Source organism: Oncorhynchus mykiss, chromosome 2 (assembly GCF_013265735.2).
Source record: "Oncorhynchus mykiss isolate Arlee chromosome 2, USDA_OmykA_1.1, whole genome shotgun sequence".
NCBI lineage: Eukaryota > Metazoa > Chordata > Actinopteri > Salmoniformes > Salmonidae > Oncorhynchus > Oncorhynchus mykiss.
In genome coordinates, this window is record NC_048566.1 from 96,420,343 (window position 1) to 96,492,431 (window position 72,089).

Sequence of the window (72,089 nt, forward strand, 5' to 3'; positions counted from 1 at the left end):
CACGCCGACAGAAACAACCATCTTTCTGGTAAGAAGAGGGGCGGGGGGGTATGCCTTATGATTAACGAAACGTGGTGTGTTCATAACACCATACAGGAACTCAAGTCCTTCTGTTCACCTGACTTAGAATTCCTCACAATGAAATGTCGACCGCATTATCTACCAAGGGAATTCTCTTCGATTATAATCACAGCCGTATATATTCCCCTCCAAGCAGACACATCGATGGCCTTGAACAAACTTTATTTGACTCTAGGTAAACTGGAAACCACATATCCTGAGGCTGCATTGATTGTATCCGGGGATTTTAACAAGGCTAATCTGAAAACAAGACTCCCTAAATTCTATCAGCATATCGTTTGTGCTACCAGGGCTGGTAAAACCCTGCATCATTGTTATTCTAACTTCCGCAACGCATATAAGGCCCTCCCCCCTTTCGGAAAAGCTGACCATGACTCCATTTTGTTGCTTCCAGCCTACAGACAGAAACTTAAACAAGAAGCTCCCGCGCTCAGATCTGTTCAACGCTGGTCCGACCAATCTGATTCCACGCTTCAAGACTGCTTCGATCATGTGGATTGGGATATGTTCCGCATTGCGTCCAAAAACAACATTGACGAATACGCTGATTCGGTGAGCGAGTTCATTAGAAAGTGCATTGGCGATGCTATACCCACAGCAACGATTAAAACATTCCCAAACCAGAAACCGTAGATTGATGGCAGCATTCGCGTGAAACTGAAAGCGCAAACCACTGCTTTTAACCAGGGCAAGGTGACCGGAAACATGACCGAATACAAACAGTGTAGCTATTCCCTCCGCAAGGCAATAAAACAAGCTAAGTGTCAGTATAGAGACAAAGTAGAGTCGGAATTCAACGGCTCAGACACAAGAGGTATGTGGCAGGGTCTACAGTCAATCACGGATTACAAAAAGAAAACCAGCCACATCGCGGACCAGGATGTCTTGCTCCCAGACAGACTAAACTTTTTTGCTCGCTTTGAGGACAATACAGTGCCACTGACACGGCCAGCTACAAAAACCTGCGGGCTCTCCTTCACTGCAGCGACGTGAGTAAAACATTTAAAGGTGTTAACCCTCGCAAGGCTGCAGGCCCAGACGGCATCCCCAGAGCGTCCTCAGAGCATGTGCAGACCAACTGGCTGGTGTGTTTACAGACATGTTCAATCAATCCTTATCCCAGTCTGCTGTTCCCACATGCTTCAAGAGGGCCGCCATTGTTCCTGTTCCCAAGAAAGCTAAGGTAACTGAGCTAAACGACTACCGTAGCACTCACTTCCGTCATCATGAAGTGCTTTGAAAGACTAGTCAAGGACCATATCACCTCCACCCTACCTGACACCCTAGACCCACTCCAATTTGCTTACCGCCCCCAAAGTTCCACAGACGACGCAATCGCAACAACACTGCACACGGCCTTAACCCATCTGGACAAGAGGATGTGAGAATGCTGTTCATCGACTACAGCTCGGCATTTAACACCATAGTACCCTCCAAACTCGTCATCAAGCTCGACACCCTGGGTCTCTACCCCACCCTGTGCAACTGGGTAATGGACTTCCTGACGGGCCGCCCCCAGGTGGTGAGGGTAGGTAACAACATCTCCACCCAGCTGATCCTCAACACTGGGGCCCCACAAGGGTGCGTTCCTGTACTCCCTGTTCACCCACGACTGCGTGGCCATGCACGCCTCCAACTCAATCATCAAGTTTGCGGACGACACTACAGTGGTAGGCTTGATTACCAACAACGACGAGACGGCCTACAGGAAGGAGGTGAGGGCCCTCGGAGTGTGGTGTCAGGAAAATAACCTCACACTCAACATCAACAAAACAAAGGAGATGATTGTGGACTTCAGGAAACAGCAGAGGGAACACCCCCCCATCCACATCGACGGTACAGTTGTGGAGAAGGTGGAAAGTTTTAAGTTCCTCAGCATACACATCACGGACAAACTGAATGGGTCTACCCACACAGACAGCATTGTGAAGAAGGCGCAACACAATCGAGAGCATCCTGTCGGGCTGTATCACCGCCTGGTACGGCAACTGCTCCGACCACAACCGTAAGGCTCTCCAGATGGTAGTGAGGTCTGCACAACGCATCACCGGGGGCAAACTATCTGCCCTACAGGTCACCTACACCACCCGATGTCACAGGAAGGCCATAAAGATCATCAAGGACAACAACCACCAGAGCCACTGCCTGTTCACCCCGCTATCATCCAGAAAGCGAGGTCAGTACAGGTGCATCAAAGCAGGGACCGAGAGACTGAAAAACAGCTTCTATCTCTAGGCCACCAGACTGGTAAACAGCCACCACTAACATTGAGTGGCTGCTGCCAACACACTGACTCAACTCCAGCCACTTTAAAAAGGGAATTGATGGAAATTGATGTAAAAAAATGTATCACTAGCCACTTTTAACAATGCCACTTAATATAATGTTTACATACCCTACATTACTCATCTCATATGTATATACTGTACTCTATATCATCTACTGCATCTTGCCATCTTTATGTAATACATGCATCACTAGCCACTTTAAACTATGCCACTTTATGTTTATATACCCTACATTACTCATCTCATATATATACTGTACTCTATACCATCTACTGCATCTTGCCTATGCCGTTCTGTACCATCACTCATTCATATATCTTTATGTACATATTCTTTGTCCCATTACACTTGTGTGTATAAGGTAGTAGTTGTGGAATTGTTAGGTTAAATTACTCGTTGGTTACTACTGCATTGTCGGAACTAGAAGCACAAGCATTCCGCTACACTCGCATTAACATCTGCTAACCATGTGTATGTGACAAATAAAATTTGATTTTGATTTGATCTCTACTCTAGTATACTCTAGTCTCTACTCAACTCTCTACTATTTTCTTCTCTAGTATCTACTCAACTCTACTCTGGTCTACTATACTCTAGTCTCTTCTCAACTCTCTACTCTACTCTGCTCTAGTCTACTCTGGACTACTCTGCTCTAGTCTCTACTCTGGTCTACTCTGCTCTATTCTCTACTCTGGTCTACTCTGCTCTAGTCTCTACTCTGGTCTCCTCTGCTCTAGTCTCTACTCTGGTCTACTCTGCTCTAGTCTCTACTATGGTCTACTATACTCTAGTCTCTTCTCAACTCTCTACTCTACTCTGTTCTAGTCTACTCTGGGCTACTCTGCTCTAGTCTCTACTCTGGTCTACTCTGCTCTAGTCTCTACTCTGGTCTACTCTGCTCTAGTCTCTACTCAACTCTCTACTCAACTCTACTTTACTCTATACTGATTCTAAGGGGGTTGGGTTAAATGCGGAAGACACATTTTAGGTGAATGGATTCAGTTGTACAACTGACTAGGTATCCCCCTTTCCCTTTTACTTTCTGTACTATATTCTACTCTTCTCTACTCTACTGTAGTCTACTCTAAACTAATCTCTACTGTACTCCACTTTACTCCTTGTAGTATCAGCATGAGGGCTTAATGACTTCCAGTCCAGGCCATTTCCTGTCTCTATTTTCTGCTTCTCCACTCAGCCTGCTTCTCTCTCTTTCTGTGTGTGTGTGGGTGTGTACATGCATTGGTGGGGTTGTGTGTGTATCTGAATGGGACTTGACCTGTGGCATGCCAGTCTGCTCAGCAAGGCCCCAGTCCCTAGAGATAGGGCTTCCACGTACACCACTAAAACCCAAAGACCTCCGAGCTCCCAAATGTCTGTCTGTCTGTCTGTCTGTCTGTCTGTCTGTCTGTCTGTCTGTCTGTCTGTCTGTCCCTAGAGATAGGGCTTCCACGTACACCACTAAAACCCAAAGACCTCCGAGCTCCCAAATGTCTGTTTGTCTGTCTGTCTGTCTGTCTGTCTGTCTGTCTGTCTGTCTGTCTGTCTGTCTGTCTGTCTGTCTGTCCCTAGAGATAGGGCTTCCACGTACACCACTAAAAACCCAAAGACCTCCGAGCTCCCAAATGTCTGTCTGTCTGTCTGTCTGTCTGTCTGTCTGTCTGTCTGTCTGTCCCCAGACATGCCAATAAGCCTCTAGCTGATCTAATCTATACAGAGCCAGGAAGCTCAGCAGAACGTTGTTCGCAGACCCGACACACACGCAGACCCAACACACACACGCAGACCCAACACACACACACAGACCCGACACACACATGCAGACCCAACACACACGCAGACCCAACACACACACACACACAGACCCGACACACACACGCAGACCCGACACACACACGCAGACCCGACACACACACGCAGACCCGACACACACACGCAGACCCGACACACACACACAGACCCGACACACACACGCAGACCCAACACACACAGACCCGACACACACACACAGACCCGACACACACACAGACCCGACACACACACGCGCTCTGACTCTGGCATTGACGTACAGATAAGATACAGATACGCCACCAGACCAACTAACTAAACCGTTGAGGAATCTCCTGATAAAGACCTGTGTGTGTGTGTGTGTGTGTGTGTGTGTGTGTGTGTGTGTGTGTGTGTAGGTACTCCAGATGCTCAACATATGGTCATACTATCATCAAGCTATCTGTTGCTAAGGTTAAGGTTAGGATTAGGTTTACGTTAGGGTTAGGTTTAGGTTTAGAGTAAGGGTTAGGGTTAGGTTTAGGTTTAGAGTAAGGGTTAGGGTTAGGTTTAGGTTTAGAGTAAGGGTTAGGGTTAGGTTTAGGTTTAGAGTAAGGGTTAGGGTAAAGTTTAAGCCTAGCTTTTTATAATCTACTGCATTATTGACCAAGTTAACAAAGTCAGGTCAGGAGAGTGGGTCAGGCTTACAAAAGGCTTGAATGAGATTAATTGTAGAATTTATTCCTTTGCATTCTGGGGGATAAATTAAGTGTGACAGCTCAGGCGGTGGTATCGGGCCTTTATGAGTAGGCTGGAGGCAGGCTCCTGTGTTGAGTGTACAAGGTGTTGACTTAGTGTGTATCTAAAATAGCACCCAATTGTCTATTTTGTCGAAGGCACACAGGGTATAAGGTGCCTGTTAGGAAACACTGTAGTTGACCCACAACCCCGTGTCAAAGGTCAAAGGTAATGCACTATCTAGGGTACAGACCAGGTGCGTTTTCACAAGGCCTCTGGTGGAATGGGGTTTTAGGATGGGGCTTTGACAGAATAAATTAGTGAACACTCCAGTCTGACACTCAGCATAACAGAGGGAACACTGAACAGACTTTAACTGCTGCCCAGACCCCCCTCCCCCCAGGGTTGTTTAACTAACCCCCCAAAAAAAGCACAACAGCATCTACATCTAGTAGACTCTAGAACCCTGACAACAGCATCTACAGCATTCTATATCTAGTAGACTCTAGAACCCTGACAACAGCACAACAGCATTCTATATCTAGTAGACTCTAGAACCCTGACAACAGCACAACAGCATTCTATATCTAGTAGACTCTAGAACCCTGACAACCGCACAACAGCATCTATATCTAGTAGACTCTAGAACCCTGACAACAGCATCTACATCTAGTAGACTCTAAAACCCTGACAACTGCACAACAGCATCTACATCTAGTAGACTCTAGAACCCTGACAACTGCACAACAGCATCTATATCTAGTAGACTCTAGAACCCTGACAACAGCATCTACATCTAGTAGACTCTAGAACCCTGACAACAGCGCAACAGCATCTACATCTAGTGTACTCTAGAACCCTGACAACAGCATCTACATCTAGTGGACTCTAGAACCCTGACAACAGCATCTACATCTAGTAGACTCTAAAACCCTGACAACAGCACAACAGCATTCTATATCTAGTAGACTCTAGAACCCTTACAACAGCGCAACATCATCCATATCTAGTAGACTCTAGAACCCTGACAACAGCACAACAGCATCTATGTTTAATGTTTACATACTGCTTTACTAATTTCATATGTATATACTGTATTCTACTCTATTAATTTTGTCAATGCCATATTATTTATAGATACATTTCCTAATATTTATATTTTTCTTAATTCCATCATTTTACCTTTAAATTTGTGTGTATTGTTGTGAATTGTTAGATACTACTGCACTGTTGGAGCTAGAAACATAAGCATTTCACTACACCTGCAATAACATCTGCTAAATATGTGTATGTGACCAATACCATCTGCTAAATATGTGTATGTGACCAATGCAATTTGATTTGATTCGATCTGATGTCTTGTAGGCTTCCGTGAAAAGGGTTGAATAGAGCACTATGTCTGGGCTCAAAAACCAGACCAAAACAAATGATACTTGGCGCTAAAGAAAAAGGTGAATCAGATGGTATGTGGAACAAAACAATGTATGTCTGTGCTTTAAACATCTATGTATATTCTGTTCATGCTTTTTCATACATCATTTGACTTGACCGTTTGCGAAACCTGCACTCCGTAGTTACCGTAGTTACCGTTGGAATGTTAGAATGTTCTACGGCAGTACTGCTCAATGGGCTTAGCAAACATTTGGGACCAACACAAATTACTGCAATTAATGTTTCCATTTTGTAATCAGAACTATCTCCATCAGCAGCAACTGCTGTTTTCTCAGAGATAAGGCAGGCAATTTCAGATATAAAACACGCTATTTCAGCACCAATTTTCCTGTACCTCATACTAAGGAGAAGAAAAAAAAAGAATTTCAGACAGTCTATATCAGGGTTTGATCAACAGAAGGATCTGCTTAGTGGTCACTGAGAAATCTGAACAGTAAGTTAGGGTTAAGGTTGTGAGAAAAGGTGGATTAGTGGGTCATTTATAAATAACTGTCCAGTGAAAATCTCACTTTTAACAGTTTATTTTCCGTTAACTCATAACCAAATAATGTTTTTTTGAACCGTTTGGAGATAATGGGAAAATTGTTAGACCAAAAGGTGAGTACATAACAGTTCACTTGACTGAATCCAAACATTACACTGTCGATTCGATGTGCATTTTACATTTTAATGTACTTTTCACCGCATTTGTTGATAACGAAATCTGAAAATATTCTAGAGACATTCAGTAGCATGATAAGAATATTCCTGGAAAATGTGGGGTAGGTGCAACATAAGACATACAAATTACAAGTGTTTTGAGTGAAAATAATTACTGGGGTGTCTTCAAGTGGCCACACACACCTCTCCAAAGTGTGCACACTTCCTAATCAATTTCAGGACTCAAAGAAGAGCCTTCAACTATAAGGTGTTTTTAAGCTCTCCTAGATGTGCCGTTGAGGAACTAGAGAAAGCACACTTGGCATTTGTTTCGTTTGGAACACAACCCTGCATCCCCGACAATCACATAATTACTGTTTACGCAACCCCAAAAAAACGGCCCATTATAAATCGCAATCTGGGTCAGATGGGGTATGATTTGACAGCTTATTCTATTGCCAACATGACTAGCTAAGTTATAAAATATGATCTTACAGTGTAAAGCTTTCACAAGGAAACTCCGAGAAACAGATGGTCATTTTGGTGCACGTAGAAGGGAGTCATGTCTGCATTCAGGTAGGTGCGTGTACCAGAGCACATTTTCATCACAATTAACAAACAGACTCATTCTGTTGAGAACACCCCCGGGTATGGACCCCGGGTATGACCCCCGGGTATGACCCCCTGGTATGACCCCCGGGTATGACCCCCTGGTATGACCCCCGGGTATGACCCCCGGGTATGGCCCCCGGGTATGACCCCCGGGTATGACCCCCTGGTATGACCCACATGTAATTTTGTAACTGTACATCATACATTGTGATTGTCAAGGTTGACTGTATGTAACATGAGTTTAATGATTTGGAGATCCCACATAGCCTGGTTCCTCTCTAGGTTTCTTCCTAGGTGTTGGCCTTTCTATGGAGTTTTTCCTAGCCACCGTGCTTCTACACCTGCATTGCTTGCTGTTTGGGGTTTTAGGCTGGGTTTTTGAACAGCACTTTGAGATATCAGCTGATGTACGAAGGGCTTTATAAATAAATTTGATTTGATTTGATTTAGATGTGGGGCTCCCGAGTGAAGCAGTGGTCTAAGACGCTGTATCTCAGTGCTAGATCGGTCACTGCAGACACCCTGGTTTGAATCCAGGCTGTATCACAACTGGCTGTGATTGGCAGTCCCATAGGGCGGGGCACAATTGGCCCAGCGTTGTCCGGGTTTGGCCGGTGTAGGCCGTCATTGTAAATAAAAAACGTTTTCTTAAACTGACTTACCTAGTTAAATAAATAATGTTTAGTGTGAAGTGGATGTTTGGCTCTGCTTCTGTGACATCAAAGTGGTATTTATTATAATCCTCAGTGTCTCATCTTTCAAAATACATCGAGTCCTCTTTAATGTACAGCGTTTCCCTTCACTCAGACAACAACAAATGTGCAAAAGTTGCCCAATTAGCAGGAGGGATGGGGGCAACTTGTTGTAGCGTGCAGTGCTCAAGTTCAGAACGTCTGTCAGTCAAAACCCAGACAGCGCTGTGAAGCACAGAGCCTGAGCTCTGACGTCATTTGTAGCATCTTACTGCACAGTCACTACATTCCAATTTAGGCGCTTATTAGTACCCAAATCTTCAATTTTCAAGGAGTACAGTGATGAAGGTAAAGAGCTTGAGCTGCTGTTACCGAGGTAATTTCCTAAGAATGGTGAACACTATTCTTGAAATGTGGTGACTACTGACCAGACCACTGAGTAGTCACCTCCAGCTGCAGCTAAGAGGACATTTTCTATCAAAGATTACCTAAATATCCCAATTCTGGCTCCAAACCCCCTGAAAGCATTTTAGGACTGTTTTCAGGAGAAGTGATTTGGATGAAGTAGGAGTTTATTATGACATTAAAAAATCAACTACTCTATACTTTAAATATTTATCAAACATTTCAGTGGCTTCTTTCTTCCGTCAAACAAACAGGACTTGTAATGGACTTAAGGGAGATCACTGATTAAAAAGATAGGTTATTTTATTTGGAAAATGTTACTAATTTAAGATTAAACAGAGACAGACGTAGTTCCCAGGAGATTTGGATTTGTGTCCATGGAACAGTAGTAGAAATGTTTGGTTTATTTTCACAAGGAGGAGTGAGACAAATTCTTTTTGAACTGATGCCACTGTTTCCAAGGAGACCACTTGGTCAACAATGCTGTGTTTTAAAATGTCCTCTTTCAAAAAGTAAAAAATTCCACATTTTACACAGCGACAGACTTTGGACAGGGTTGAAAGTTCGGCGTTATCTGGTTCTGACATCACTGACAGTTAAAACGGAAATGGGGTGAATTACCATTACCAGAGACCACAACTACTTTGAGGGAGATTATGGATCTGAAGGAGGTGGCTTGGGAAGAAAAGCAACATAATGTCTAGTAGGGAATGACGAAGGTGGACTAATTGCATTCTGCCCCCCCCCCCCCCCCCCCCCCTCTCTACTCTATATAGCCTCTCTACTGTATATAGCCTCTCTACTGTATATAGCCTCTCTACTGTATATAGCCTCTCTACTGTCTATAGCCTCTCTACTGTATATAGCCTCCCTACTGTATATAGCCTCTCTACTGTATATAGCCTCTCTACTGTATATAGCCTCTCTACTGTATATAGCCTCTCTACTGTCTATAGCCTCTCTACTGTCTATAGCCTCTCTACTGTATATAGCCTCCCTACTGTATATAGCCTCTCTACTGTATATAGCCTCTCTACTGTATATAGCCTCCCTACTGTATATAGCCTCTCTACTGTATATAGCCTCCCTACTGTATATAGCCTCTCTACTGTATATAGCCTCTCTACTGTATATAGCCTCTACTGTATATAGCCTCGCTACTGTTATTTTTCACTGTCTTTTTACTGTTGTTTTATTTCTTTACTTACCTATTGTTCACCTACCTTTTTCACACTATTGGTTAGAGCCTGTAAGTAAGCATTTTACTGTAAGGTCTACCTACACCTGTTGTATTCGGCGCACGTGACAAATAAACTTTGATTCGATTTGAATTGATAGTCTTTTTCCACTAGTGTTGGTAAACCATCGAGCAAAACTGGCAAAAAAAACTGTCATTCGTACCAGTTCTGCCCACCGGGGAACCTCTGTGTCACAGATAACAATGGCAACCAGATTTCACCCCTGTGGCCACGCTCCACTTGATACTCATTGACAAGTCAGTGACCATGTTAATTAAGAAGTGCATCACATGTATAATTGAATTCAGGCTCAAATAAATAGCATCATTCATTTTTTTTTAAAGGTTTGAGTGTCAGGGGGTATCTTCCATGGTTTGGAACATGCCCCCAAATAAAACGTACTTTGTACCTAAGACCAAGAGCAGAGGGGTTAAGGACATCCGTAATACACGTATACACTCGTTGAGAAAAAGGATTCCAAAGGAGTTCTACGCCTGTCCCCATTGAGGAACACTTTTTGATTCCAGGTGGAACCCTTTTTGGTTCCAGGTGGGACTCTTTTGGTTTCCTCTATGTTAAGGGTTCTACATGGAACTCAAAAAGATTCTACCTGGAACCAAAAGGGTTATACCTGGAACCAAAAAAGGGTTCTTCTATGGGGACAGCCGAATGGGGACAGTTATTTTGCAGAATAACACTGGAGTGATAAATGATCAGATGGTCATGTACAGGTAGATATATTGGTGTGCAAAAGAGCAGAAAAGTAAATAAATAAAACAGTATGGGGATGAGGTAGGTAAAAATGGGTGGGCTATTTACCGATAGACTATGTACAGCTGCAGCGATCGGTTAGCTGCTCAGATAGCAGATGTTTGAAGTTGGTGAGGGAGATAAAAGTTTCCAACTTCAGCGATTTTTGCAATTCGTTCCAGTCACAGGCAGCAGAGAACTGGAACGAAGGGCGGCCAAATGAGGTGTTGGCTTTAGGGATGATCAGTGAGATACACCTGCTGGAGCGCGTGCTACGGGTGGGTGTTGCCATCGTGACCAGTGAACTGAGATAAGGCGGAGATTTATCTAGCATGGACTTGTAGATGACCTGGAGCCAGTGGGTCTGGCGACGAATATGTAGCGAGGGCCAGCCGACTAGAGCATACAGGTCGCAGTGGTGGGTGGTATAAGGTGCTTTAGTGACAAAACGGATGGCACTGTGATAAACTACATCCAGTTTGCTGAGTAGAGTGTTGGAAGCAATTTTGTAGATGACATCGCCGAAGTCGAGGTTCGGTAGGATAGTCAGTTTTACTAGGGTAAGTTTGGCGGCGTGAGTGAAGGAGGCTTTGTTGCGGAATAGAAAGCCGACTCTAGATTTGATTTTCAATTGGAGATGTTTGATATGAGTCTGGAAGGAGAGTTTACAGTCTAGCCAGACACCTAGGTACTTATAGATGTCCACATATTCAAGGTCGGAACCATCCAGGGTGGTGATGCTAGTCAGGCGTGCGGGTGCAGGCAGCGAACGATTGAAAAGCATGCATTTGGTTTTACTAGCGTTTAAGAGCAGTTGGAGGCCACGGAAGGAGTGTTGTATGGCATTGAAGCTCGTTTGGAGGTTAGATAGCACAGTGTCCAAGGACGGGCCGGAAGTATATAGAATGGTGTCGTCTGCGTAAAGGTGGATCAGGGAATCGCCCGCAGCAAGAGCAACATCATTGATATATACAGAGAAAAGAGTCGGCCCGAGAATTGAACCCTGTGGCACCCCCATAGAGAAATATTGAATGATGGCTTATCAATTAAATATTTAACCATACAGACACACATACAGCTTTTTCTATTTTTTTTTTATTTTTGACTGTACATTTGTTTGTGTGTAACTCTGTTTTGTTGTTTTTGTCGCACTGCCTTGCTTTATCTTGGCCAGGTCGCAGTTGTAAATGAGAACTTGTCCTCAATTGACCTACCTGGTTAAAGAAAACGAAATACCATATTTACATAAGTATTTAGACCCTTTGCTAGGAGACTCGAAATTGAGCTCAGGTGTATCCTGTTTCCATTGATCATCCTCGACATGTTCAAAATGTTTACAGGAGTCCACCTGTGGTAATTATTCCTAACTTTTGAGTTACTTTACAACTACCTAGCATGTTAGCTAACCCTTCCCCTAACCTTAACTCTTTAACCTGGGTGGCAAGGTAGCCTAGTGGTTAGAGCATTGGACTAGTAGCCGGAAGGTTGCAAGTTCAAACCCCTGAGCTGTCGTTCTGCCCCTGAACAGGCAGTTAACCCACTTTCCTAGGCCGTCATTGAAAATAAGAGTTTGTTCTTAATTGACTTGCCTAGTCAGGTAAAAAAAATACTAGCCGCCTAGCTAGCATTAGCCACCTACCTAACATTAGCTGCAACAAATTTGAATTCGTAACATATACTAGCTTTGGGAAATTTCTAACATATTGTCATTGCAATTCATAACATATTGCACGATTTGTAACATCATACAAATTCGTTGTAATTCGTTACATGACATGGATGATGGCTATCCACAAATTAATACATACTATACAAAATGTAATATATCATATTAATTAGAGTGTTTACATTTCCTGTGTTACATCTAAACCTGAGTCAAAATCAAATAAAATCTAATTGTATTTGTCACATGCACCGAATACAACAGTGAAATGCTTACTTAACCAACAATGCATTTAATGAAAAATAATTGTTTTAAGAAAGTATTTACTAAAATAAACAAATAATTAAAGAGCAACAATAAAGTAACAGTATACATAGGCAGGAGGTACCGGTACAGAGTCAATGTGCATGTAGGTAGAGGTAAAGTGACTACGCTTAGAAAATAACAGAGTAACAGCAGCGTACAAATGAAAATAGTCCTTGTAGCCATTTGATTAGATGTTCAGCAATCTCATGGCTTGGGGGTAGAAGCTGTTAGGAAGCATTTTGGACATAGACTAGGCGCTCCGGTAACGCTTGCCATGCGGTAGCAGAGAGAACAGCCTAAGGCTAGGGTGGCGGAAGACTTTTTAGAGAGGTCCTGGATGGCAGGAAGCTTGGCCCCAGTGTTGTACTGGGCCGTACGCACTACCCTCAGTAGTGCCTTACGGTTGGAGGCTGAGCAATTGCCATACCAGGCGGTGATGCAACCAGTCAGGATTCTCTCGATGGTGCAGCTGTAAAACTATTTGAGGTTGTGTCGTCGGCAATGCAGTTCTGAGTGAACAGGGAGTAGAAGAGGGGACTGAGCACGCACCCCTGAGGGGCCCCTGTGTTGAGTATCATGGCAGATGTTTTGTTACCTATGATTACAACCTGGGGAAGGTCTGTCAGGAAGTCCAGGATCCAGTTACAGAGGGAGGTGTTTAGTCCAAGGGTCCATTGCTTAGAGATGAGCTTTGAGGGCACTATAATGTTGAGCGCTGAGCAGTAGTCAATGAATAGCATTCTCAAGTAGGTGTTCCTTTTGTCCAGGTGGGAAAGGGCAGTGTGGAGTGCAATAGAGATTGCATCATCTGTGGATCTGTTGGGGTGGTATGCAAATTGGAGTGGGTCTAAGGTTTCTGGAATAATGGTGTTGATGTGAGCCATGACCAGCCTTTCAAAGCACTTAATGGCTACAGACATGAGTTCTACGGGTCAATTAGGCAGGTTACGTTTGTGTTCTTGGGCACAGGGACTATGGTAGTCTGCTTGAAACATGTTGGTATTACAGACTTGGTTAGTGACAGGTTGAAATTGTGAGTGAAAACACTTGCCAGTTGGTCAGCGCATGCTCGGAGTACACGTCCTGGTAATCCGTCTGGCCCTGCGGCCTTGTGAATGTTGACCTGTTTAAAGGTCTTCGGATAAGGAGAGCATTATCGCTCAGTCGTCCGGAACAGCTGATGCTCTCATGCATGCTTCAGTGATGCTCACCTCAAAGCGAGAATATCAGTATTTTAGCTTAGCTTGTGTCACTCGGTAGCTCGCGGCTGTGCTTTCCTTTGTAGTCCATAATAGTTTGCAAGCCACATCTGACGAGCGTCGGAGCCAGTGTAGCATGATTCACCAGTAGTTCTGTATTTACTAACCACTGTTTGGCGGTTCATCTGAGGCCATTGCGGGATTTTTTTATAAGAGTCCGGGTAAGAGTCAGCTCCTCAAAAGTGGCAGCTCTATCCTTTAGCTCAGTGCAGATGTTGCTTCGGGTTAGGGTACGTACGTACGGTCACTGTGGGGACGACGTCATCGATGCACTTATTGATGAAGCCAGTGACTAATGTGGTGTACTCCTCAATGTCATCGGAAGAATCCCGGAACATGTTCCAGTCTGTGCTACCAAAACATTCCTGTAGCTTAGCATCTGCTTCATCTGACCACTTCCGTATTGAGTGAGTCACTGGTACTTCCTGCTTTCATTTTTGCTTGTAAACAAGAATGTGGAGGATAGAGTTGCAAAATGGAGGGTGAGGGAGAGCTTTGCACGCCTCTCTGTGTGTGGAGTAAAGGTGGTCTAGGGTTTTTTTTTTCTCTGGTTGCACATGCTGGTGGAAATGAGGTAAAACGTATTTATGTTTCCCTGCATTAAAGTCTCCGGCCACTATGAGCGCCACCTCTGAATGAGAATTTTCTTGTTTGCTTATGGCCTTATACAGCTCGCTGAGTGCGGTCTTAGTGCCAGCATCGGTTTTGGTGATAAATAGACAGCGATGGACAATATAGATGAAAAGTCTCTTGGTAAATAGTGTGGTCTACAGTTTATCATGAGAGACCTCAAAACCTCAAGACTTCCTTAATATTAATATTAGATTTTGTGCACCAGCTGTTATTTACAAAAAGACACAGACCGCAACCTCTTGTCTTACCGGAGGCAGCTGTTCTATCTTGCTGATGCAGCATAAACCCCGCCAGCTGTATGTTATCCATGTCGTCATTCAGCCACGACTCTGTGAAAGATATTACAGTTTTTAATGTCCCATTGGACATTAAATAGGAGCTCATCCAATTTAATATCCAATGTTTGCACGTTGGCTAATAGAATGGATGTTAGAGGCGGATTACCCACTCGCCGTCGGATCCTTACAAGGCACCCTGACCTAAGTCCTCGATATCTCTATCTCTTCTGCATGCAAATGACGGGGATGTGGGCTTCGTCAGATGTCTAAAGTTACTCCTTTGTGTCCGACTCGTTACAAAAAAACATTGACGCCCAGTACGAGTTGAGAAATCGCTGTCCTGATATCCAGAAGCTCTTTTCGATCATACGAGATGGTGGCAGAAACATTATGTATCCACTAAGTTACAAATAACGTGAAAAAACACAATAGCTTAGTTAGGAGCCCGTAAAACATCAGCCATCTCCTCCAGGGCGTCATTCTAGATAGTCCAGATTGCTGTTTCACGCAGCAGAGCATTTCTTCCACTGGGTAATGCAAATGGTAATGCATATTAGGGTGGTAGGGAGGCGAGCCAGCAGACAGCGGGTTTCCTGTTTGAATCCCAGGTCCGACGGGAAAAATCCTAGATGCCATTGCTTACCATTTTACCCTTGAGCAAGGCACTTAGCTTCCAGAACAGCAGCTCCCAGGCGTCCAGTGTGGTGGCAGTAAGGCTAGTGTAGTTTTTGGTGCCCTTTGAAAGCACCAACTGAAAAAAAAAATAACACGACGACTTCTCAACACAGATGTTGAAACATTTATAAATCGATGGGTACTACATCAACATATGAGAATGTATGAGCAGAAAATAACCCCAATACCTACTGTCAAATATAGTGATGTTATGGGACTATTTTGCATCCACTAGTCCTGTAGGCCATTGTTAAGGTCAGCGGCATCATGAACTTTATCCAATACGAGAACATTTTAGCCAAATACATGGTTGCCTCTGCCAGGAGGCTGAAACTTGGCCACAAGTGGATCTTCCAGCAAGACAATAACCCATAGGACACCTCAAAATCCCCAAAGAAATGGTTGGTTTGACACAATATCAACATTTTGTAATGGCCAATCTCAGCCTCCGGACTTGAAACCCATTGAAACCTGTGGTTTAAATCAAAGAGGACAGTCCATAAGTGTAGATGAAGAATATCAAGGAACTAGAAGGATTCTGTATGGAAGAATGGTCTAAGATCCCTCCCATTGGTCACACCACGCCATTTCAATGTGGACATGTGGGTATGATTTAACTTAGATTTGATTTAGATTTTGATTTGATTTAGTCCTATTCTTTATCTTAGATTTGATTTAGTCCTATTCTTTAACTTAGGTTTGATTTAGTTATATTCTTTAACTTAGATTTTTGGTTGAAATTGAGACATGAATCCAACATATTAATGATTAACTTGAAGATTACATCTGAAATTCATCAAAGTTTGAACCCCTAGGCCTGTACAGTAAGTTTAGTCCATTTTTTTGTTAAACCCTGGGATGAATTGAAAGAAAAGCTGTTGATGACTTATAGGCCTAAATAGTATCATTAGTGATATAATAGTATGGTCACATTTTATTTGCTCTGTTTAATCTACCCTTTGGAATTACTTCAATAGCAACAGTGAATACATTTAGTTATTAAGAGATCTCTCAATAATCATTATCACGATAGCACATTGATAGTAGCCAGTGGCAAATATCAAAGCTACGGTAAGCAGGGCTGGGCTTGGGCTTGGTTAAAACCCTGAATGGGATGGGATGGGACACCAAATGAATATCTGTAGATAGATCAACTCTTCGGTAGGAGGTGTTTTTTTTCCCGAAAGTAGAAATAACGTTAAAGATCTGACGTTGTTTCAAAGGTACAAATTCTACATATTTTATGCAAGATTTGTCTATGTTGAAAATTGGTCACTATGGTGACATAATCTCGTGTTTGAAATTCCACCCTCAAAACAGCAGTTGATTACTTTTTTCAAAATGAATACATTGTCCATGTACAGTCGTGGCCACAAGTTTTGAGAATGACAGAAATATTAATTTTCATGAAGTCTGCTGCCTTAGTTTGTATGATGGCAATTTGCATATACTCCAGAATGTTATGAATAGTGATCAGATGAATTGCAATTAATTGCAAAGTCCCTCGTTGCCATGCAAATGAACGGAATACCAAAAAACATTTCCACTGCAGATAAGCCCTGCCACAAAAGGACCAGCTGACATCATGTCAGTGATTCTCTCGTTAACACAGGTGTGAGTGTTGATGAGGACAAGGCTGGAGATCACTCTGTCATGCTGATTGAGTTTAAATAACAGACTTGAAGCTTCAAAAGGAGGGTGGTGCTTGGAATCATTGTTCTTCCTCTGTCAATCATGGTTACCTAAAAGGAAACACGTGCCGTCATCATTGCTTTGCACAAAATGGGTTTCACAGGCAAGGATATTGCTACCAGTAAGATTGCACCTAAATCAACCATTGATCGGATCATCAAGAACTTCAAGGAGAGAGGTTCAATTGTTGTGAAGAAGGCTTCAGGGTGCCCAAGAAAGTCCAGCAAGTGCCAGGACCATCTCCTAAAGTTGATTCAGCTGCGGGATCGGGGCACCACCAGTACAGAGCTTGCTCAGGAATTGCAGCAGGCAGTTGTGAGTGCATCTGCACACACAGTGAGGCGAAGGCTTTTGGAGGATGGCCTGGTGTCAAGAAGGGCAGCAAAGAAGCCACTTCTCTCCAGGAAAAACATCAGGGACTGACTGATATTCTGAAAAACGTACAGGGATTGGACTGCTGAGGACTGGGGAAAAGTCATTTTCTCTGATGAATCCCCTTTCCGATTGTTTGGGGCATCCGGAAAAAAAGCTTGTCCGGAGAAGACAAGGTGAGCGCTACCATCAGTCCTGTGTCATGCCAACAGTAAAGCATCCTGAGACCATTCATGTGTGGGGTTGCTTCTCAGCCAAGGCAGTGGGCTCACTCACAATTTTGCCTAAGAACACAGCCATGAATAAAGAATGGTACCAACACATACTCCGAGAGCAACTTCTCCCAACCATCCAGGAACAGTTTGGTGATGAACAATGCCTTTTCCAGCATGATGGAGCACCTTCCCATAAGGCAAAAGTGATAACTAAGTGGCTCGGGGAACAAAACATAGATTTTTCGGGTCCATGGCCAGGAAACTCCCCAGACCTTAACTTCTCTAGGATAGCATTTGCAATTTTGGATGAAAAGCATGCCCAATCTCAACTGCCTGCTACTCATCCACAGAAGATACACAGAGGATAAGATATGCATATTATTAGTTGATTTAAATAGAAAACACTTGTATGTTTCTAAAACGGTTTGAATCATGTCTGTGAGTATAACAGAACTTATGTTGCAGGCGAAACCCCGAGGACAAACCATTCAGATTTTTTTTTTTTTTGAGGTCACCCTGTTTTCAATGAGCTTTCATTGGGAATCCAGATTTCTAAGGGACTTGCTTGCAGTTCCTACTGCTTCCACTGGATGTCACCAGTCTTTAGAAATTGGTTGAGGTTATTCCTTTGTGTAATGAAAGAGTGTCACTTCATGTGTACTGTTTGATAGAGGAGCAAGACCAGAAAGCATGCTTGAGTTTGTTTTCTTCCTGTATTGAACACAGATCATCCCGTCTTCAATTTGATCAATTATTTACTTTCAAAAATACCTAACGTTGTATTACAAAAGTAGTTTGAAATGTTTTGGCAAAGTTTACAGGTAACTTTTGAGATATTTTGTCATCACGTTGCGCAAGTTTGAAGCAGTGTTTTTCTGGAACAAACGCGCCAAATAAATTGAGATTTTGGATATATATGGACGGAATTATTCAAATAAAAGGACCATTTGTGATGTTTATGGGACATATTGGAGTGCCAACAGAAGAAGCTCGTCAAAGGTAAGGCATGATTTATATTTTTATTTCTGCGTTTTGCAGGGTTGAAATGTTTTCTCTCTTTTGTTTACTATGGTGCTGTGCTCAGATAATAGCATTGTTTAATTTCGCCGAAAAGCCTTTTTGAAATCTGACATGTTGGCTGGATTCATAACACGTGTAGCTTTAATTTGGTTTCTTACATGTGTGATTTCATGAAAGTTAGATTTTTATAGGAATCTATTTGAATTTGGCTCTCTGCAGTATCTCTGGCTTGTGGCCAAGTGGGACGCTACCGTCCCACATATCCCAGAGAGGTTAATCACACTGAGAACTTGTGGTCAATCCTCAAGAGGCGGGTGGACAAACAAAAACCCACAAATTCTGACAAACTCCAAGCATTGATTATGCAAGAATGGGCTGCAGTCAGGATGTGGCCCAGAAGTTAATTGACAGCATACCAGGGTGGATTGCAGAGGTCTTGAAAATGAAGGGTCAACACTGCAAATATTGACTCTTTGCATCAACTTCATGTAATTGTCAATAAAAGCCTTTGACACTTATGAAATGCTTGCAATTATACTTCAGTATTCCATAGTAACATCTGACAAAAGTATCTAAAGACACTGAAGCAGCGAACTTTGTGGAACTTAATATTTGTGTCATTTTCAAAACTTTTGGCCACAACTGTAGATTCCATGTCACAAGACTTTGTTAAATTATGCTGAAACATTAATATAAACGTATGCATATTCGTATACACAGTACATAGCTCAGTATACAAATAATTTATTTTATACAGTCCTTTTTGCTCATCTTAATCAAGGGTGTCAATAATTTCAGACCCCACTGTATATGTGACATGTCATTCGAAGCTAATGTCACCTTATTATCATGGTGCAGGGCACAATTATGATTGTGCTATCGTGCTCTGGGTTCCGTGGTTGACATGCCACTGTGAGGTCAGCTAGGCAGAGAGCCTTGTGTAAATAGTGTTTTTTGTTGTATTTTTGTATTTAAAAAAAAATGGTGGGGATGGACTACTCTGGGGTTTGATCACTTATTTTGTGTGGTCTTGACTCTCAGAGTTGCAGAATTAGGATGAAAGGTCTACCCTTTTGGCTTATAGCTAGCCAGCTAGTTAGCTGTCTGTTTGGCTGTTTTAATTGAAATAATGCAGCCTTGGATTTATTGTTTCATCTGTGGGAAGAATAACAATCAAGGATTGTATACTGTATCCAGAGATGGCAGAGGAGTCTCAGGGACTGATGTAGTGCACGTTTCAGCAGCCGTGGGATCACCCAGGTGGGTGCTATATGTTCGGCAACGGAGGAGTGGGACCTACGGAGGAGTGGTACCTACGGAGGAGCAGGTCCTACGGAGGAGCGGTACCTACGGAGGAGCGGTACCTATGGAGGAGCGGGACCTACGGAGGAACGGTACCTACGGAGGAGTGGGAGCTACGGAGGAGTGATACCTATGGAGGAGAGGTACCTACGGAGGAGAGGTACTTACGGAGGAGCGGTACCTACGGAGGAGCGCTACCTACGGAGGAGCGGGACCTACGGAGGAGCGGGACCTACGGAGGAGCGGGACCTACGGAGGAGCGGGACCTACGGAGGAGCGCTACCTACGGAGGAGCGGGACCTACGGAGGAGCGGGACCTACGGAGGAGCGGGACCTACGGAGGAGCGCTTCCTACGAAGGAGCGGGACCTACGGAGGAGCGCTACCTACGGAGGAGCGGAACCTACGGAGGAGAGGTACCTACGGAGGAGCGGTACCTACGGAGGAGCGGGACCTACGGAGGAACTGACCTGCCGGAGAAGCAGATGTTGTGCACTCATGAAGCTCTCCGGGCCTGTTTGTCAGACTGTCTTCTCTCTGGCTGTACCATCGATGCCACCCTCCCGCAGAAGCTACACTTGATTTCCAATCAAAATTACCTCGACTCCCAGCCTTTTCATCATCTGAGCCAACTTGAGAGAAATTCAATCTCCCTCATCTTAATTTAGATGTGTTGTTTTGTTTTTCTCCATGCACTGTAGTGAACACATTGGAAATAAATCTCTGACTTTCCTGTGTTATTCCTGTCATGTTTTTTGAAAAAATCCCATATATACTGTGATTATATGTGTTTTTTTTAAATGGCATTGTGTTTTTTTTTTTAAATCTATCAATCAATCATGGCTGACATATCGTGTGATTCCCAAAATGGCACCCTATTTCTTATATAGTGCAATACTTTTTGTCCATAGCCCTATGGGCCCCAGTCAAAAGTGGTGCACTATAAAGGGGATAGGGTGCCATTTTGGCTGCAGCCCCTGCGTGGTTTCATGGTTGACATGCTGTCTGAAGTGCAGTCTCTGTAGCCTAATTAGCCACTACAGCAGCTGCTTTGAAAGAGGAGAATGTGGGGGCTTCCTCGGAGCAGGGCTCATTTCTTCAGAGCAGGGCTCATTTCTTCAGAGCAGGGCTCTGGCTTCTGATCTACAGAATGTAATTCCCTCTTTCATGAAGCCTCCTTTAAAAATGTGACTGTGTTGGCAAGACACTAGATAGAAGAAATGCTAAGAAGTGGTTGGTTGAGATTGGGAAACATCTTGCATCAGGTTTTGAGGTGGTTGGGATTGGGAAACGTCTCGCATCAGGTTTTGAGGTGGTTGGGATTGGGAAACGTCTCGCATCAGGTTTTGAGGTGGTTGGGATTGGGAAACGTCTCGCATCAGGTTTTGAGGTGGTTGGGATTGGGAAACGTCTCGTATCAGGTTTTGAGGTGGCTGGGATTGAGAAATGTCTTGCATCAGGTTTTGAGGTGGTTGGGATTGGGAAAAATTTGCATCAGGTTTTGAGGTGGTTGGGATTGGGAAACGTCTCGCATCAGGTTTTGAGGTGGTTGGGATTGGGAAACGTCTCGTATCAGGTTTTGAGGTGGCTGGGATTGAGAAATGTCTCGCATCAGGTTTTGAGGTGGTTGGGATTGGGAAAAATTTGCATCAGGTTTTGAGGTGGTTGGGATTGGGAAACGTCTCGCATCAGGTTTTGAGGTGGTTGGGATTGGGAAACTTCTTTAAGTGGTGACTTCTTCTATGATGCTTGAACATTGTATTTATTCTGTCCTTATTTGAGAAGACGCCAGATGATTTGACAATAACTATAGTGGTGGGTTACAAAACAATGACTGGGATTGGATCAGGTTGTGAAGAGTTGTCAACAAGGAAGGTGACCTCTTCAAGACTGGGTGTGGCAGGTAGCCTAGTGGTTAGAGTGGAGGTACGGCAGGCAGCCTAGTGGTTAGAGTGGAGGGGGCGGCAGGCAGCCTAGTGGTTAGAGTGGGGGGCGACAGGCAGCCTAGTCGTTAGAGTGGAGAGGCGGCAGGCAGCCTAGTGGCTAGAGTGGATGGGCGGCAGGTAGCCTAGTGGTTAGAGTGGAAGGGCGGCAGATAGTCCAGTGGTTAGAGTGTAGGGACAGCAGCGTAGCCTAGTGGTTAGAGTGAAGGGGCAGCAGGTAGCCTAGTGGTTAGAGTGTAGGGACGGCAGCGTAGCCTAATGGTTAAAGGGTTGGTCCAGTAACTGAAAGGTTGCAAGATCAAATCCCCGAGCTGACAAGGTAAAAATCTGTCCATAGGCTGTCATTGAAAATAAGAATTTCTTCTTAACTGACTTGCATAGTTAAACAAAAACAAGTTTGAAGTAGTATTGTCTGTCATGGAGAGAGTGTGGTGGATAATAAGTTGGAAGTGTCCTGATCTGTTGTACGAAACAACAAAGAAGATGACAAGGACTACTGTGATCATTGTACGAAACAACAAAGAAGATGACAAGGACATTTGTGATTCGTTGTACGAAACAACAAAGAAGATGACAGGAACTACTGTGATTGGTTTGAATAAACAACAAAGAAGATGACAAGGACTACTGTGATTTGTTGGACGAAAAAACAAATAAGATGACAAGGACTACTGTGATTGGTTGGACGAAACAACAAAGAAGATGACAAGGACTACTGTGATTGGTTGGACGAAACAACAAAGAAGATGACAAGGACTACTGTGATTACAATACAACAAAAATGACAAGGACTACTGTGATTGGTTGGACGAAACAACAAAGAAGATGACAAGGACTACTGTGATTGGTTGGACGAAACAACAAAGAAGATGACAAGGACTACTGTGATTACAATACAACAAAAATGACAAGGACTACTGTGATTGGTTGGACAAAACAACAAAGAAGATGACAAGGACTACTGTGATTGGTTTGAATGAACAACAAAGAAGATGACAAGGACTACTGTGTTTTGTTGGACGCAAAAACAAATGAGATGACAAGGACTACTGTGATTTGTTGGACGAAAAAACAAACAAGATGACAAGGACTACTGTGATTGGTTGGACGAAACTAGTGGTTAGAGTGTAGTGACAGCAGCGTAGCCTAGTGGTTAGAGTGAAGAGGCGGCAGGTAGCCTAGTGGTTAGAGTGTAGGGACGGCAGCGCAGCCTAGTGGTTAGAGTGAAGGGGCGGCAGGTAGCCTAGTGGTTAGAGTGTAGGGACGGCAGCGTAGCCTAATGGTTAAAGGGTTGGTCCAGTAACTGAAAGGTTGCAAGATCAAATCCCCGAGCTGACAAGGTAAAAATCTGTCCATAGGCTGTCATTGAAAATAAGAATTTCTTCTTAACTGACTTGCATAGTTAAACAAAAACAAGTTTGAAGTAGTATTGTCTGTCATGGAGAGAGTGTGGTGGATAATAAGTTGGAAGTGTCCTGGACAGATCTGTTGTGGGTGTCTTTTATGACGCATTAAATCGTTTTTGTCCTTCCTTGACAAGCCAGATGACAAGGACTACTGTGATCCGTTGTACGAAACAACAAAGAAGATGACAAGGACTACTGTGATCCGTTGTACGAAACAACAAAGAAGATGACAAGGACAACTGTGATCCGTTGTACGAAACAACAAAGAAGATGACAAGGTCTACTGTGATCCGTTGTACAAAAGAACAAAGAAGATGACAAGGACTACTGTGATCTGTTGTACGAAACAACAAAGAAGATGACAAGGACTACTGTGATCCGTTGTACGAAACAACAAAGAAGATGACAAGGACATTTGTGATTCGTTGTACGAAACAACAAAGAAGATGACAGGGACTACTGTGATTGGTTTGAATAAATAACAAAGAAGATGACAAGGACTACTGTGATTTGTTGGACGAAAAAACAAATAAGATGACAAGGACTACTGTGATTGGTTGGACGAAAGAAACAAAGAAGATGACAAGGACTACTGTGATTGGTTTGAATGAACAACAAAGAAGATGACAAGGACTACTGTGATTTGTTGGACGAAAAAACAAATAAGATGACAAGGACTACTGTGATTGGTTGGACGAAACAACAAAGAAGATGACAAGGACTACTGTGATTTGTTGAATGAAAAAACAAACAAGATGACAAGGACTACTGTGATTGGTTGGACGAAACAAAAAAAAAAGATGACAAGGACTACTGTGATTACAGTACAACAAAAATGACAAGGACTACTGTGATTGGTTGGACGAAACAACAAATAAGATGACAAGGACTACTGTGATTACAGTACAACAAAAATGACAAGGACTACTGTGATTGGTTGGACGAAACAACAAAGAAGATGACAAGGACTACTGTGATTGGTTGGACGAAACAACAAAGAAGATGACAAGGACTACTGTGATTACAGTACAACAAAAATGACAAGGACTACTGTGATTGGTTGGACGAAACAACAAAGAAGATGACAAGGACTACTGTGATTGGTTGGACGAAACAACAAAGAAGATGACAAGGACTACTGTGATTACAATACAACAAAAATGACAAGGACTACTGTGATTGGTTGGACAAAACAACAAAGAAGATGACAAGGACTACTGTCATTGGTTTGAATAAACAACAAAGAAGATGACAAGGACTACTGTGATTTGTTGGACGAAAAAACAAATAAGATGACAAGGACTACTGTGATTGGTTGGACGAAACAACAAAGAAGATGACAAGGACTACTGTGATTTGTTGGACGAAAAAACAAACAAGATGACAAGGACTACTGTGATTGGTTGGACGAAACAACAAAGAAGATAAGGACTACTGTGATTGGTTGGACGAAACAACAAAGAAGATAAGGACTACTGTGATTGGTTGGACGAAACAACAAATAAGATGAAAAGGACTACTGTGATTACAGTACAACAAAAATGACAAGGACTACTGTGATTGGTTGGACGAAACAACAAAGAAGATGACAAGGACTACTGTGATTGGTTTGAATAAACAACAAAGAAGTTGACAAGGACTACTGTGATTTGTTGGAATAAAAAACAAATAAGATGACAAGGACTACTGTGATTGGTTGGACGAAACAACAAAGAAGATGACAAGGACTACTGTGATTGGTTGGACGAAACAACAAAGAAGATAAGGACTACTGTGATTGGTTGGACGAAACAACAAAGAAGATAAGGACTATTGTGATTGGTTGGACGAAACAACAAATAAGATGACAAGGACTACTGTGATTACAGTACAACAAAGAAGATAAGGACTACTGTGATTGGTTGGACGAAACAACAAATAAGATGACAAGGACTACTGTGATTACAGTACAACAAAAATGACAAGCACTACTGTGATTGGTTGGACGAAACAACAAAGAAGATGACAAGGACTACTGTGATTACAGTACAACAAAAATGACAAGCACTACTGTGATTGGTTTGAATAAACAACAAAGAAGATGACAAGGACTACTGTGATTGGTTTGAATAAACAACAAAGAAGATGACAAGGACTACTGTGATTTGTTGGACGAAAAAACGAATAAGATGACAAGGACTACTGTGATTGGTTGGACGAAACAACAAAGAAGATGACATGGACTACTGTGATCCGTTGTACGAAACAAAAAAGAAGATAAGGACTACTGTGATTGGTTTGAATTAACAACAAAAAAGATGACAAGGACTACTGTGATCCGTTGTACAAAACTACAAAGAAGATGACAAGGACTATTGTGATCCGTTGTACGAAACAACAATGAAGATGACAAGGACTACTGTGATTACAATACAACAAAAATGACAAGGACTACTGTGATTGGTTGGACAAAACAACAAAGAAGATGACAAGGACTACTGTGATTGGTTTGAATAAACAACAAAGAAGATGACAAGGACTACTGTGATTTGTTGGACGAAAAAACAAATAAGATGACAAGGACTACTGTGATTGGTTGGACGAAACAACAAAGAAGATGACAAGGACTACTGTGATTACAGTACAACAAAAATGACAAGGACTACTGTGATTGGTTGGAGGAAACAACAAAGAAGATGACAAGGACTACTGTGATTGGTTGGACGAAACAACAAAGAAGATGACAAGGACTACTGTGATTACAGTACAACAAAAATGACAAGGACTACTGTGATTGGTTGGACGAAACAACAAAGAAGATGACAAGGACTACTGTGATTGGTTGGACGAAACAACAAAGAAGATAAGGACTACTGTGATTGGTTGGACGAAACAACAAAGAAGATAAGGACTACTGTGATTGGTTGGACGAAACAACAAATAAGATGACAAGGACTACTGTGATTACAGTACAACAAAAATGACAAGGACTACTGTGATTGGTTGGACGAAACAACAAAGAAGATGACAAGGACTACTGTGATTGGTTTGAATAAACAACAAAGAAGATGACAAGGACTACTGTGATTTGTTGGAAGAAAAAACAAATAAGATGACAAGGACTACTGTGATTGGTTGGACGAAACAACAAAGAAGATGACAAGGACTACTGTGATTGGTTTGAATAAACAACAAAGAAGATGACAAGGACTACTGTGATTTGTTGGAAGAAAAAACAAATAAGATGACAAGGACTACTGTGATTGGTTGGACGAAAAAACAAAGAAGATGACAAGGACTACTGTGATTGGTTGGACGAAACAACAAAGAAGATAAGGACTACTGTGATTGGTTGGACGAAACAACAAATAAGATGACAAGGACTACTGTGATTGGTTGGACGAAACAACAAAGAAGATGACAAGGACTACTGTGATTGGTTGGACGAAACAACAAAGAAGATGACAAGGACTACTGTGATTTGTTGGACTAAAAAACAAACAAGATGACAAGGACTACTGTGATTGGTTGGACGAAACTACAAAGAAGATAAGGACTACTGTGATTGGTTGGACGAAACAACAAAGAAGATGACAAGGACTACTGTGATTACAGTACAACAAAAATGACAAGGACTACTGTGATTGGTTGGACGAAACAACAAAGAAGATGACAAGGACTACTGTGATTGGTTGGACGAAACAACAAAGAAGATGACAAGGACTACTGTGATTACAATACAACAAAAATGACAAGGACTACTGTCATTGGTTTGAATAAACAACAAAGAAGATGACAAGGACTACTGTGATTTGTTGGACGAAAAAACAAATAAGATGACAAGGACTACTGTGATTACAATACAACAAAAATGACAAGGACTACTGTGATTGGTTGGACAAAACAACAAAGAAGATGACAAGGACTACTGTCATTGGTTTGAATAAACAACAAAGAAGATGACAAGGACTACTGTGATTTGTTGGACGAAAAAACAAATAAGATGACAAGGACTACTGTGATTGGTTGGACGAAACAACAAAGAAGATGACAAGGACTACTGTGATTTGTTGGACGAAAAAACAAACAAGATGACAAGGACTACTGTGATTGGTTGGACGAAACAACAAAGAAGATAAGGACTACTGTGATTGGTTGGACGAAACAACAAAGAAGATAAGGACTACTGTGATTGGTTGGACGAAACAACAAATAAGATGAAAAGGACTACTGTGATTACAGTACAACAAAAATGACAAGGACTACTGTGATTGGTTGGACGAAACAACAAAGAAGATGACAAGGACTACTGTGATTGGTTTGAATAAACAACAAAGAAGTTGACAAGGACTACTGTGATTTGTTGGAATAAAAAACAAATAAGATGACAAGGACTACTGTGATTGGTTGGACGAAACAACAAAGAAGATGACAAGGACTACTGTGATTGGTTGAACGAAACAACAAAGAAGATAAGGACTACTGTGATTGGTTGGACGAAACAACAAAGAAGATAAGGACTATTGTGATTGGTTGGACGAAACAACAAATAAGATGACAAGGACTACTGTGATTACAGTACAACAAAGAAGATAAGGACTACTGTGATTGGTTGGACGAAACAACAAATAAGATGACAAGGACTACTGTGATTACAGTACAACAAAAATGACAAGCACTACTGTGATTGGTTGGACGAAACAACAAAGATGACAAGGACTACTGTGATTACAGTACAACAAAAATGACAAGCACTACTGTGATTGGTTTGAATAAACAACAAAGAAGATGACAAGGACTACTGTGATTGGTTTGAATAAACAACAAAGAAGATGACAAGGACTACTGTGATTTGTTGGACGAAAAAAACGAATAAGATGACAAGGACTACTGTGATTGGTTGGACGAAACAACAAAGAAGATGACATGGACTACTGTGATCCGTTGTACGAAACAAAAAAGAAGATAAGGACTACTGTGATTGGTTTGAATTAACAACAAAGAAGATGACAAGGACTACTGTGATCCGTTGTACAAAACTACAAAGAAGATGACAAGGACTATTGTGATCCGTTGTACGAAACAACAATGAAGATGACAAGGACTACTGTGATTACAATACAACAAAAATGACAAGGACTACTGTGATTGGTTGGACAAAACAACAAAGAAGATGACAAGGACTACTGTGATTGGTTTGAATAAACAACAAAGAAGATGACAAGGACTACTGTGATTTGTTGGACGAAAAAACAAATAAGATGACAAGGACTACTGTGATTGGTTGGACGAAACAACAAAGAAGATGACAAGGACTACTGTGATTACAGTACAACAAAAATGACAAGGACTACTGTGATTGGTTGGAGGAAACAACAAAGAAGATGACAAGGACTACTGTGATTGGTTGGACGAAACAACAAAGAAGATGACAAGGACTACTGTGATTACAGTACAACAAAAATGACAAGGACTACTGTGATTGGTTGGACGAAACAACAAAGAAGATGACAAGGACTACTGTGATTGGTTGGACGAAACAACAAAGAAGATAAGGACTACTGTGATTGGTTGGACGAAACAACAAAGAAGATAAGGACTACTGTGATTGGTTGGACGAAACAACAAATAAGATGACAAGGACTACTGTGATTACAGTACAACAAAAATGACAAGGACTACTGTGATTGGTTGGACGAAACAACAAAGAAGATGACAAGGACTACTGTGATTGGTTTGAATAAACAACAAAGAAGATGACAAGGACTACTGTGATTTGTTGGAAGAAAAAACAAATAAGATGACAAGGACTACTGTGATTGGTTGGACGAAACAACAAAGAAGATGACAAGGACTACTGTGATTGGTTTGAATAAACAACAAAGAAGATGACAAGGACTACTGTGATTTGTTGGAAGAAAAACAAATAAGATGACAAGGACTACTGTGATTGGTTGGACGAAAAAACAAAGAAGATGACAAGGACTACTGTGATTGGTTGGACGAAACAACAAAGAAGATAAGGACTACTGTGATTGGTTGGACGAAACAACAAATAAGATGACAAGGACTACTGTGATTGGTTGGACGAAACAACAAAGAAGATGACAAGGACTACTGTGATTGGTTGGACGAAACAACAAAGAAGATGACAAGGACTACTGTGATTTGTTGGACTAAAAAACAAACAAGATGACAAGGACTACTGTGATTGGTTGGACGAAACTACAAAGAAGATAAGGACTACTGTGATTGGTTGGACGAAACAACAAAGAAGATGACAAGGACTACTGTGATTACAGTACAACAAAAATGACAAGGACTACTGTGATTGGTTGGACGAAACAACAAAGAAGATGACAAGGACTACTGTGATTGGTTGGACGAAACAACAAAGAAGATGACAAGGACTACTGTGATTACAATACAACAAAAATGACAAGGACTACTGTCATTGGTTTGAATAAACAACAAAGAAGATGACAAGGACTACTGTGATTTGTTGGACGAAAAAACAAATAAGATGACAAGGACTACTGTGATTGGTTGGACGAAACAACAAAGAAGATAAGGACTACTGTGATTGGTTGGACGAAACAACAAAGAAGATAAGGACTACTGTGATCCGTTGTACGAAACAACAAAGAAGATGACAAGGACTACTGTGATCCGTTGTACGAAACAACAAAGAAGATGACAAGGACAACTGTGATCCGTTGTACGAAACAACAAAGAAGATGACAAGGTCTACTGTGATCCGTTGTACAAAAGAACAAAGAAGATGACAAGGACTACTGTGATCTGTTGTACGAAACAACAAAGAAGATGACAAGGACTACTGTGATCCGTTGTACGAAACAACAAAGAAGATGACAAGGACTACTGTGATTTGTTGGACGAAAAAACAAATAAGATGACAAGAACTACTGTGATTGGTTGGACGAAAGAAACAAAGAAGATGACAAGGACTACTGTGATTGGTTTGAATGAACAACAAAGAAGATGACAAGGACTACTGTGATTTGTTGGACGAAAAAACAAATAAGATGACAAGGACTACTGTGATTGGTTGGACGAAACAACAAAGAAGATGACAAGGACTACTGTGATTTGTTGAATGAAAAAACAAACAAGATGACAAGGACTACTGTGATTGGTTGGACGAAACAACAAAGAAGATAAGGACTACTGTGATTGGTTGGACGAAACAACAAATAAGATGACAAGGACTACTGTGATTACAGTACAACAAAAATGACAAGGACTACTGTGATTGGTTGGACGAAACAACAAAGAAGATGACAAGGACTACTCTGATTGGTTGGACGAAACAACAAAGAAGATAAGGACTACTGTGATTGGTTGGACGAAACAACAAATAAGATGACAAGGACTACTGTGATTACAGTACAACAAAAATGACAAGGACTACTGTGATTGGTTGGACGAAACAACAAAGAAGATGACAAGGACTACTGTGATTGGTTGGACGAAACAACAAAGAAGATGACAAGGACTACTGTGATTACAGTACAACAAAAATGACAAGGACTACTGTGATTGGTTGGACGAAACAACAAAGAAGATGACAAGGACTACTGTGATTGGTTGGATGAAACAACAAAGAAGATGACAAGGACTACTGTGATTACAATACAACAAAAATGACAAGGACTACTGTGATTGGTTGGACAAAACAACAAAGAAGATGACAAGGACTACTGTCATTGGTTTGAATAAACAACAAAGAAGATAAGGACTACTGTGATTTGTTGGACGAAACAACAAAGAAGATAAGGACTACTGTGATCCGTTGTACGAAACAACAAAGAAGATGACAAGGACTACTGTGATCCGTTGTACGAAACAACAAAGAAGATGACAAGGACAACTGTGATCCGTTGTACGAAACAACAAAGAAGATGACAAGGTCTACTGTGATCCGTTGTACAAAAGAACAAAGAAGATGACAAGGACTACTGTGATCTGTTGTACGAAACAACAAAGAAGATGACAAGGACTACTGTGATCCGTTGTACGAAACAACAAAGAAGATGACAAGGACTACTGTGATTTGTTGGACGAAAAAACAAATAAGATGACAAGAACTACTGTGATTGGTTGGACGAAAGAAACAAAGAAGATGACAAGGACTACTGTGATTGGTTTGAATGAACAACAAAGAAGATGACAAGGACTACTGTGATTTGTTGGACGAAAAAACAAATAAGATGACAAGGACTACTGTGATTGGTTGGACGAAACAACAAAGAAGATGACAAGGACTACTGTGATTTGTTGAATGAAAAAACAAACAAGATGACAAGGACTACTGTGATTGGTTGGACGAAACAACAAAGAAGATAAGGACTACTGTGATTGGTTGGACGAAACAACAAATAAGATGACAAGGACTACTGTGATTACAGTACAACAAAAATGACAAGGACTACTGTGATTGGTTGGACGAAACAACAAAGAAGATGACAAGGACTACTCTGATTGGTTGGACGAAACAACAAAGAAGATAAGGACTACTGTGATTGGTTGGACGAAACAACAAATAAGATGACAAGGACTACTGTGATTACAGTACAACAAAAATGACAAGGACTACTGTGATTGGTTGGACGAAACAACAAAGAAGATGACAAGGACTACTGTGATTGGTTGGACGAAACAACAAAGAAGATGACAAGGACTACTGTGATTACAGTACAACAAAAATGACAAGGACTACTGTGATTGGTTGGACGAAACAACAAAGAAGATGACAAGGACTACTGTGATTGGTTGGATGAAACAACAAAGAAGATGACAAGGACTACTGTGATTACAATACAACAAAAATGACAAGGACTACTGTGATTGGTTGGACAAAACAACAAAGAAGATGACAAGGACTACTGTCATTGGTTTGAATAAACAACAAAGAAGATGACAAGGACTACTGTGATTTGTTGGACGAAAAAACAAATAAGATGACAAGGACTACTGTGATTTGTTGGACGAAAAAACAAACAAGATGACAAGTACTACTGTGATTGGTTGGACGAAACAACAAAGAAGATAAGGACTACTGTAATTGGTTGGACGAAACAACAAAGAAGATAAGGACTACTGTGATTGGTTGGACGAAACAACAAATAAGATGAAAAGGACTACTGTGATTACAGTACAACAAAAATGACAAGGACTACTGTGATTGGTTGGACGAAACAACAAAGAAGATGACAAGGACTACTGTGATTGGTTTGAATAAACAACAAAGAAGTTGACAAGGACTACTGTGATTTGTTGGAATAAAAAACAAATAAGATGACAAGGACTACTGTGATTGGTTGGACGAAACAACAAAGAAGATGACAAGGACTACTGTGATTGGTTGGACGAAACAACAAAGAAGATAAGGACTACTGTGATTGGTTGGACGAAACAACAAAGAAGATAAGGACTATTGTGATTGGTTGGACGAAACAACAAATAAGATGACAAGGACTACTGTGATTACAGTACAACAAAGAAGATAAGGACTACTGTGATTGGTTGGACGAAACAACAAATAAGATGACAAGGACTACTGTGATTACAGTACAACAAAAATGACAAGCACTACTGTGATTGGTTGGACGAAACAACAAAGAAGATGACAAGGACTACTGTGATTGGTTTGAATAAACAACAAAGAAGATGACAAGGACTACTGTGATTGGTTTGAATAAGCAACAAAGAAGATGACAAGGACTACTGTGATTTGTTGGACGAAAAAACGAATAAGATGACAAGGACTACTGTGATTGGTTGGACGAAACAACAAAGAAGATGACATGGACTACTGTGATCCGTTGTACGAAACAAAAAAGAAGATAAGGACTACTGTGATTGGTTTGAATTAACAACAAAGAAGATGACAAGGACTACTGTGATCCGTTGTACGAAACAACAAAGAAGATGACAAGGACTATTGTGATCCGTTGTACGAAACAACAATGAAGATGACAAGGACTACTGTGATTACAATACAACAAAAATGACAAGGACTACTGTGATTGGTTGGACAAAACAACAAAGAAGATGACAAGGACTACTGTGATTGGTTTGAATAAACAACAAAGAAGATGACAAGGACTACTGTGATTTGTTGGACGAAAAAACAAATAAGATGACAAGGACTACTGTGATTGGTTGGACGAAACAACAAAGAAGATGACAAGGACTACTGTGATTTGTTGGACTAAAAAACAAACAAGATGACAAGGACTACTGTGATTGGTTGGACGAAACTACAAAGAAGATAAGGACTACTGTGATTGGTTGGACAAAACAACAAAGAAGATGACAAGGACTACTGTCATTGGTTTGAATAAACAACAAAGAAGATGACAAGGACTACTGTGATTTGTTGGACGAAAAAACAAATAAGATGACAAGGACTACTGTGATTGGTTGGACGAAACAACAAAGAAGATGACAAGGACTACTGTGATTTGTTGGACGAAAAAACAAACAAGATGACAAGTACTACTGTGATTGGTTGGACGAAACAACAAAGAAGATAAGGACTACTGTAATTGGTTGGACGAAACAACAAAGAAGATAAGGACTACTGTGATTGGTTGGACGAAACAACAAATAAGATGAAAAGGACTACTGTGATTACAGTACAACAAAAATGACAAGGACTACTGTGATTGGTTGGACGAAACAACAAAGAAGATGACAAGGACTACTGTGATTGGTTTGAATAAACAACAAAGAAGTTGACAAGGACTACTGTGATTTGTTGGAATAAAAAACAAATAAGATGACAAGGACTACTGTGATTGGTTGGACGAAACAACAAAGAAGATGACAAGGACTACTGTGATTGGTTGGACGAAACAACAAAGAAGATAAGGACTACTGTGATTGGTTGGACGAAACAACAAAGAAGATAAGGACTATTGTGATTGGTTGGACGAAACAACAAATAAGATGACAAGGACTACTGTGATTACAGTACAACAAAGAAGATAAGGACTACTGTGATTGGTTGGACGAAACAACAAATAAGATGACAAGGACTACTGTGATTACAGTACAACAAAAATGACAAGCACTACTGTGATTGGTTGGACGAAACAACAAAGAAGATGACAAGGACTACTGTGATTGGTTTGAATAAACAACAAAGAAGATGACAAGGACTACTGTGATTGGTTTGAATAAGCAACAAAGAAGATGACAAGGACTACTGTGATTTGTTGGACGAAAAAACGAATAAGATGACAAGGACTACTGTGATTGGTTGGACGAAACAACAAAGAAGATGACATGGACTACTGTGATCCGTTGTACGAAACAAAAAAGAAGATAAGGACTACTGTGATTTGTTTGAATTAACAACAAAGAAGATGACAAGGACTACTGTGATCCGTTGTACGAAACAACAAAGAAGATGACAAGGACTATTGTGATCCGTTGTACGAAACAACAATGAAGATGACAAGGACTACTGTGATTACAATACAACAAAAATGACAAGGACTACTGTGATTGGTTGGACAAAACAACAAAGAAGATGACAAGGACTACTGTGATTGGTTTGAATAAACAACAAAGAAGATGACAAGGACTACTGTGATTTGTTGGACGAAAAAACAAATAAGATGACAAGGACTACTGTGATTGGTTGGACGAAACAACAAAGAAGATGACAAGGACTACTGTGATTTGTTGGACTAAAAAACAAACAAGATGACAAGGACTACTGTGATTGGTTGGACGAAACTACAAAGAAGATAAGGACTACTGTGATTGGTTGGACGAAACAACAAATAAGATGACAAGGACTACTGTGATTACAGTACAACAAAAATGACAAGGACTACTGTGATTGGTTGGACGAAACAACAAAGAAGATGACAAGGACTACTGTGATTGGTTGGACGAAACAACAAAGAAGATGACAAGGACTACTGTGATTACAATACAACAAAAATGACAAGGACTACTGTCATTGGTTTGAATAAACAACAAAGAAGATGACAAGGACTACTGTGATTTGTTGGAAGAAAAAACAAATAAGATGACAAGGACTACTGTGATTGGTTGGACGAAACAACAAAGAAGATAAGGACTACTGTGATTGGTTGGACGAAACAACAAAGAAGATAAGGACTACTGTGATTGGTTGGACGAAACAACAAATAAGATGACAAGGACTACTGTGATTACAGTACAACAAAAATGACAAGGACTACTGTAATTGGTTGGACGAAACAACAAAGAAGATGACAAGGACTACTGTGATTGGTTTGAATAAACAACAAAGAAGATGACAAGGACTACTGTGATTTGTTGGAAGAAAAAACAAATAAGATGACAAGGACTACTGTGATTGGTTGGACGAAACAACAAAGAAGATTACAAGGACTACTGTGATTGGTTTGAATAAACAACAAAGAAGATGACAAGGACTACTGTGATTTGTTGGAAGAAAAAACAAATAAGATGACAAGGACTACTGTGATTGGTTGGACGAAAAAACAAAGAAGATGACAAGGACTACTGTGATTGGTTGGACGAAACAACAAAGAAGATAAGGACTACTGTGATTGGTTGGACGAAACAACAAATAAGATGACAAGGACTACTGTGATTGGTTGGACGAAACAACAAAGAAGATGACAAGGACTACTGTGATTGGTTGGACGAAACAACAAAGAAGATGACAAGGACTACTGTGATTTGTTGGACTAAAAAACAAACAAGATGACAAGGACTACTGTGATTGGTTGGACGAAACTACAAAGAAGATAAGGACTACTGTGATTGGTTGGACGAAACAACAAATAAGATGACAAGGACTACTGTGATTACAGTACAACAAAAATGACAAGGACTACTGTGATTGGTTGGACGAAACAACAAAGAAGATGACAAGGACTACTGTGATTGGTTGGACGAAACAACAAAGAAGATGACAAGGACTACTGTGATTACAGTACAACAAAAATGACAAGGACTACTGTAATTGGTTGGACGAAACAACAAAGAAGATGACAAGGACTACTGTGATTGGTTGGACGAAACAATAAAGAAGATGACAAGGACTACTGTGATTACAATACAACAAAAATGACAAGGATTACTGTCATTGGTTTGAATAAACAACAAAGAAGATGACAAGGACTACTGTGATTTGTTGGACGAAAAAACAAATAAGATGACAAGGACTACTGTGATTGGTTGGACGAAACAACAAATAAGATAAGGACTACTGTGATTGGTTGGACGAAACAACAAAGAAGATAAGGACTACTGTGATTGGTTAGATGAAACAACAAATAAGATGACAAGGACTACTGTGATTACAGTACAACAAAAATGACAAGGACTACTTTGATTGGTTGGACGAAACAACAAAGAAGATAAGGACTACTGTGATTGGTTGGACGAAACAACAAAGAAGATGACAAGGACTACTGTGATTGGTTTGAATAAACAACAAAGAAGATGACAAGGACTACCGTGATTTGTTGGAAGAAAAAACAAATAAGATGACAAGGACTACTGTGATTGGTTGGACGAAACAACAAAGAAGATGACAAGGACTACTGTGATTGGTTTGAATAAACAACAAAGAAGATGACAAGGACTACTGTGATTTGTTGGAAGGAAAAACAAATAAGATGACAAGGACTACTGTGATTGGTTGGACGAAAAAAACAAAGAAGATGACAAGGACTACTGTGATTGGTTGGACGAAACAACAAAGAAGATAAGGACTACTGTGATTGGTTGGACGAAACAACAAATAAGATGACAAGGACTACTGTGATTGGTTGGACGAAACAACAAAGAAGATGACAAGGACTACTGTGATTGGTTGGACGAAACAACAAAGAAGATGACAAGGACTACTGTGATTGGTTGGACGAAACAACAAAGAAGATAAGGACTACTGTGATTGGTTGGACGAAACAACAAAGAAGATAAGGACTATTGTGATTGGTTGGACGAAACAACAAATAAGATGACAAGGACTACTGTGATTACAGTACAACAAAGAAGATAAGGACTACTGTGATTGGTTGGACGAAACAACAAATAAGATGACAAGGACTACTGTGATTACAGTACAACAAAAATGACAGGGACTACTATGATTGGTTGGACAAAACAACAAAGAAGATGACAAGGACTACTGTGATTGGTTTGAATAAACAACAAAGAAGATGACAAGGACTACTGTGATTTGTTGGACGAAAAAACGAATAAGATGACAAGGACTACTGTGATTGGTTGGACGAAACAACAAATAAGATGACAAGGACTACTGTGATTACAGTACAACAAAGAAGATAAGGACTACTGTGATTGGTTGGACGAAACAACAAATAAGATGACAAGGACTACTGTGATTACAGTACAACAAAAATGACAGGGACTACTATGATTGGTTGGACAAAACAACAAAGAAGATGACAAGGACTACTGTGATTGGTTTGAATAAACAACAAAGAAGATGACAAGGACTACTGTGATTTGTTGGACGAAAAAACGAATAAGATGACAAGGACTACTGTGATTGGTTGGACGAAACAACAAAGAAGATGACATGGACTACTGTGATCCGTTGTACGAAACAAAAAAGAAGATAAGGACTACTGTGATTGGTTTGAATTAACAACAAAGAAGATGACAAGGACTACTGTGATCCGTTGTACGAAACAACAAAGAAGATGACAAGGACTATTGTGATCCGTTGTACGAAACAACAATGAAGATGACAAGGACTACTGTGATTACAATACAACAAAAATGACAAGGACTACTGTGATTGGTTGGACGAAACAACAAAGAAGATGACAAGGACTACTGTGATTGGTTTGAATAAACAACAAAGAAGATGACAAGGACTACTGTGATTTGTTGGAAGAAAAAACAAATAAGATGACAAGGACTACTGTGATTGGTTGGACGAAACAACAAAGAAGATAAGGACTACTGTGATTGGTTGGACGAAACAACAAAGAAGATAAGGACTACTGTGATTGGTTGGACGAAACAACAAATAAGATGACAAGGACTACTGTGATTACAGTACAACAAAAATGACAAGGACTACTGTAATTGGTTGGACGAAACAACAAAGAAGATGACAAGGACTACTGTGATTTGTTGGAAGAAAAAACAAATAAGATGACAAGGACTACTGTGATTGGTTGGACGAAACAACAAAGAAGATGACAAGGACTACTGTGATTGGTTTGAATAAACAACAAAGAAGATGACAAGGACTACTGTGATTTGTTGGAAGAAAAAACAAATAAGATGACAAGGACTACTGTGATTGGTTGGACGAAAAAACAAAGAAGATGACAAGGACTACTGTGATTGGTTGGACGAAACAACAAAGAAGATAAGGACTACTGTGATTGGTTGGACGAAACAACAAATAAGATGACAAGGACTACTGTGATTGGTTGGACGAAACAACAAAGAAGATGACAAGGACTACTGTGATTGGTTGGACGAAACAACAAAGAAGATGACAAGGACTACTGTGATTTGTTGGACTAAAAAACAAACAAGATGACAAGGACTACTGTGATTGGTTGGACGAAACTACAAAGAAGATAAGGACTACTGTGATTGGTTGGACGAAACAACAAATAAGATGACAAGGACTACTGTGATTACAGTACAACAAAAATGACAAGGACTACTGTGATTGGTTGGACGAAACAACAAAGAAGATGACAAGGACTACTGTGATTGGTTGGACGAAACTACAAAGAAGATGACAAGGACTACTGTGATTGGTTGGACGAAACAACAAAGAAGATGACAAGGACTACTGTGATTACAATACAACAAAAATGACAAGGATTACTGTCATTGGTTTGAATAAACAACAAAGAAGATGACAAGAACTACTGTGATTTGTTGGACGAAAAAACAAATAAGATGACAAGGACTACTGTGATTGGTTGGACGAAACAACAAATAAGATAAGGACTACTGTGATTGGTTGGACGAAACAACAAAGAAGATAAGGACTACTGTGATTGGTTGGACGAAACAACAAATAAGATGACAAGGACTACTGTGATTACTGTACAACAAAAATGACAAGGACTACTTTGATTGGTTGGACGAAACAACAAAGAAGATAAGGACTACTGTGATTGGTTGGACGAAACAACAAAGAAGATGACAAGGACTACTGTGATTGGTTTGAATAAACAACAAAGAAGATGACAAGGACTACTGTGATTTGTTGGAAGAAAAAACAAATAAGATGACAAGGACTACTGTGATTGGTTGGACGAAACAACAAAGAAGATGACAAGGGATACTGTGATTGGTTTGAATAAACAACAAAGAAGATGACAAGGACTACTGTGATTTGTTGGAAGAAAAAACAAATAAGATGACAAGGACTACTGTGATTGGTTGGACGAAAAAACAAAGAAGATGACAAGGACTACTGTGATTGGTTGGACGAAACAACAAAGAAGATAAGGACTACTGTGATTGGTTGGACGAAACAACAAATAAGATGACAAGGACTACTGTGATTGGTTGGACGAAACAACAAAGAAGATGACAAGGACTACTGTGATTGGTTGGACGAAACAACAAAGAAGATGACAAGGACTACTGTGATTGGTTGGACGAAACAACAAAGAAGATAAGGACTACTGTGATTGGTTGGACGAAACAACAAAGAAGATAAGGACTATTGTGATTGGTTGGACGAAACAACAAATAAGATGACAAGGACTACTGTGATTACAGTACAACAAAGAAGATAAGGACTACTGTGATTGGTTGGACGAAACAACAAATAAGATGACAAGGACTACTGTGATTACAGTACAACAAAAATGACAGGGACTACTATGATTGGTTGGACAAAACAACAAAGAAGATGACAAGGACTACTGTGATTGGTTTGAATAAACAACAAAGAAGATGACAAGGACTACTGTGATTTGTTGGACGAAAAAACGAATAAGATGACAAGGACTACTGTGATTGGTTGGACGAAACAACAAAGAAGATGACAAGGACTACTGTGATCCGTTGTACGAAACAAAAAAGAAGATAAGGACTACTGTGATTGGTTTGAATTAACAACAAAGAAGATGACAAGGACTACTGTGATCCGTTGTACGAAACAACAAAGAAGATGACAAGGACTATTGTGATCCGTTGTACGAAACAACAATGAAGATGACAAGGACTACTGTGATTACAATACAACAAAAATGACAAGGACTACTGTGATTGGTTGGACAAAACAACAAAGAAGATGACAAGGACTACTGTGATTGGTTTGAATAAACAACAAAGAAGATGACAAGGACTACTGTGATTTGTTGGACGAAAAAACAAATAAGATGACAAGGACTACTGTGATTGGTTGGACGAAACAACAAAGAAGATGACAAGGACTACTGTGATTTGTTGGACTAAAAAACAAACAAGATGACAAGGACTACTGTGATTGGTTGGACGAAACTACAAAGAAGATAAGGACTACTGTGATTGGTTGGACGAAACAACAAATAAGATGACAAGGACTACTGTGATTACAGTACAACAAAAATGACAAGGACTACTGTGATTGGTTGGACGAAACAACAAAGAAGATGACAAGGACTACTGTGATTGGTTGGACGAAACAACAATGAAGATGACAAGGACTACTGTGATTACAGTACAACAAAAATGACAAGGACTACTGTGATTGGTTGGACGAAACAACAAAGAAGATGACAAGGACTACTGTGATTGGTTTGAATAAACAACAAAGAAGATGACAAGGACTACTGTGATTTGTTGGACGAAAAAACAAATAAGATGACAAGGACTACTGTGATTGGTTGGACGAAACAACAAAGAAGATAAGGACTACTGTGATTGGTTGGACGAAACAACAAAGAAGATAAGGACTACTGTGATTGGTTGGACGAAACAACAAATAAGATGACAAGGACTACTGTGATTACAGTACAACAAAAATGACAAGGACTACTGTGATTGGTTGGACGAAACAACAAAGAAGACGACAAGGACTACTGTGATTGGTTTGAATAAACAACAAAGAAGATGACAAGGACTACTGTGATTTGTTGGAAGAAAAAACAAATAAGATGACAAGGACTACTGTGATTGGTTGGACGAAACAACAAAGAAGATGACAAGGACTACTGTGATTTGTTGGAAGAAAAAACAAATAAGATGACAAGGACTACTGTGATTGGTTGGACGAAAAAACAAAGAAGATGACAAGGACTACTGTGATTGGTTGGACGAAACAACAAAGAAGATAAGGACTACTGTGATTGGTTGGACGAAACAACAAATAAGATGACAAGGACTACTGTGATTGGTTGGACGAAACAACAAAGAAGATGACAAGGACTACTGTGATTTGTTGTACGAAACAACAAAGAAGACTACAAGCCTGAGGGAGTACAGTAGGTCATGGACAGGCGAGGGTGGCCTTAAGTACGGTCACCGTTGCCATAAGGGACAAAGTAGCGAGATGATGCTAACTTCTTCTAAGAAAACGGTCTTTCATCTGTGCTCAGACCCTGTTCAACTCCCATGATGCTCGGCAGCCAGCGCTGCAGGAGGAGCAATCAGTACAGCATGACAGCTGGTTGTTGTTGCCAAATGTGCACCACACACACACTCAAACACACACACACACACACACACACACACTCAAACACACAGACGTGGGTGTGTGCATGCGTATACACCACAGGAGGTTGGTGGCACCTTAAATTGGGAGGAAGGGCTCGTGGTAGTGGCTGGAGCGGAATAAATGGAATGTTATTAAATACATCAAACATGGATTCCATGTGTTTGATAACATCCCATTTGCTCCGTTCCAGACATTATTATGAGCTGTCCTACTTTCAGCATCCTCCACTGGTATACACACACACACACACACACACACATCGCATCTCTCATGTCCCTTTTAACCGATGTCTAAATTCCATGGTTCAGTCAGTATTCTGTGTGAGTCATATGGCTGTTGAGGTCAATTCAGAGTTGAGGTCAATTCCATTTCAATTCTGTCAACTCAGAAGTAAACTGACTGAATTGAAGTGAAATTGACCATAACCCTGATAGTTGATTTGTAATATTTGGACCTCATATCTGATTGGTAGAAGTCCCTTTGATGTGTAGTTGGCCATGCAATGATAGATTATAGAGTCCAATGTTACTGTGTGTAGATATAGCAGATATACTGTGTGTTGATATAGCAGATATACTGTGTGTTGATATAGCAGATATACTGTGTGTTGATATAGCAGATATACTGTGTGTTGATATAGCAGATATACTGTGTGTTGATATAGCAGATATACTGTGTGTAGATATAGCAGATATACTGTGTGTAGATATAGCAGATATACTGTGTGTTGATATAGCAGATATACTGTGTGTTGATATAGCAGATATACTGTGTGTAGATATAGCAGATATACTGTGTGTAGATATAGCAGATATACTGTGTGTAGATATAGCAGATATACTGTGTGTAGATATAGCAGATATACTGTGTGTAGATATAGCAGATATACTGTGTGTAGATATAGCAGATATACTGTGTGTAGATATAGCAGATATACTGTGTGTTGATATAGCAGATATACTGTGTGTTGATATAGCAGATATACTGTGTGTTGATATAGCAGATATACTGTGTGTTGATATAGCAGATATACTGTGTGTTGATATAACAGATATACTGTGTGTTGATATAGCAGATATACTGTGTGTTGATATAGCAGATATACTGTGTGTTGATATAGCACATATACTGTGTGTAGATATAGCAGATATACTGTGTGTAGATATAGCAGATATACTGTGTGTAGATATAGCAGATATACTGTGTGTAGTTATCGCAGATATACTGTGTGTAGATATAGCAGATATACTGTGTGTAGATATAGCAGATATACTGTGTGTTGATATAGCAGATATACTGTGTGTTGATATAGCAGATATACTGTGTGTTGATATAGCAGATATACTGTGTGTTGATATAGCAGATATACTGTGTGTTGATATATCAGATATACCGTGTGTAGATATAGCAGATATACTGTGTGTTGATATATCAGATATACCGTGTGTAGATATAGCAGATATACTGTGTGTTGATATAGCAGATATACTGTGTGTTGATATAGCAGATATACTGTGTGTTGATATAGCAGATATACTGTGTGTTGATATAGCAGATATACTGTGTGTAGATATAGCAGATATACTGTGTGTTGATATAGCAGATATACTGTGTGTAGATATAGCAGATATACTGTGTGTTGATATAGCAGATATACTGTGTGTTGATATAGCAGATATACTGTGTGTAGATATAGCAGATATACTGTGTGTAGATATAGCAGATAAACTGTGTGTTGATATAGCAGATATACTGTGTGTAGATATAGCAGATATACTGTGTGTAGATATAGCAGATATACTGTGTGTTGATATAGCAGATATACTGTGTGTAGTTATCGCAGATATACTGTGTGTAGATATAGCAGATATACTGTGTGTTGATATAGCAGATATACTGTGTGTAGATATAGCAGATATACTGTGTGTAGATATAGCAGATATACTGTGTGTAGTTATCGCAGATATACTGTGTGTTGATATAGCAGATATACTGTGTGTAGATATAGCAGATATACTGTGTGTAGTTATCGCAGATATACTGTGTGTTGATATAGCAGATATACTGTGTGTTGATATAGCAGATACAGTGCCTTGCGAAAGTATTCGGCCCCCTTGAACATTGCAACCTTTTGCCACATTTCATGCTTCAAACATAAAGATATCAAACTGTATTTTTTTGTGAAGAATCAACAACAAGTGGGACACAATCATGAAGTGGAACGACATTTATTGGATATTTCAAAAACTGAAAAATTAGGCGTGCAAAATTACAGCCTCAAGTCCTCTTGGGTATGACGCTACAAGCTTTGCACATCTGTATTTGAGGAGATTATCCCATTCTCTGCAATCCTCTCAAGCTATTTTCTGCTCTCTCCAGAGATGTTCGATCGGGTTAAAATCCAGCCTCAAGCTGGGCCACACTCATGGACTGTCGGAGACTTGTCTCGAAGCCACTCCTGCGTAGTCTTGGCTGTGAGCTTAGGGTTGTTGTCCTGTTGGAAGGTGAACTCCTGCCTGAGTCTGAGGTCCTGAGCGCTCTGAATCAGGTTTTTATCAAAGATCTCTCCGCTGTACTTTGTATCATTAATCTTTTCTTTGATCCTGACTAGTCTCCCAGTCCCTGCCGCTGAAAAACATCCCCACAGCATTATGCTGCCACCACCATGCTTCACCATAGGGATGGTGCCCAGTTTCCTCCAGACGTGACGCTTGGCATTCAGGCCAAAGAGTTCAATCTTGGTTTCATAAGACCAGAGAATCTTGTTTTTCATGGTCTGAGACTCTTTAGGTGCCTTTTGGCAAACTCCAAATAGGCTGTCATGTGCCATTTACTGAGGAGTGGCTTCCGTCTGGCCACTATACCATAAAGTCCTGATTGGTGGAGTGCTGCAGAGATGTTTGTCCTTCTGGAAGGTTCTCCCATCTCCACAAATGACCTCTGGAGAACTGTCAGAGTGATCATCGGGTTCTTGGTTACCTCTCTGACCAAGACCCTTGTCCACCGATTGCTCAATTTGGCCGGGCGGACAGCTCTAGGCAGAGTCTTGGTGGTTCCAAACTTCTTTCAGTTAAGAATGATGGAGGCCACTGTGTTCTTGGGGACCTTTAATGCTGCAGAAATGTTTGGGTACCCTTCCCCAGATCTGTGCCTCGACACAATCCTGTCTCAAAGCTCTATGGACAATTCCAATGACCTCATGGCTTGGTTTTTGCTCTGACATGCACTGTCAACTGTGGGACATTATATAGACAGGTGTGTGCCTTTCTAAACCATGTCCAATCAATTAAGTTGACCACAGGTGGACTCTAATCAAGTTGAAGAAACATCTCAAGATGATCAATGGAAACAGGATGCACCTGAGCTCATTAAAAACTGTAATATCTTATGTTTCACCGAGTCGTGGCTGAACGACAACATTAATAACATACAGATGGCAGGTTAAACACTCTATCGGCAAGACAGAACAGCAGCTTCTGGTAAGACCCGGGCGGGTGCCTATGCATTTACGTAAACAACAGCTGGTGCACGATATCTAAGGAAGTCTGAAAGTTGTGCTTGCCTGAGGTAGAGTATCTCATGATAAGCTGTAGACCACACAATCTTGCTAGAGAGTTTTCATCTGTATTTTTCGTAGCTGTCTACATGCCACCACAGTCAGAGGCTGGCACTAAAACCACACTCAATGAGCTGTATTCCGCCATAAGCAAACAGGAAATCGCTCATCCAGAGGCAGCGCTACTAGTGGCCAGTGACTTTAATGCAGGGAAACCTAAATCAGTTTTACCAAATAACTATCAGCATGGGCAACCAGAGGGGGGAAAAATTCTAGATCACCTGTACTCAACACACAGAGGCACGTACAAAGCTCTCCCTCGCCCTCCATTTAGCAAATCTGACCATAACTCTAACTTACTGATTCCGGCTTACAAGCAAAAATTAAAGCAGGAATCACCAGTGACTCGGTCTATAAAAAAGTGGTCAGATGAAGCAGATGCTAAACAACAGGACTGTTTTGCTATCACAGACTGGAACATGTTCCAGGATTCTTCCGATGTTATTGAGGAGTACGCCACATTAGTCACTGGCTTCGTCAATAAGTGCATCGATGACGACGTCCCCACAGTGACTGTATGTACATACCCCAAGCAGAAGCCACGGATTACAGGCAACTTTCGCACCTAGCTAAAGGGCAGAGCTGTCGCTTTCGAGGAGCGAGACTCTAACCCGGAAGCTTGTAAGAAATCCCGCTATGCCCTCCGACGAACCATCAAACAGGAAAAGCATCAATACAGGACTAAGATTGAATCCTACTACAGCGGCTCCGATGCTCGTCGGATGTGGCAGGGCTTGCAAACTTTTACAGACCACAAAGGGAAGCACAGCCGAGAGCTACCCAGTGACATGAGATTACCAGATGAGCTAAATAATTTATATGCTCGCTTCAAGCTAAGTAACACTGAAACATGCATGAGAGCATCAGCTGGTCCGGGTGACTGTGTGATCACACTCTCCGTAGTCGATGTGAGTAAGACCTTTAAACAGTTCAACATACACAAGGTTGCAGGGCCAGATGGATTCCCAGGATGTGTACTCATGGCATGTGCTGACCAACTGGCAAGGGTCTTCACTGACATTTTCAACCTGTCTCTGTCCGAGTCTTTAATACCAACATGTTTCAAGTAAGACCACCATAGTTGCTGTGCCCAAGAACACTAAGGTAACCTGCCTAAATGACTACGTACCCTTAACACTCATGTCTGTAGCCTTGAACTGCTTTGAAAGGCTTGTCATGGCTCACATCAACACCATTATCGCAGAAATCCTAGATCCACTCCAATTTGCATACAGATGATGCAATCTCTAAAGCCATAGTGCCCTCAAAGCTTATCACTGCTGGGGGCACACAGGTGGTAAGGGTAGGTAACAACACATCCACCACGCTGATCCTCAACACAGGGGCCCCTCAGGGGTGGGTGCTCAGTCCCCTCCTGTACTCCCTGTTCACTCATGACTGCATGGCCAGGCAACTCCAACACCATCATTAAGTTTGCCGATGACACAGCAGTGGTGGGCCTGATCACCGACAACGATGAGACAGCCTATAGGGAGGAGGTCAGAGACCTGATCGTGTGGTGCCAGGACTACAACCTCTCCCTCAACGTGATCAAGACAAAGGAGATGTTTGTGGACTACAGGAAAAGGAGGACCGAGCACACCCCCATTCTCATCGACAGGGGTGTAGTGGAGCAGGATGTTGGTGTCCACATCACCAACAAACTATCATGGTCCAAACACACCAAGACAGTCATAAAGTGGGCAGGACAACACCTATTCCCCCTCAGGAGCAGGTTGAGAGCTTCAAGTTCAAGTACACGTCACCAACAAACTATCATGGTCCAAGTACACCAAGACAGTGGTGAAGAGGACACAACAAAACCTATTCCCCATCAGGAGACTGAAAAGATTTCGCAAGGGTCCTCAGATCCTCAAAAGGTTTTACAGCTGCAACATCAAGAGCATCCTGACGGGTTGCATCACTGCCTGGTATGGCAACTGCTCTGCCTCCGACCGCAAGGCACTACAGAGGGTAGTGCATACAGCCCAGTACATCCCTGGGGTCAAGCGTCCTGCCATCCAGGACCTCTAAGCCAGGCGGTGTCAGGGGAAGGCCCTAAAACTTGTCAACGACTCCAGCCACCCTAGTTATAGACTGTTCTCTCTGCTACAGCACGGCAAGTGGTACCGGAGCTCCAAGTCTGGGTCCAAGAGGATTCTAAACAGCTTCTACCCCCAAGCTATAAGACTCCTGAACAGCTAATCAAATGGCTACCCAGACTATTTTACACCCCACCCCCTTCCACCCCCCACGCTGCTGCTACTCTCTGTTATTATCTATGCTTAGCCACTTTAATAACCCTACCTGCATGTACATAATTACCTCAATTACTTCGACACCGGTGACCCCGCACATTGACACATTGACCTTAAACCGGTTTGTATATAGCGCCGCTATTATTATCTCTTACTTTTTGGGGGGATATTTTCTTGAAACTGCATTTTTGGTTAAGGGCTTTTAAAGCATTTCACTGTAAGTAAGCATTTCACCTGTTGTATTCGGCGCATGTGAAAAAATACAATTTGATTTGATTTGATCAATGGCTTCAATAGTCTACACAGGTGCATAGTAGATCATTAACTATGAGCTAGTCTTATTTCATTATTCACGTATTACGTTTTTAGATAAAAAGATGGAGAACAACTTCAAAAAGAGAGGACCCGCATGAACAGATACATTCACTAGTAAACCTACTTTAGTATCAAACTAAGTGCAACTCAGTGCACGTTACTAAATCTCTTAGCCTGGTCCCAGATATGTTTGTGCTGCATAGTCAACTCCTAAAGTCATTGTAATTCCGATATAATCATAGTAATTGGAAAGACAGAACAAACAGATCTTGGATGAATCTGCTTTCATCATAATAAAACCATAAAACTCTGTTTTTCCCATGCTTCCTTATCTGTCTATGGCAGCAGTAAACTCATCTACCCTCAGAACTCACAGTGTTGTTCTCAGAGGGTTATACATCAGCTGGGAGCCCATAACTCTCATCTCTCTGAAAGACAGCCTGATATGATTCTCAACTGTGATGCATCCCAAATGGCACCCTATGCCCTATGTAGTTCACTACTTTTAGCCAGGGAATGGGGTGCCATTTGGGATGTAAACATACTTGATTTCTCTGCTTCCTAGTCTGATAAGGAGTGAAGCCATACAGATGTAGCATCTCCATTTTATCACTCTTTTGTTGCTGAGAATTATTTTCCTGTCAGGAAATGTAAATTTCTAGTTTATTTGAGTTTTAAAGAGGCTTCTAAAGTTTGTAATTTCTACTTTCCATTCATTATAATTCACATCGTAATTTAAATTTCCTGATGCTGCAGGATTATTTTCCTGCTGTAGCAAACTGGCTCAAATTATGTATCTCTCTCTGCAGCCTGCCCAATAATAGAATGTACTGTATTGGGGAGAAGGAGCATGGTTATTACATTACTAAATTACTGACCGATTTAAGTCACTGGTGCATAATAATTTGAGCAGCATTTTCACATCACGTTTGAGTTTATTTATTGTCTTTATTAAACCATACAGGTAAGTGATTAAACACACATTCTCTTTTACAATGACGACCTATAAGCTGTTACTATACAATTAATGATACAGGTAAAGCATTGGTTTCCTTATTGTAGACAATATTTAATATGGTACTCTAGAAATCTAGAGTTTTTTTCTCCGATGGTTTCATCTCCCTGGGAATTTAAAACAGAGACAAACAAAGCCACGATGACCAACAATGAAATCATCATCTTCATCATACAACTGAGACATGGCTGCACTATAGGCTGCACGTGTCATCAGAAGTGGTCTGAGACATGGCTGCACGTGTCATCAGAAGTGGTCTGAGACATGGCTGCACTATAGGCTGCACGTGTCATCAGAAGTGGTCTGAGACATGGCTGCACTATAGGCTGCACGTGTCATCAGAAGTGTTCTGAGACATGGCTGCACATGTCATCAGAAGTGGTCTGAGACATGGCTGCATGTGTCATCAGAAGTGGTCTGAGACATGGCTGCACTATAGGCTGCACGTGTCATCAGAAGTGGTCTGAGACATGGCTGCACGTGTCATCAGAAGTGGTCTGAGACATGGCTGCACTATAGGCTGCACGTGTCATCAGAAGTGTTCTGAGACATGGCTGCACATGTCATCAGAAGTGGTCTGAGACATGGCTGCATGTGTCATCAGAAGTGGTCTGAGACATGGCTGCACATGTCATCAGAAGTGGTCTGAGACATGGCTGCACTATAGGCTGCACGTGTCATCAGAAGTGTTCTGAGACATGGCTGCACATGTCATCAGAAGTGGTCTGAGACATGGCTGCATGTGTCATCAGAAGTGGTCTGAGACATGGCTGCACATGTCATCAGAAGTGGTCTGAGACATGGCTGCATGTGTCATCAGAAGTGGTCTGAGACATGGTAGCACGTGTCATCAGAAGTGGTCTGAGACATGGTAGCACGTGTCATCAGAAGTGGTCTGAGACATGGCTGCACGTGTCATCAGAAGTGTTCTGAGACATGGCTGCACATGTCATCAGAAGTGGTCTGAGACATGGCTGCATGTGTCATCAGAAGTGGTCTGAGACATGGCTGCACATGTCATCAGAAGTGGTCTGAGACATGGCTGCATGTGTCATCAGAAGTGGTCTGAGACATGGTAGCACGTGTCATCAGAAGTGGTCTGAGACATGGCTGCATGTGTCATCAGAAGTGGTCTGAGACATGGCAGCACGTGTCATCAGAAGTGGTCTGAGACATGGCAGCACGTGTCATCAGAAGTGGTCTGAGACATGGCAGCACGTGTCATCAGAAGTGGTCTGAGACATGGCTGCACGTGTCATCAGAAGTGGTCTGAGACATGGCTGCACGTGTCATCAGAAGTGGTCTGAGACATGGCAGCACGTGTCATCGGAAGTGGTCTGAGACATGGCAGCACATGTCATCGGAAGTGGTCTGAGACATGGCAGCACGTGTCATCAGAAGTGGTCTGAGACATGGCAGCACGTGTCATCAGATGTGTGTATGAGATCTTGAGGCCTGAGGCCATCAGTGTCCTGTACATGGGGCTCTGCAGGTTGTTCAACCCAGCATGGCTCAGTACAAACACACTCCTTCTCTCTCTTGCCTTCAGAAAGGAAGGAAAGATGGAGGAACATTTGTCTTGTCATTTGAGTATGACGCTGCAACCAGGTCTCACAGTCTCACATCAGAATTAGTCATACATCCATGTTTCGCATAAGTCCGATTTCAAATTTGTCGCAAAAGTCAAATTTCTAAGTGTTTAAGGTTAAATTTAGGCATTAACTCAGAATGTTTAAGGTAATGGTTAAGGTTTGGGATAAGCTTAAAACTGTCACATTCTGACCTTTATTTCCTTTGATTTGTCTTTATTTAGTATGGTAAGGGCGTGAGTTGGGGTGGGCAGTCTATGTTTGTTTTTCTATGTTTGGTTTCTGTTTCGGCCTAGTATGGTTCTCAATCAGAGGCAGGTGTCGTTAGTTGTCTCTGATTGAGAATCATACTTAGGTAGCCTGGGTTTCACTTTTGAGTTGTGGGTGTTTGTTTCCGTGTGTGTGTTTGTCGCCACACGGTACTGTTTCGGGTTTTTGTAGATTTCACGTTAATCGTTTATTGTTTTTGTTTCGAGAGTTCATTTTGTCTTTATTAAAATATCGTCATGAACACTTAGCACGCTGCATCTTGGTCCGATCCTTACTCCTCTTCAGACGAAGAGGAGATCTGCCGTTACAAAAACCAAACGTATTTTGCTGGATTTGAACATGCAACCTTAGGCACAGAGGCAGATGTGTATACCCACGCATCATCCCCAATACCCACGCATCATCCCCGATACCCACGCATCATCCCCGATACCCACGCATCATCCCCGATACCCACGCATCATCCCCGATACCCACGCATCATCCCCGATACCCACGCATCATCCCCGATACCCACGCATCATCCCCGATACCCACGCATCATCCCCGATACCCACGCATCATCCCCAATACCCACGCATCATCCCCAATACCCACGCATCATCCCCAATACCCACGCATCATCCCCAATACCCACGCAACATTCCCCAATACCCACGCATCATTCCCCAATACCCACGCATCATCCCCAATACCCACGCATCATCCCCGATACCCACGCATTATCCCCGATACCCACGCATCATCCCCGATACCCACGCATCATCCCCGATACCCACGCATCATCCCCGATACCCACGCATCATCCCCGATACCCACGCATCATCCCCAATACCCACGCATCATCCCCAACACCCACGCATCATCCCCAATACCCACGCATCATCCCGATACCCACGCATCATCCCCGATACCCACACATCATCCCCGATACCCACTCCTCATCCCCGATACCCACGCATCATCCCCAATACCCACGCATCATCCCCGATACCCACTCATCATTCCCCAATACCCACGCATCATCCCCGATACCCACGCATCATCTCCGATACCCACGCATCATCCCCGATACCCACTCATCATCCCCAATACCCACGCATCATCCCCGATACCCACGCATCATCCCCGATACCCACGCATCATCCCCGATACCCACGCATCCTCCCCAATACCTCAGCAAATATACAAACCCACTTGAAGGTAACAGCGTTCACTGTTGCCCCTAAAGGCCGACTTCCACATCATCTCCCGTCGTCCTCTGGCGTGGACGTGGTCGAATACTGAACTGTATCACGGGTCACCTGGCTAAACATATCAGCTTTAGGGGTTGATTGTTGAAGTTAAGCATTAGGGGTTGGTTGTTGTTAAGTTATGTCTGCAATTGACATACACAACTACAAATGTTTTTTTGGTTTTTTTTAAGTCATGTTTTTATGGGATTGGAGAAGGCAAGTGGAAAGGGTATGAATTCAACATCAAGTGATTCTTGGTATACATCCAAACGGTCAGAGCATCCTTTAAGTGAACAATTCACAAACCCACCCACCCACACACACACACACGCACACATGCATGCACGTGTACACACACACATACACAATAACATCTCTGGCTGGCACACCAACCCGGGGGCTATGCCAGGCACGTGGCATTCTCTCTCGCTCTCTGGCACTTTGTTCTGCGTTAACAGGCCCCTAAAGCACACAATGTTCTCAACACACACACACACACACACACACACACACACACACACACACAGAGAAGAAGAAGAAGAGGATTATGTTGAAGTTACTTGCCTTGCTCAAGGCACTATGGCAGGAGATGGCAACAACAATACCTATATAATCCCATGCAATTTTTCGCCAGGTCTGACAGCCTGACTGTGGATTCAAACCATTCCATTTGAAAGGCAAGCCTCACTAACCTCTAGGCTTCTGCGGCACAGCAACAGCTGGACAGTGGGCCCGAGAATCATTGGTCCTCGGTGACCTTAATAAACATTGTAGATACTCCGTGTGTTAATGTTTTAATGTGGGCCCTGTAATAGGTTATTATCTGCACATATAACAGCTCACTCGACTGATACAGACAGAGGCTGTAAAATGGAGGACTTCTGTAAACAATTGCTGAGCACAACAAGGTCAAGGCCAATCTGTCACGTCTGGGTAACTGTTCACACACACACACACACACAAACTCACACAAACATACATACACACACCGCTACCTGTGTTCCCGCTAACACCCTCTAGTCTAGTTTATCAGCTTGGATAATGATTAACTAGAAGTGAACTAGAAGCTAGTTCCCACTGGAAGGCTGAGATGGCAAATAGTAGCACCGTGGTAGGAAATCCAGATAGATCAAATTCAAAATCAAATCAAACTTTATTTGTCACATGCGCCGAATACAACAAGTGTAGACCTTACCGTGAAATGCTTTACTTACAAGCCCTTAACCAACAGTGCAGTTCAAGAAGAGTTATGCAAATATTTACCAAACAAACTAAAGTAAAAAATAATAAAAAGTAACACAATAAAATAACAATAACGAGTCTATGTACAGGGGGTACCTGTATAGCACCATGGTAGGGAATCCTGGTAGAATGCACCCTGGCAGGGAATCCTGGTAGATAACACCATGGTAGGGAATCCTGGTAGATAACACCATGGTAGGGAATCCTGGTAGATAACACCATGGTAGGGAATCCTGGTAGATAGCACCGTGGTAGAGAATCCTGGTAGATAACACCATGGTAGGGAATCCTGGTAGAATGCACCGTGGTAGAGAATCCTGGTAGATAGCACCGTGGTAGAGAATCCTGGTAGATAACACCATGGTAGGGAATCCTGGTAGATAGCACCATGGTAGGGAATCCTGGTAGATAGCACCATGGTAGGGAATCCTGGTAGATAGCACCATGGTAGGGAATCCAGGTAGATAGCACCATGGTAGGGAATCCTGGTAGATAACACCATGGTAGGGAATCCAGGTAGAATGCACTGTGGTAGAGAATCCTTGTAGATAGCACCATGGTAGGGAATCCAGGTAGATAGCACCATAGTAGGGAGTCGAGGTGGAATGCACCGTGGTAGGGAATCCAGATTAAAAGGGTAGACACTTTAGTGTGTGGCACAGTTAGAGGAATTGGACTTCACCGTGATCATAATTTCCAGAGATGCATAAATTCCGTATTGGTACACCTCTATCTGTTTACTGTAATCTAAATATATTTTTGCATCTTCACCGAGAGAAGAGAATGCTGTCCGGGTTTATTGATTATGAATCAGAACGATGATGTTTTCTGTCAAAGCGCTTGGTGGTCTGCAGGTCAGTCCAATCCAGGCCTTTTCTTTTCTGTGTGTTCTGACATGAGCTGGAATTGTCCACCAAGACAGAATGGCGTGATGTGATTTCCAACAGTAAGGCTACAGTACATGTGATTTCACTTCCACTGCCAATCTGTCATAATGAAACAATCTTGGCTGCAAGCTAACGCTCAGCATTCCACAGTTTAATAGATGGATAGGTCACAACTCATCTGTAAAGAACAGAGAAAATGTGACAAAACCACAAAACCAAGGGTCTATCCTTGGCTTGGACTGGGAGGGAGATGACATGATTAAATTGGACCCGTTTTTTTGGGGCTATTTGGCTCCATTGTTCTGTTCGTTGACCTCTTTTGATTCCTGTGGTTGAGTGAGTACAGTGCATGTCAAGTAAATTATAATTTAGATGTTAGCTAAGAACGTAGTCCCTCTGTCTCCCGTCTTCAGTTTCTTCACTAATCTCCTGCCCTGTCCTCTTTGGGAGATTCTACATTTAACAGCAGACATAGGCTGTGTCCCAAATGGCACCCTATTCCCTGTGAGCCCTGTCAAAAGTAGAGCACTGTGTAGGGAACAGGGTTATATAGGGTCCTGGTCTAAAGTAGTGCACTATATAGGGAATAGGGTTCTATAGGGTCCTGATCTAAAGTAGTGCACTATATATATGGAATAGGGTTTTATAGGGTCCTGGTCTAAAGTAGTGCACTATATAGGTAATAGGTTGACATTTGGGATGCAGACAGATTAATTTCATGTTAAGTTATTAAGGAAATTAAAATGAAGTGGTTCTCAGGCAGAAAAGAGAGGAGAGTTCAAGTGTGACTTCTGATCACTCCAGAGAGAGATGTCCCACTCTTCTCCTTCCTTCCCTCTAATTAAAAGATATGCCTCAGGAGGAGAGAGAGAGAGAGAAATGGAGAGAGCGAGGGAGATAGAGAGAGAGAGAAATGGAGAGAGAGAGAGATGGAGAGAGAGAAGGAGAAAGATAGAGGGAGAGAAAAAAAGAGAGGGAGAGAGAGAGAGAGAAATTGAGAGAGAGGGATGGAGAGAGAGCGAGAGAGAGAGAAGTGGAGACAAATTTGACCCCAATAACTACCGTGGGATATGCGTCAACAGTAACCTTGGGAAAAGCCTCTGCATTATCATTAACAGCAGACGCATATATTTCCTCAGTGAAAACAATTTACTGAGCAAATTTCAAATTGGCGTTTTACCAAATTACCGTACAACAGACCATGTATTCACCCTGCACACCCTAATTGACAACCAAACAAACCAACAAAAGCAAAGGCAATGTCTTCTCATGCTTTGTTGATTTAAAAAAAAATATCATTTGGCATGAGGTTCTGCTATTCAAATGGAGGGAAAGTGGTGTTGGGGGAAAAACACACAGCGTTTTAAAATCCATGTACACAAACAACAAGTGTGCGGATAAAATTGACAAAAAACGCACATTTATTTCCACAGTAACATGGGGTGAGACAGTGATGCAGCTTAAGCCCCACCCTCTTTGACATATATATCAACGAATTGGCGCGGGCACTAGAACAGTCTCCAGCACCCGGCCTCACCCTACTAGAATCTGAGGTCAAATGTCTACTGTTTGCTGATTATCTGGTACTTCCATCACTAACCAGGGGCGGCAGGGTAGCCTAGAGAGTTAGAGTAGTAACCGAAAGGTCCAAATCCCCGAACTGACAAGGTACAAATCTGTCGTTCTGCCCCCTGAACAGACAGTTAACCCACTGTTCCTAGGCCGTCATTGAAAATAAGAATTTGTTCTTAACTGACTTGCCTAGTTAAATAAAGGTAAAGTAAAAAATAAAAAAGCAAACCTACAGATTCTGTCAGACCTGGGTCATCTCAGTAAGACAAAAATAATGGTGTTCCAAAAAAGGTCCAGTTGCCAGGACCACAAATTCCATTGAAACACTGTTGCCGGTGAATACATACTTTAAACAGCAGCACCTCAGGAAACTTCACAAAGCTGTGAACAAGCTGAGAGACAAGGCACATCAAATTTGACATACCAATTACAGTTGCTTGCAAAAGTATTCACCCCCTTGGCATTTATCCTATTTTTTTGCCTTACAACCTGGAATAAAAATAAAAAATTTTGGTGGGGGGATTTGTATCATGTGATTTACACCATTACACACTTTGAAGAAAAACATATTTTTAAATTGTGAAACATACAAGAAATAAGACCAAAAAAAACAGAAAACTTGACCTCAAAGTCAATACTTTGTAGAGCTTGGCACATTTAGCCACTGGGATTCTTACCCAGTCTTCAAGGCAAAACTGCTCCAGCTCCTTCAAGTTGGATGGGTTCCGCTGGTGTACAGCAATCTTTAAGTCATACCACAGATTCTCAATTGGATTGAGGTCTGGGCTTTGATTAGCCCTTTGCAAGACATTTAAAGGTTTCCCCTTAAACCACTTGAGTGTTGCTTCAGCAGTATCCTCAGGGTCATTGTCCTGCTGGAAGGTGAACCTCCGTCCCAGTCTATAATCTCTGGAAGACTGAAACAGGTTTCCCTCAAGAATTTCCCTGTATTTAGCGCCATCCATCATTCCTTCAATTCTGACCAGTTTCCCAGTCCCTGCTGATTAAAAACATCCCCACAACATAATACTGCCACCACCATGCTTCACTGTGGAGATGGTGTTCTTGGGGTGATGAGAGGTGTTGGGTTTGTGCCAGGCAAGACGTTTTCCTTGATGGCCAGAAAGCTCAATTTTAGTCTCATCTGACCAGAGTACATTCTTCCATATGTTTGGGGATTCTCCCACGTGGCTTTTGTCGAACACCAAACACGTTTGCTTATTTTTTTCTTTAAGCAATGGCTTTTTCTGGCCACTCTTCTGTAAAGCCCAGCTCTGTGGAGTGTATGGCTTAAAGTGGTCCTATGGATAGATACTCCAATCTCCACTGTGGAGCTTTGCAGCTCCTTCAGGGTTATCTTTGGTCTCTTTGTTGCCTCTGATTAATGCCCTCCTTACCTGGTCTGTGAGTTTTGGTGGGCAGCCCTCTCTTGGCAGGTTTGTTGTGGTGTCCTATTTTTTTAATTTTTAATAATGGATTTAATGGTGCTCCGTGGGATGTTCAAAGGTTCTGATCTTTTTTACAACCCAACCCTGATCTGTACTTCTCCACAACTTTGTCCCTGACCTTGGAGAGCTCCTTGGTCTTCATGGTGCTGCTTGCTTGTGGTGGCCCTTGCTTAGTGGTGTTGCAGTCTCTGAGGCCTTTCAGAACAGGTTTGTATATACTGAGATGTGATAGATTATGTGACACTTAGATTGCATACAGGTCTACTTATTTACAGTGCCTTGCGAAAGTATTTGGCCCCCTTGAACTTTGCGACCTTTTGCCACATTTCAGGCTTCAAACATAAAGATATAAAACTGTATTTTTTGTGAAGAATCAACAACAAGTGGGACACAATCATGAAGTGGAACGACATTTATTGGATATTTCAAACTTTTTTAACAAATCAAAAACTGAAAAATTGGGCGTGCAAAATTATTCAGCCCCCTTAAGTTAATACTTTGTAGCGCCACCTTTTGCTGCGATTACAGCTGTAAGTCGCTTGGGGTATGTCTCTCTCAGTTTTGCACATCGAGAGACTGAAATTTTTTCCCATTCCTCCTTGCAAAACAGCTCGAGCTCAGTGAGGTTGGATGGAGAGCATTTGTGAACAGCAGTTTTCAGTTCTTTCCACAGATTCTCGATTGGATTCAGATCTGGACTTTGACTTGGCCATTCTAACACCTGGATATGTTTATTTTTGAACCATTCCATTGTAGATTTTGCTTTATGTTTTGGATCATTGTCTTGTTGGAAGACAAATCTCCGTCCCAGTCTCAGGTCTTTTGCAGACTCCATCAGGTTTTCTTCCAGAATGGTCCTGTATTTGGCTCCATCCATCTTCCCATCAATTTTAACCATCTTCCCTGTCCCTGCTGAAGAAAAGCAGGCCCAAACCATGATGCTGCCACCACCATGTTTGACAGTGGGGATGGTGTGTTCAGGGTGATGAGCTGTGTTGCTTTTACGCCAAACATAACGTTTTGCATTGTTGCCAAAAAGTTCAATTCTGGTTTCATCTGACCAGAGCACCTTCTTCCACATGTTTGGCGTGTCTCCCAGGTGGCTTGTGGCAAACTTTAAACAACACTTTTTATGGATATCTTTAAGAAATGGCTTTCTTCTTGCCACTCTTCCATAAAGGCCAGATTTGTGCAATATACGACTGATTGTTGTCCTATGGACAGAGTCTCCCACCTCAGCTGTAGATCTCTGCAGTTCATCCAGAGTGATCATGGGCCTCTTGGCTGCATCTCTGATCAGTCTTCTCCTTGTATGAGCTGAAAGTTTAGAGGGACGGCCAGGTCTTGGTAGATTTGCAGTGGTCTGATACTCCTGCCATTTCAATATTATCGCTTGCACAGATTCTTCACACTTTAAACTTCTTCACAACAGTATCTCGGACCTGCCTGGTGTGTTCCTTGTTCTTCATGATGCTCTCTGCGCTTTTAACGGACCTCTGAGACTATCACAGTGCAGGTGCATTTATACGGAGACTTGATTACACACAGGTGGATTGTATTTATCATCATTAGTCATTTAGGTCAACATTGGATCATTCAGTGATCCTCACTGAACTTCTGGAGAGAGTTTGCTGCACTGAAAGTAAAGGGGCTGAATAATTTTGCACGCCCAATTTTTCAGTTTTTGATTTGTTAAAAAAGTTTGAAATATCCAATAAATGTCGTTCCACTTCATGATTGTGTCCCACTTGTTGTTGATTCTTCACAAAAAAATACAGTTTTATATCTTTATGTTTGAAGCCTGAAATGTGGCAAAAGGTCGCAAAGTTCAAGGGGGCCAAATATTTTCGCAAGGCACTGTACGTAACTAATTATGTGACTTGTGAAGGTAATTGGTTGCACCAGATATTATTTAGGGGCTTCATAGTAAAGGGGGTGAAAACAACATGCACCACTTTTCAGTTTTTTGTTTTATACATTTTTTTGAAACCAGTTATTTTTTTCATTTCACTTCACCAATTTGGACTATTTTGTGGATGTTCATTACATGAAATCCAAATAAAAATCTATTTCAATTACAGGTTGTAATCCAACAAAATAGGAATAATGCCAAGGTGGATGAATACTTTTGCAAGGCACTTTAGGATCTGGCTAAATATACTTGAATCAGTTATAGAACCCACTGCCCTTTATGGTTGTGAGGTCTTAGTTCCGCTCACCAACCAAGAATTCACAAAATGGGACAAACACCTAATTCAGACTCTATATGCAAAATTCTGCAAAGATATCTTCAGTGTACATACCCGCTAATTATCATAATCCAGAAAAGAGACGTTAATTTCTACAACCACCTAAAAGGAAGCGATTCCCAAACCTTCCATAACAAATCCATCACCCACAGAGAGATGAACCTGGAGAAGAGTCCCCTAAGCAAACTGGTCCTGGGGCTCTGTTCACAAACAAAAACAGGCCCCACAAAGCCCCAGGACAGCAACACAATTAGACCCAACCAAATCATGAGAAAACAAAAAGATAATTACGTGACACATTGAAAATAATTCACAAAACTACAGAGCAAACTAGAATGCTATTTGGCCCTAAACAGAGAGTACACAGTGGCAGAATACCTGACCACTGTGACTGACCCAAACAGTGAGCATAGCCTTGCTATTGAGAGAGGCCGCCGTAGGCAGACCTGGCTCTCAAGATTAATGGCTATGTGCACACTGCCCAGGCTATGTGCACACTGCCCACAAAATGAGGTGGAAACTGAGCTGCATTTCCTAACCTCCTGCCAAATGAATGACCATATTAGAGACACATATTTCCCTCCGATTACGCAGAGCCACAAAGAATTTAAAAACAATCTCAATTTTGATAAACTCCCATATCTACTGGCTGAAATACCACAGTGTGCCGTCACAGCAGCAATATTTGTGACCTGTTGCCTCAAGAAAAGGGCAACCAGGGAAGAACAAACACCATTGTAAATACAACCCATATTTATGCTTATTTATTTTCCCTTTTGTACTTTAACTATTTGTACATTGTTACAACACTGTATATATACATAATATGACCTTTGAAATGTCTTTAGTCATTTGGAACTTCTGTGAGTGTAATGTTTATTCTTATTGTTTATTTAGCTTTTGTTTATTATCTACTTTACTTGCTTTGGCAATGTTAACAATAAAGCCCCTTGAATTGAGAGAGAGAGAGGTGTAGTTCACACAAGAGGACTAAACTACAGTACAGCCTTCCCCTACACTTTTTAACTAATGAACCAGAGGTTTTGCTGGTTTCTGTCTTCTCTTCCCCTCCCTGGACTGCCAATCATAACAGGGTTGTGTTTATGACGGCACACAGCAGCAAAACATTTTTTTATTTTTTGTTTTACCATCCTGATTCACTCAGTTATTTTTCTCCATTTTGTGCCGAATGAGCACAACCCGGATATTACATCACACATCACACCACTCCCGAGAAGCTGTAGCTGTTAGCTGTCTGTCTGTCTGTCTGTCTGTCTGTCTGTCTGTCTGTCTGTCTGTCTGTCTGTCTGTCTGTCTGTCTGTCTGTCTGTCTGTCTGTCTGTCTGTCTGTCTGTCTGTCTGTCTGTCTGTCTGTCTGCCTGCCTGCCTGCCTGCCTGCCTGCCTGCCTGCCTGCCTGCCTGTCTGTCTGTCTGTCTGTCTGTCTGTGAGAGAGCCAGGATGATACTGCAGCACCTTGCCGTGTGTGAATCCTCCAGAGGCGGCGCCGTGGAAACATCAAAGCCTCCTCGCCGCCTCTGTCCTTGAAGCTTTGCCTTTTTATCCACAACATAACCAACGTCAGAATTAGTCTCAACTCCTTCAGTAGACTACTGTATAGCAGAGGTATACATTCAGTAGACTACTGTATAGCAGAGGTATTAAATCAGTAGACTACTGTATAGCAGAGGTATTAAATCAGTAGACTACTGAATAGCAGATGTATAAATTCAGTAGACTACTGAATAGCAGAGGTTTACATTCAGTAGACTACTGAATAGCAGAGGTGGGTGAAAATTCAGTAGACTACTGTATGGCAATTAGATATTCCACTAATGGGCAAAGACATCTGATCAACATCCAATTTGAATTGAGATTTGATTGAGTTTGCAAACAAAAAAACCTGAGTAGAATTTGGGGTATCAAATATTGGAGGTTGAAAGCTGAGTTAATTTGAAAAAATCTCTGTTTGTTAACGAGCTGATTAAATGTGATTCAGGTAATATGGTGAAATAAAGTCAAAACAATGTTGATTCAACCAATTTTCATGTTGATTATCAATGCACCTAAAAGCATCACATCAACCAAATTTCATATTAGCACCAGTAAGAATGGGCCATTCAAGGTCTCCATGATTAATCAGAAGTGACAAGATGATTGCATGGTGATATTACATTTTAAAAAATACAGTCCTGCCATTTAAATTTCAGCTCCTCAGAATTTTCAATTAGTCATTTGGAATTTGGAATGACACCTAAGCCAGAGAACATTCTATAATTCCTTGAGGCAGCTTAGCAACTGGAGTTTTATGGCATGTTCTAGTTCTCAGGGCTAAGTGTCTCATTAAATAATGAACGGATAAAACTCCATCATCCCAAATCATCCGTTACTCCTACTGCAGTCACGTTCTTCAACCCTGTCTGTCTCTCTCAGATGTATGAATATATTATGAAGATGAAAGCTCCTTGACGTAATTGGAAATTACTGAGGGGATTCTCTCGCGAGTCTTCTGATCCGTGTTCAAGTCTTATTTCTTCTGATCCGTGTTCAAGTCTTATTTCTTCTGATCCGTGTTCAAGTCTTATTTCTTCTGATCCGTGTTCAAGTCTTATTTCTTCTGATCCGTGTTTATGTCTTATTTCTTCTGATCCGTGTTCAAGTCTTATTTCTTCTGATCCGTGTTCAAGTCTTATTTCTTCTGATCCGTGTTCACGTCTTATTTCTTCTGATCCGTGTTCAAGTCTTATTTCTTCTGATCCGTGTTCAAGTCTTATTTCTTCTGATCCGTGTGTAAGTCTTATTTCTTCTGATCCGTGTTTAAGTCTTACTTCTTCTGATCCGTGTTTAAGTCTTATTTCTTCTGATCCGTGTTTAAGTCTTATTTCTTCTGATCCGTGTTTAAGTCTTATCAGTTGATCTGTAAGTCTTTGGATCCACGTTTAAATCTCCAAGTCTCATTGGTTGCTTGCTTGTCACACTCGCCATACATTCTTTATTTCGTATTTGTTTATCTCTGAATCTGAATAACTTATGGACACACACATACAAACACTACTCTGTAAAATAGGGACTCATTTGCTTCAAATCAATTTGCAAACACCAGCAAAACTTTAAGTCACGCCTACACAAATTTCTGATTTGTTTGGAGAGTTGTCTGTCTGAAGAGGGCCCTCCCCGGAAAAACTTTTTTCCCTCGTTGGAAATGTCCAACAGAATCCGACATCCTCCCCAGATCTGTTAGCTTTCGATACTCCAAGGTCGGGGACCAGGTCCGACCCTGGTCCAATGGATCTGACCCCACTCTCCGAGGGTGTCTCAGGGGGAGTGGGATATGCAAAAAACTCATTTCAAATTCCCACATGCACTTGTACATGTGTGAAATAGGACAAATGTATTGTAAGCAGCCACCAGTAGTGTAAATTACTTAAGTACACACACACACACACACCTGTTAGAGCTACATCTGTATATGACACACACACACACACTCACAAACACACACACACACTCACAAACACACACACACACTTCTGTTAGAGCTACATCCATATATGACACAGAAACACACATACACGCACTCACAAACACACACACACACTTCTGTTAGAGCTACATCCATATATGACACAGAAACACACATACACGCACTCACAAACACACACACACACTTCTGTTAGAGCTACATCCATATATGACACAGAAACACACATACACGCACTCACAAACACACACACACACTTCTGTTAGAGCTACATCCATATATGACACAGAAACACACATACACGCACTCACAAACACACACACACACTTCTGTTAGAGCTACATCCATATATGACACAGAAACACACATACACGCACTCACAAACACACACACACACTTCTGTTAGAGCTACATCCATATATGACACAGAAACACACATACACGCACTCACAAACACACACACACACTTCTGTTAGAGCTACATCCATATATGACACAGAAACACACATACACGCACTCACAAACACACACACACACTTCTGTTAGAGCTACATCCATATATGACACAGAAACACACATACACGCACTCACAAACACACACACACACTTCTGTTAGAGCTACATCCATATATGACACAGAAACACACATACACGCACTCACAAACACACACACACACTTCTGTTAGAGCTACATCCATATATGACACAGAAACACACATACACGCACTCACAAACACACACACACACTTCTGTTAGAGCTACATCCATATATGACACAGAAACACACATACACGCACTCACAAACACACACACACACTTCTGTTAGAGCTACATCCATATATGACACAGAAACACACATACACGCACTCACAAACACACACACACACTTCTGTTAGAGCTACATCCATATATGACACAGAAACACACATACACGCACTCACAAACACACACACACACTTCTGTTAGAGCTACATCCATATATGACACAGAAACACACATACACGCACTCACAAACACACACACACACTTCTGTTAGAGCTACATCCATATATGACACAGAAACACACATACACGCACTCACAAACACACACACACACTTCTGTTAGAGCTACATCCATATATGACACAGAAACACACATACACGCACTCACAAACACACACACACACTTCTGTTAGAGCTACATCCATATATGACACAGAAACACACATACACGCACTCACAAACACACACACACACTTCTGTTAGAGCTACATCCATATATGACACAGAAACACACATACACGCACTCACAAACACACACACACACTTCTGTTAGAGCTACATCCATATATGACACAGAAACACACATACACGCACTCACAAACACACACACACACTTCTGTTAGAGCTACATCCATATATGACACAGAAACACACATACACGCACTCACAAACACACACACACACTTCTGTTAGAGCTACATCCATATATGACACAGAAACACACATACACGCACTCACAAACACACACACACACTTCTGTTAGAGCTACATCCATATATGACACAGAAACACACATACACGCACTCACAAACACACACACTTCTGTTAGAGCTACATCCATATATGACACAGAAACACACATACACGCACTCACAAACACACACACACACTTCTGTTAGAGCTACATCCATATATGACACAGAAACACACATACTCACACACTTCTGTTAGACACATCTGCGGGCCTGGGAGTCTCTCATTAATGCTGTTGTTTTCATTCACAGAACTGGAGTCAGGAGGACTGAGTTCATGCAGAGTTCTCTCTCTCTTTTCCTATCCTCCCTTCTTCTGTTCTGTTCTATTCTGTTCTCACCTCTGCCCTTCTTATCTACTATTTCTTCCTCTCCTCTTTTTCTTCTTCCTCCTCTACTCTTTCTCCTCTTCTACCTCTTCTCTTCCTCGTCTCTTTTTCCTCTTATCCTCTTCCTCCTCCTCCTCTCCTCTTTCTCTTCTTCCTCCTCTCCATTTCCTCCTCTCGTCTTTCTCCTCTCCTCTTCCTCCTCTCCATTTCCTCCTCTCGTCTTTCTCCTCTCCTCTTCCTCCTCTCTCTTTTCTTTAACTTCTCTTTTATTTCTCTTCTCCTCCTCCTCCTCCCTCCTCCTCCTCTTCAAACTCCTTCTCCTCATCATCCTCATATTCCTCCTCCTCTTTCTCCCTGTTCTATCCTCTCCACTCCCTCCTCCCTCCTCCCTCCTCCTCCTCCTCCTCCTCCTCATCATCCTCATATTCCTTCTCCTCTTTCTCCCTGTTCTATCCTCTCCTGTTTTCACACATTCTTTATACTGTGTGGTGATAAATCCAGTAAACAAAGGATCAGGCGTAGTGCTACCGTATAGTTCATCATTTAATCATAGTCACTTTAATATTGCCAGAGGGAGGGGGATATGAGGCCGTTGTTTTCCCTCCATTAGCTCCGAGTGATGTATGCTGAGGGGAGAAAGAGAGAGAGACACGAGTTGTAGAAAAAGTGAGCAATAGAAAAAAGGAGGGGAGTGTGTTTATTTGATGAGAGGTGATAATGATCAGACAAGGTGAACCCAGAGAGAATCAAAAGGGTTTTTTTTAGAGAGAGAGAAGAATTCAAAAAACAAATCCAATTTTGATAAACTCCCAAAGCAGCAAGATGTGTGACCTGTTGCCTCAACAAAAGGGGAAACATTGAAGAACAAACACCATTGTAAATACAACCCATATTTATGTTGATTTATTTTCCATTTTGTACTTTAACTATTTGCACATCGTAACAACACTGTACATAGACATAATATGACATTTGAAATGTCTTCTTTTTGGAACTTTTGTGAGTGTAATGTCTATAGTTAATTTTGGACTGATTATTTAACTTTTATTTATTATCTATTTCACTTGCTTTGGCGATGAAAACATATGTTTCCCCGTGCCAATAAAGTCATTTGAATTTAATTGAGCTGAGGAAGAGAGAGGGAGCTAAATATCCAGTCAAAGATTTTAGAACATCTACTCATTTAAGGGTTTTTCTTTATTTTCTTATTATTTTCTACATTGTAGAATAATTGTTGAAGACATCAAAACTATGAACTAACACATATGGAATCATGTAGTAACCAACAAAGTGTTAATCAAATCAAAATATATTTTAGATTTTTAGGTTCTTCAGCTTTGCACACTCTTGGCATTCTCTCAACCAGCTTCATGAGGTAGTCACCTGAATGCATTTCAATTAACAGGTGTGCCTTCTTAAAAGTTAATTTGTGGAATTTCTTTCCTTCTTTATGAGTTTGAGCCAGTCAGTTGTGTTGTGACAAGGTAAATGTGGTATACAGATAAGACAGGAGAATTACACCAGATCAGACAGAGAATTACATCAGATCAGACAGGAGAATTACACCAGATCAGACAGAGAATGACATCAGATAAGACAGAAGAATTACATCAGATAGGACAGGAGAATTACATCAGATAAGACAGGAGAATTACACCAGATAGGACAGACTGACCCTAGCCCCGCGGCACATTGACTATGGAAGCATACATACTGAAGACTGTGACGTGGGGTGGGGGTGGTCGGGGGACATTATGGCCCCGTCCGACGATACCACCAGACAGGAACAACCAGGCTGGATATAAGCCCACCCACTTTTCCAAAGCACAGACCCCACACCACTAGATGGATATCAACAAACCAACCTCCAACTTACTGTACAAGGCCGAGTACGGCCGATGCACGAGCCCGAGGAGGCTCAATACCAGACAGGAAGATTACGTCAGTGGCAAAACCCACTCAAGTCAAATACAGTGAAAAAAGCCTGGCGTGGCGCTACGCACGCCTCCTAGAGATGGTACGGGAGAATACTAGCAAGCCAGTGACTCAGTCCCCTTTAATAGGGTCAACGGCAGTGAATCCCAGTGGCGAGAGGGGAGCCGGCCAGGCAGAGACAGCGAGGGCGGTTCGTCATTCCATTGCCTTGCCGTTCGCCTTCGCACCCCATGTCCAGGCTACAGTCATAGGACCTACTGAAGAGATGAGTCTTCTGAAAGACTTTAAGGTCGAGACCGAGTCTGCTTCTCTCACATGGATAGGCAGACCATTCCATAAAAACTAAGATCTATTGGAGAAAGCCCTGCCTCCAGCTCTTTGCTTAGAAACTCTAGGGACAATACGGAGGGTTGCTTCTTGTGACCATAGCGTACATGCAGCTATGTATGGCAGGACCAAATTGGAAATATAGGTAGGAATAAGGCCATGTAATGCTTTGTACGTTAGCAGTAAAACCTTGAAATCAGCCCTAGCCTTAAAACAGGAAGACAGTGGCTAGCACTGGAGTAACATGATACATTTCTTTGGTTCTAGTCAAGATTCTAGCAGCTGTATTTAGCACTAAATGAATTTCATTTAGTGCTTTATCCAAGTAGCCGGAGAGTAGAGCTTTGCAATAGCCTAATCTAGAAGTGACATAAGCATGGATGACCTTTTCTGCTAAATGTGGACAGTTTCTGATATTTGCAATGACGGGAAAAAATCTGCCCTTGAAATATTCTTAATACGTTTGTCAAAAGAGAGATCAGGTTCCAGAGTAACACAGAGGTCCCTCACAATTTTAATCAACCATCCAGATGAATTGTGAGATCAAACAGCAGATCTCTTTGTTTCATGGGACCTAGAACTAGCATCTCTGTTTTGTCCGAGTTTAAAAGTAAAACATTTTCCACCAATCACTTCCTTATGTCTGAAACACAGGCTTCCAGGGTAGGCAATTTTGGGGGTTTCACCATGTTGCAACGAAATGAACAGCAGTGTGTGGTCCGCATAGCAGTGAAAGTTGACATTTTGTTTCCGAATGACATCACCAAGAGGTAGAATATATAGAGAAGACAATAGTGGTCCTAAAACAGAACCTTGAGGAACACCGAAACGTACAATTGATTTGTCAGAGGACAAGCCATTCACAGAGACAAACGGATATCTTTACCACAGATAAGATCTAAACCAGGCAACAACTTGTCCGTGTAGACCAATTAGGGTTTCCAATATCTTCAAAAGATTGTGGTGATCGATGGTGTCAAAAGCGGCATTAAGGTATAGGAACACAAGGACAGATGGAGAGCCTTGGTCTGACGCCATTAGAAGGCCATTTGCCAGATTCACAAATACGGTCTCAGTGCTATGATGGGGTCTAAATCCAGAATGGCGTGTTTCATATACATTATTTCAAATCAAATCAAATGTATTTATATAGCCCTTCTTAAATCAGCTGATATCTCAAAGTGCTGTACAGAAACCCAGCCTAAAACCCCAAACAGCAAGCAATGCATTCATCAGTGCTGAAGTGCAGGCCATCCTCAATTGGGGAATGCTGCTTTTTAGTTAGCTTTCACAGTATCAAAAATACATTTTGATTGTTTTTATTCTCCTCAATCAGGTTGGAAAAGTAGGCTGATCGAGCTGCAGTGAGGGTTCTTTGATACTGCACGGTAATGTCTTTCCAAGCTAGTCGGAAGACTTCCAGGTTGGTGCACCGCCATTTCCCTTCCAATTTTCTGGAAGCTTATTTTTTGTATACCAGGGAGCTCATTTCTTTTCACAAATGTTTTTTTTTGTTTTTAAGAGGTGCAACTGCATATAGGGTATTGTGCAAAGTTACGTTTAGATCCTCGGTTAGGTGGTTAACTGATTTCTATACACCAATGTCATTGGGTAGGTGGAGGGATTCTGGAAGGGCATCTAGGAGTCTTTGAGTTGTCCAAGATTCCCATTCAAAATCCTATTTTCCCTAACCCCTAACCCTTACCCTTACCATAACTTTAACCATTAGCCTAACCCTATTCTAAACCCTAACTCCTAAATTTAACCCCTATCTCTAATTTTAACCCTAACCCAATACTTAACTCCTAAACCTAAAATGGCATTTTTACAAGTGAGGACCGACAAAATGTTCTCACTTCTGAATTAAAGTTGATATAGTAAAATGTGTTCGCACAATCACACACACTGCTGGTTCTTTAATAAACAAATGTGAGATATCAAGGAGCTGTCGTAAACGCCGCTCCGCTCCTCGCTGCACCGACCGTCCGTTTCATGTCCAACTACCACCTTAACAGACAAAACATACCAGGGGAATGAGAGAGAGTGAGAGTGAGAGAGAGCAAAGAGAGAGAGTGAGCGAGAGACGAGAGGGGAAAGAGGGAGATAGAGAAGAAAGAGATGTAGAGAAGAGAGAAGAGATAAAGAGGGGGAGAGAGAGATGGGGAAAGGCAGGGAGAGAGAGAGAGAGAGAAAGGGAGAGAACGAGGAGAGAGAGAGAGATGGGGAAAGGCAAGGTAGAGAGAGAGAGAAATGGAGAGAGAGCGAGGAGAGAGAGATGGGAAAAGTCAGAGAGAGAGAGAGAGAGAGAGCGAGCGAGGAGAGAGAGAGAGAGAAAGGGAGAGAGAGCGAGGAGAGAGAGAGATGGGGAAAGGCAGGGAAAGAGAGAGAGAAAGGGAGAGAGATCAAGGAGAGAGAGACAGGGAATGAGAGAGAGAAAGGGACAGAGAGATTGGGAAAGAGAGGGAGAGAGAGAGGGAGAAAGGGAGAGAGAGAAGGGGAAAGAGAGATAGAGAGAGAGAGCTGGGGAAAGGCAGGGAAAGACAGAGAAAGGGAGAGAGAGCGAGGAGAGAGAGAGATGGGGAAAGGCAGGGAGAGACAGAGAGAGAGAGAGAAAGGGAGAGAGAGCGAGGAGAGAGAGAGATGGGGAAAGGCAGGGAGAGACAGAGAGAGAGAGAAAGGGAGAGAGAGATGGGGAAAGATTGAGAGAGAGAGAGAGAAAGGGAGAGAAAGAGAGAAAGAGAGAGAGAGAGCGATGGGGAAAGAGAGGGAGAGAGAGATGGGGAAAGAGAGGGAGAGAGAGATGGGGAAAGAGAGGGAGAGAGAGATGGGGAAAGAGACCTATGATGTCAGAGACCACTATGATGTCAGAGACCACACTATGATGTCAGAGACCACTATGATGTCAGAGACCACACTATGATGTCAGAGACCACTATGATGTCAGAGACCACACTATGATGTCAGAGACCACACTATGATGTCAGAGATCACACTATGATGTCAGAGACCACACTATGACGTCAGAGACCACACTATGATGTCAGAGACCACACTATGATGTCAGAGACCACACTATGATGTCAGAGACCACACTATGACGTCAGAGACCACACTATGATGTCAGAGACCACACTATGATGTCAGAGACCACACTATGATGTCAGAGACCACACTATGATGTCAGAGACCACACTATGATGTCAGAGACCACACTATGATGTCAGAGATCACACTATGATGTCAGAGACCACTATGATGTCAGAGACCACACTATGATGTCAGAGACCACTATGATGTCAGAGACCACACTATGATGTCAGAGACCACTATGATGAAACACCAAATGGGTTTGATGGATCGATTATCCAACTTAAACACCTTGGAGGTAAAAGAGCAGGAATAAGCTTTTTTGTTGGCTACAGTCCAAGCTATGTCTTTCAATGGTGCTGTCAGCATCCAAAGATTATCCAACTTAATTAAACACCTTGGAGGTAAGGATGACACTAGTGGATGACACAGCGATACGGAGTTCACCTTTTACTGATATCTACATAGCGCATTGATGTGAATCACAGTGCCGCTCTCTCATTTAGCTATTTGCGCCTTAAGGATTGTGGTTGTTGTGGATGGCTGTTCAGAAATCTAAATGTGTATTTGAACCCAGTAATGATGGCTATCAATCATTATTTTTGACACCAACCAGTGAAAAATGTGCTCTTGCAACAGCTGCATAGTGAGGATCCCAGCCTATGGAACAACAGCTGCATAGTGAGGATCCCAGCCTATGGAACAACAGCTGCATAGTGAGGATCCCAGCCTATGGAACAACAGCTGCATAGTGAGGATCCCAGCCTATGGAACAACAGCTGCATAGTGAGGATCCCAGCCTATGGAATAACAGCTGCATAGTGAGGATCCCAGCCTATGGAATAACAGCTGCATAGTGTGGATCCCAGCCTATAGAATAACAGCTGCATAGTGTGGATCCCAGCCTATAGAATAACAGCTGCATAGTGAGGATCCCAGCCTATAGAATAACAGCTGCATAGTGAGGATCCCAGCCTATAGAATAACAGCTGCATAGTGAGGATCCCAGCCTATAGAATAACAGCTGCAGAGTGAGGATCCCAGCCTATAGAATAACAGCTGCATAGTGAGGATCCCAGCCTATAGAATAACAGCTGCATAGTGAGGATCCCAGCCTATAGAATAACAGCTGCATAGTGAGGATCCCAGCCTATAGAATAACAGCTGCATAGTGAGGATCCCAGCCTATGGAATAACAGCTGCATAGTGAGGATCCCAGCCTATAGAATAACAGCTGCATAGTGAGGATGGAATAAAATGGAATGGCCTATGGAATAAAAGTAGGGCTTTTATTGCTCAATCTAATTCATGCTGATAAAAAGAAAAAGGACACATGGACACATGGACTCAAACTCACACACTTTTGATAGATTTATAGAGGTAAGATGTAGTTGCTACATCCATGTTTAAATGTATACAGTATCAGTCAAAGGTTTGGACACAACTACTCATTCAATGGTTTTTCTGTACTTTTTTCTACATTGTAGAATTATAGTTGTCTTTGTTTTCTTTATTATTTTGGTTAGACCAGGGTGTGATATGGGTGATTTATGTGTTTTGTCTCGTCTAGGTTTTTTTGTAGATTTATGGGGTTGTGATCAGTTTAGGTGT